General features: G+C 43.1%; 3 protein-coding genes across 6 annotated transcripts; 1 reads left to right on the forward strand and 2 right to left on the reverse strand.

Moving 5' to 3' along the window:
* Nucleotides 1-246: 246 nt before the first annotated feature.
* SLC2A12 (solute carrier family 2 member 12) lies at nt 247-38,328 on the forward strand. Of its 2 annotated transcripts, none has more exons than XM_071436312.1 (5): nt 247-377; nt 14,790-16,106; nt 33,186-33,308; nt 35,487-35,619; nt 38,040-38,328. In XM_071436312.1, the coding sequence occupies exons 2-5, from the start codon at nt 14,846-14,848 to the stop codon at nt 38,134-38,136; spliced, it is 1,614 nt and encodes a 537-aa protein (XP_071292413.1). In that variant the 5' UTR covers nt 247-377; nt 14,790-14,845; the 3' UTR covers nt 38,137-38,328. The 2 variants fall into 2 exon arrangements, with proteins under 2 accessions (XP_071292413.1, XP_071292406.1); XM_071436305.1 differs by lacking the exon at nt 247-377 and adding an exon at nt 7,063-7,366.
* A 5,397-nt stretch (nt 38,329-43,725) lies between these two features.
* TBPL1 (TATA-box binding protein like 1) lies at nt 43,726-58,052 on the reverse strand. Of its 3 annotated transcripts, none has more exons than XM_071436321.1 (7): nt 57,849-58,052; nt 51,986-52,172; nt 51,267-51,349; nt 50,322-50,385; nt 48,496-48,599; nt 48,303-48,397; nt 43,726-45,425 (listed from the first exon to the last, which is right to left on the reverse strand). In XM_071436321.1, exons 2-7 carry the CDS (start codon nt 52,118-52,120, stop codon nt 45,355-45,357), a joined length of 552 nt encoding a protein of 183 aa, XP_071292422.1. In that variant the 5' UTR covers nt 52,121-52,172; nt 57,849-58,052; the 3' UTR covers nt 43,726-45,354. The 3 variants fall into 3 exon arrangements, with proteins under 3 accessions (XP_071292422.1, XP_071292432.1, XP_071292441.1); XM_071436331.1 differs by lacking the exon at nt 57,849-58,052 and adding an exon at nt 57,700-57,842; XM_071436340.1 differs by lacking the exon at nt 57,849-58,052 and adding an exon at nt 57,240-57,573.
* Nucleotides 58,053-68,608: 10,556 nt separating this feature from the next.
* On the reverse strand, nt 68,609-70,713 carry TCF21 (transcription factor 21). Its single transcript, XM_071428443.1, has 2 exons — nt 70,264-70,713; nt 68,609-68,698 (listed from the first exon to the last, which is right to left on the reverse strand). Exons 1-2 carry the CDS (start codon nt 70,711-70,713, stop codon nt 68,609-68,611), a joined length of 540 nt encoding a protein of 179 aa, XP_071284544.1.
* Between the last annotated feature and the right edge of the window lie 302 nt (nt 70,714-71,015).

The following is a 71,015-nucleotide window of genomic DNA, read 5'->3' on the forward strand; positions in this document are numbered from 1 at the left end:
TGTGAACCCAATGTCAGACATTCTTTCCTTGGGGCATTCCTGCTCAGAGGCAGTGCAGTGCTCTTCAGGACACTGCGAGTGCCCAGCACAGCACATGCTGTACCACTGAAAGTCCCCTGGGCTTTGCCAGCACCTATTTCATCAGTGTGAATTTAAACAACTAATGCCTCAGTGATTAGTCTGCAAGAGAGAGGTTTAAGCCAAGCTGAGCAGCACAGAGTCTGAATCTGAATGAGAAGGGAGGGAGGAGGGTGTCTGCTGAGTGGAGTCGCTCATAGGCTGGCAGCCCCTGCTGTGTAGGAGGCAAATGAGTGCACCAGGACTTCTGTAGTCTTCAGAGAGACCCAAGCCCTGATGCTGAAGTCTCTTGCACAGAAGTAAGTCAGCCAAGCAGCCATGTTGGGATGTCAGGGACCTTGGTGACAAGTGGCAGCTGCCTTCTTGTGAGGCTGCCTGCCTTTACCAGGGGCATGGAGGGAGGCAGCAGCAGGCCCTGCAGGCTGCAGTTCTCAGCTGCTCAGGGAGCTCCTTCAATACAAATCATGCTGCTAAACTAAACAGAAAACTACAAGACAGGGTTTGCTTCACAAAACCAGCTTTGCCAGGGTGATATGTATCTTGGCCTTTAAAAAAAAAACAAAATAAAAAATGTCAGAAGAGCAAATGCCAGCGCCTGAATTGCAGCAGGCTGCAATCCCCACCAAGTGTTTTTGGAGGATGTGTGGATGTGTGTCAGGGATCCTCTCTGAGGCCACACCCCAACTGAGGGTTTCTTTCCTGATGAGGTTCCCCGGGCTCCCGTGGTTGCCCACCCAACTGATCTATGTTGGAGAACCAGACAGACACAGGCACAGCCTGCCTCCAGGAGCTGCACAACATGGTGTGAGGGGCCAGAGACCTGGTGCCTCAAGGGCATCCACTCCCTTCTCACGGTGATCAGGAGGAAGTGTCATTGAAGTGGGAAGCAAATAAGCTGTTTTCTGCCAGGCCTCTCTCTGCCAGCAAAGTGCCTACCTGTGCCTCCAGGACATACAGTGGAGAAAGGAATCTGTCCCCTTCCTGTCAAAGTGTGGCCAGCATAGCATTTCTCCTGCCTGTATTTCAAAAGATGGGATTTTGGTGTGTGCAGAGGAAAGGATTCTGGGGCAGAAACCCTCCAGATTTTCCAAAGAGCCTCTCCTGTATTGTCCTGGGTTCTAATAGATCTGTCACTCCACCTACTGAGCTTTCAGTATCTCCAGCTCTGAAGGGGAATGGTAATCTCAAAATAAATTTGAGACACCCCAGATGCACAGTGTCCACTGAAGACTGCCTTTGCTACCTGTTAATGGACTCAGGTGACAGAGGTTCTGGGGAACAGGTGGCCTGAAGCATTTATTGCATTGTGGGAGTGCCCACTGCTCATTTCTTCGGGACTGCTGGGTTGAACACAAACTGACCTGTGCTTTGGAGGCTGGCTTCATTTCCTGCTTGCCTGCAATGACTTGAAAATTTGGATGGACTTTGGAAAGCTTTACCCAGACATTTGGTTTTAATGAATGCATGTAAAACTGCTTTCAGATTGCCAGCTGTGGTCAAAAACCAGCAAGAAGGGGAAGCATTAATGACATTTAGTTGTTTATTTTTGCAACAATAAGATTTTCAGGAGAAAACAAAACACATTGTCAGTGGAAATAATTAAAACCATGAAAATGACTGCATTTCCTGTGTGACTGACATATTCCATGTGGGAGAAAATGTTTCCCAGCAACAAAAAAAAATACAGTTCAGCAACTCAAACTTTTCTTAGCAATGTAAACCTCTTTCCTTAGCCGGAACAGGCAAAGGGAATTTCAGCTTACACATTTTTAACAATTCATCACAAGAGTAAAGAACAAACTCCCCTTTCCACTGTACAATGATCTTAACGGGTTCAAATTTTGGCACCTTTTTGGAAATTTCTAGAAGCCACCTGATTTCAAGCTGTGGGTGACATTACTAACTGGCTTCTTTGGGCTCAGTCCTTGCACTGGGAATGTGCACTGCCTCCCAATTTTATTTCAGATGGACAATTTTCTTTCCAATGTGAGGGCTGCTATTTCTATTATTTGTTAAAAAAGAAAAGGTAAATATAAAATATTTGAAGCAAACAGGAAAGAGCAGTGTGTCATGACAAACAGTGGACATGTTATTCAGCAAGAAAATACAAGTGGCCCCTTTGGATTACTCAGAAGCGAAAAGATCTTTCTTTTTACTTGTTGGAAAGGCTACACAGCCATGAATGTGAAAACCTGAGCTAAAATTTATATTTTATTTTGTTTTCTCATCTCAATTCTATTTGTATTGTATTTTCCAGTCTTACCTTCAGTTTGATTTCAAGTTTCTGCCAAAACATAACTCTCAGAGTTGCTGACCAAGGCCACACTGTACTTCTAAAGAAGTACTAACAGAAGACCAAAAGATTAAATATTTGTGCCATGAGTCAGTGGGACTCTGGAGGGAGTCATGGAGTGTGATGAGCTCTGGACTATGTCTATGATTGAGTTTTTTAAAGCCAGATAAAAATATATTGGTATAAATCATTGCCTCTGAGTGTGAGTAAGAACATAACAGAAAGAGTATGGCTTAGTAAGAAAACACAGGACTTAGAGTGAAAAAAACTTGTGTTCTCAGTTGTCATGAATTTTCTATATGACATCAGACTATATTATTTATTTACTTACTATCCATTATTATCCAGTATTATCCATTTATTGATGTGTCTGTACTTTATTCAGTTGCAAAATCACACAAATGGCATAGCCTAAACACTGTGTTTATGAAATATACCTTACATTTATAAAAAGCATCTTTGCAAAACTGACTGATGAATTGTAATTATTTTGCTGTGCAACAGTAATGACAATTATCTTTATATTCAAAGTTCCTGAAGGATGGATCATTTCACTCTCTTGAAGTGAACCGAGCAGCTCTCGGTTTTTGTAATCCAGCTCTCATTGCTCAGTAACTGGAATTTTGGCATATTTTCCTCTTTGTGTATGGGTATCAATGCGTCAACACTAATGGGAAAGGCTACTCATGCTTTTCTAGATTGCTACTCTTTTTTTTTTTTTTTTTTTTTTTAATAAGGAGTATGGTTTTCTTTTGGTTTTTCTCCATTTCTTCCTTGTCTCCTCTCCATGTCATTTCCATTCTTTCATCTTCCCAGCCTTCCTCCTGCTGTTCCAAGCCAGCTATCTCATGAACATGTTCTGCAAATGGTAAACTATTTATTCTGAGAACAAATCTCAATAATCAAAGATGAAGCCAAAGTAACTTAAGCTGATATGTCAAGAACATGCTCTCCATAGTTTGCTGAAAAGCTTTGTTTCTACATTTTAAAATAAATTAATTGGGAGACTTCCACTACCTTCTTTTTAAGACTCATGAAATCTACAGAGAAATAAATAACCTTCTTTACCCCAACTCTGATAAAAGTGGTCTATGAAAACTGATTCAGAAAACTCTTCAACTCTTAATTAATTTCTATTGGCTTATCACCAGCTTCCCTGTCTTTCCACAGTCCCAAATTTGAGTTATTAGATCACCAGAAATACAAATACAAACCACGACCAGAGATTTTAGAAGAAATCCCCACATCAGCCTCACATTTTCTAGACAGATTATTCAGTAATTGAATGTGACTATCTTATCTTCTTTTTCTAGCCTAATCATGTTTCTAGTACTAAAGTGTTTGGCTGATTTTGAAAGCAAGGAACCGAGAAGATGGCAGAAAAGGTGATTTCTTGCCAACTGCGTGTGGATAAAACCAACAGGGGAATCTTATGAGAGTGTTGCACTCATACCCCTTGCCTGCCTCCTGACCCTCTCCTGCTTTGGGCTTTTAAATCTTTCCCACTCTTGTTTCCCACTCCTGAAGGCTGTGACCTTCTGCCCCCACAGCACAGCTGTGAAGCCAGGGCTCCTACTCTGCAGAGCATCATTCATCTGTTGCCCATCTCAGCATTTTGGATGGGCTGCCTTCTGGCAGCATTTCTCCCTGCTCTCTGGTTCCCTTCCTGGGTAGCCATGAGAGGGGCAGAGCAGGTGCAGTTCTGTCCTAGCCTGCCACCCTGGCAGGCTCCTGGCCCTGATCCAAGGGACACCTTGCTCCTGGCACAGAGCCCAGCCAAGCCATTGTTTGGAGCATTGTGCACAGGCAAGGCAGTAACAGGAAAACAATGGAGAACTGAAAAGCATCAAAGCACACTTCTTTTTCTTTCTCCTTATCCCAGTCATGTCTGTTGCACCAGAGTTTTTCTTGCTTGCTTGACTGTTTATTTCTGGTGGGAAGCAGAGGGGGTTGTGGGACCAGGATCCTGTGGCCACCAGCAAGGGCTTCAATCACTGCATTTCACACTGTCCCTCTACAACTGGCTTGACTGCAGAACCAGCACAGGCTGTTTGTTTTCTCTCTCTGTTTGCTTTCATTGGTTGCAATCAGCTTTTTTACAGTTCCTTCATTTTCTGGGTTCCCAGTTAGCACCAGTAAACACCAGTAACATCAATGCCTCAGATTTTTGCCACAGTTGTGATAAGACATCCTCACACTGGCTGAGCTGTGGCTTTTCATTATCAGTTGAAACTGATGACACTGCAGCCCATCCCTCATAAAAACACCATACAAACAGTAGATCTCAGGTTAAAATATTTCCTATTTCCACTTACTGGGAACATTTTTTTCCAAAGACCATATTACACTGATACAATTTTTACAGGCATAGGGTATACCTGAGGGAGCAGGTCAAAGCCCAGGGACCTTCCTGGCACTTCAGCAGCACCCACAGCTCAGCATGGCAAGGGTGCACTGTCCTTTGGGCAGCCCAAACACAAGCCCTTCGAATAAGCATGTGTTCCTTCATATTTTCTCTGGTCATTATGGTTTGTACTGTGTCTACTGGCTGCTTTACCCTCCGTGCAAGCTAGGTACATACCTTCTGAGATTACCCCAGGGGGCAAAGCTAAACCATTGCTGTGTTGCAGCTGGCATAAGTACCATAATATAAAGGCAGAACTAGAAAGGAAAAATGGATTATTTGATTGGATTTCTTAGTAAACAAGGAGATAAATATTTAAGATAATTGTAGGCTCTGGCTTTTGAGGGGACTGAACTCCAGGTGCAAACATAGTTAAAAAAGTCCTACTGTTTTTGTCTAAAATACCTTTTTGTTCCTATTAAACAAAAAAAGAAATTCACTATTGTATTCACTTAACATTCATTTCGTAAAATCTATTCATCCTAAGATTTGAGAAGTCAATGTAATGCAGTGTTTTTATTACTTATTCCTGGGGGTAATATGCTTCTTGTTCAGGGGAAGGTGCAGTTCCTGACAAGTTTTTAAATCCTCCTAAAGTCTGTATGTGCCAGTAGCTGTGTATAATCAACATTTTTAGTCGGAGGATGGTATTTAGTTTAGGGGTTTTTGAACAGTTGCGTTACATCTCTTCTTTCCTCCCTGTCAAGTTGCCACAGGCACCTCTGGCATTCTCTGACACCTCCAGGACCATTACATGTGAAGGCACTTGGGATGTGGGAACAGCTGGGCACTTACGGAGTCAGCTGAGTTTCCAGAGAGCTTGCACTGACCTGAGCTGTGGGTTATATGAGGTGTGGGCTGTTAGAGGAGGTCGATTACACACCACATTATCACAGAGGAATCTTATCACAGCTGAGTTTGATCTATGAAAACATTTCCTCTCCTTCCCCAGCCTAAACAGCCTCTCTTTTTTTTCCAAAACTTGCAAATAATTTCTTTAAAAGTTAACATTACTTTTTGCACATAAACCATGAAGAAACAACACCTCTTTGGATGTGTTAAGAAATTGCTAACAGCACCAGCAGCGTCCTGTAAGGACTGACAGGTGGACATTTTACAAGGAAAGTATGTAACACGTGAGAGCAGGGTTAGGCTGACTCTGTAGATACACGTAAAAGGCACTGCCAAAGCCCAAACTCCCTAATGGAAGCAATGTCCCCATGGCATCCCTGGCTGTCCAGTTTCTGAAGCTGACAGTGAGGCAGCTGTCAGATGGAGCAGTTAAAATGTCTTTTGTCACGTTTTTCTTGTTAAGCAAACATCGATAAAGGGCTTATTATGCCTGCTCTACATAAGGAAAAAAATGTTTAGGAATTCTGTCTGGAAATACTGCAAAGCTACTGAGTTTCTACGTCTCCCTTTCCCTCCCATGCTATCTGCAGGCATTAATGTATTACAACAAAAACAAACAAGCAAGAAAGCAATCAGAGAGCTTGTTGAAAACAAACAAGAAGCCTGCAGCACTGCCAGATTATACAACAGTGATTCCCACTGGGGGTAACTTGGACAACTTGCCTGATGGAGGCAGTGGGTCTGCTGAGAGCACTTGGAGGCTCTCCCAGGACTGGGAGAGAGCGGGACAGGCAGCCTCTATAGGCAGCTCACCTGCACCCATGCACAAACTTTCCCTCCTGCTGCCATCCAGCCCCTGGCCACTGCTGCCACAGAAGCAAGTAAGGATGGAGTGGCTCCCAGCAGTGATCAAAAATCAAGTCTTTGACTCAATATAGCTGAGACAGTCTCAGTTTTTCTACAAATAATGGTCATGGAAAGAAGGGTGGCTTGCCCTGCATTTGCTTGTAAAATACCACGTGCATCTTTGCCATGTAAAGTCCTGGTTCATACTATCACTGGCTGCAAAGAGCTGTCATGGTTGTTTTCCTTTCCACTACTTCTCACTATAATTTGCTCAGAAGTTACAAGAATGCAGCAATGCCGTGTGTGTGTGCTCCGTGCCTTAACTTTAGCTGACAGAGCAAACACTTCAAACCCTCCCCTTCAGTGTGCCTTCTCTGCTAAAAACCTGTGCGTATGAACACAGGGAGAGGAGGAAAAGAGAGGAAAAAAAAGAGAGGCCCTGTAAGTGAATGGGTAAGGAATGCGCATGGAGCTGTGCATGGATAGATGTCTGATGTCCCAACTATTTGTTAAAAGGCAAAAGCAATACTTCCGACAGACGGCCCTCCCCTCGCCTGCAATAGGCTCCCCAGAATAGCAACAGCCTGTGTCACTGCAAAGGGCAAAGCCTTCTGAAATAGCAACAAAGTTGTTCACGAGCCACTTTGTGGTTTGCATTTGGTTTCAGCCAGCTTCGGGAACTTGTTGCCATGAGGAAAACAAGCTGCCCTTTCCTGGCCGGCCGGGGAAGGAGCGCGGCGCTGTGAAGTGCTCCCGCCCAAGGTGCGAAGGGGCACCGATGGCACCTGGGCAGAGCACGGAGGACCTCAGCCAGCAGAGCCAGGCGATGGGAGCAGGGCAGGATGAGGAGCGCGGCCGGGGCTGCAGCCGCTGCCGGCTCCCGGCTGCAGCAGGTAAGGAGGCAGGAGCTGAGAGCCAGCTGTGGCAGCTGCAGCTGCCCGCATCGCGAATGCTCGGCCCCACAAAGCACAGGGACGCCCGGGACGTGCCTTCTCAGTTTCTAAACGTGCAAGAGGGGAACATGTGAGCAAGGACGGGGACTGCCAGCTTGAATTTTGAATGAATTTTGAATGAATTTTGAATGAATTTTGAATGTGTGATACTTTCCCTAAAAGGCCTTGGTCCTACTGCTCGTGTAGGTGCTGTCTGTTGTGTAAATCATTTTCCTTTATGACCATCAGCCATCTGAAAGATAGGAGAACCTGCTGCCCTCTAACAACAGTGATCTGGTCCTTGCACACTCGGGGGCAGTTCAGCCCTTTCACCAGAGTGAGTGGAGGGAGTCCAGGCAAGCACTGCACCTGTCCATGCAGGGGAACAGTTCAGGGTGGGGGGACAGGGTCTCCCTCCTGTTTTTACTTCCCTAGCATTTCAGGAAGAAACAAGGTTTCTGTGCTGACACCCTCAAAAATTAGCTGTAACATTTCTTCTGCAATAAGTTTTAAGTGCAGAAACTGCATTTCATAGCTCTTCGTCTTTGCTGTCCTACCCAGCCAGTTTTTCTCAGTTGCAGTGTGGTTTTGCATTTTCAAACACTTTCCCAGATGATAAGATGAAGGGGATAATGCCCCACAATCATGATATTTCTCAGCCACAAGGCTTATTATGCCCTATTATAAGCTGTACCCAAACAGGACAGCATGGTCATAAGCCAGAAATGACAATGTCCCAAGGAGATTTTGTTCACTTTGAGCTGAATGAACTGATTAACGCAGGAATATTCAGGAACCATAGGCACAAATGCTTTGTTGGAGTGTAATAGTGATCCGTCAAGCGATGTCTCCTGATACTGGAATCAGAGGTTAGCCAAGAACAGAAAGTCAGTAGATGGGCAGACATTTAACATTGCCTTTGGGACTGAGGAGAGCAGTGCAGATGGTTAAAGGATAGCGATAAACAGCAAAATTTCTGCAGCACATGGGTTAAGGTTAGAAGAGTATGTGCAAGTTGCATATCTATCCTTACCCTCAAAAATTAAAGCAGTAACCTGAGGAATATGTAATTACATAGTTAGAAATTAAAAGAACTTGTTGATTCTTACTAGAAACAAACAAAACAAAACCCAAATGCCATTTCATGTAGTGAGGGGATAGGCTGCCTGTTGACATAATGAAATTACATAGCAGAGCAGTAAGAGAGGACATGGCCATGGTGGGTCTGTCTGGGATCTGCATTCCCTGTCTTTCCATCATTGTCAGGGAGCTTTTGTTCATGAAATTTCAATATTGTTTACAAAGTACATTATGGCTTATACTGTACAAAGTATTCAGTGCTTCCCACCACTGGAGGAGTTTAGATTAGTGGAACATTTGTTTCGACCTTCTCTTTTAGTTCAATTTACAAAGTATTTGTTTTGGGTTTGCCTTTCACACTTGGGTGGGAGGATTCCCATTTGTCAAATGATTGTGATCCCACATGGCCCTGACATTATTTTTGGTGGGTCAGATGTATTCTAGGTAATAGGAGAAATGCACCTACTGAGCAGCTACTGGATCTAAAGAAATCTCAGGTGTTAGAATAGAGCAACAGAGTAATATATATCTCTTTATACCCAACAACTGGATGAGATAGAGAAAGTGACTGTGGCAGCACAGCAAAGATCCTGATAACATGAAAATGGGAAAATTACTTTTTATGAGAAGCAAAACCATGATTTAATTATGCAGCAATTCCCAATACATGCCATCAAACATTTATCCAAAAAAAAAAGATCCTCATATTATACACTTCAGCAAAATACTGTTGAATACAATTTGGGAAATTTAAATACTATATCCCTTGAAATTTTGTATGTCAGACAGCGCTCAGGTGGAAAACAAATCTGTTATTAGAGACAGCTTATTTTCAAATGATGCTGTAGTTTTAAAATTTATTGTAGATAAAAGTAGATATCATTCTATTGAAAAAAAAAGATACTCCGTGCTGTGGATTTATATCTAGGCAATGCATTCAACTCATTAGGGTTTTCTAACCTGTGCTTATTTACCAATGGTTGACAGAACTTGAATTCACTTTCCAAAGGTCTAAATAGATCAAAGAAATTGCAAGGATTTCAAGAACTTTCCTGACAGGAAAATACTTTCCTTCCCTTCTAACCGAGATATTTCTCATCTCAGATTGAATCAAAGTAAACAGAAGAAAGTACCATGGTGGAAGAGATTGTATAGTCTCCTCCTATCCAAATAGATATATTTGCACAGGTTACATAAAGTATTCTCCCTAACCGCCCCCCCCCCCCCCCCCCCCGCCCTGTAGTTTTCTATATGCACCCTGAATGATCTCTTGGGAGAAAGCAAAGAAAACTACATCACAGAAATCTCAGAGTCTGACTAACATGGAGCTTGGTACTGCCAAACTGAGCGGGAAAGGGCTCCTTTCCCATATCTCTCCCTCCCATTAGGCAGGTGAAGAGTGCTGTTTCCCAAATCAGCCTGCTTGCGGATCTTCCCTAATCATTTATCCATAATGCCCATAAGATACATGCACAGACCAAACACTGTGCCTTTGGAATGAATGTATTTTCCCAAATATGTGCTTGAAAGTGAGTAAAGGGGCACACCCTTTGTACTTGGCCCCGTCCAGCCTCATGGTCGGTACAGTGTGCTGCTGTACTACAACTGCAATTGGTCTCCTTTTCAGGAACCAAGCATAAACACTTCCAACAAATGTTCTTAAAGATAGGTTTGTTTGCCAAGTTGGGCTGCTTTTTGACTTGAACAACAGTTATGAGAAACCACTTTGTTTACACGGGAAACTAGAGAATAGACTTTCCAATCACTTGTCACATACCAGCCACACACTCATTAGCCATGGTGTTAGTGGCAGACAGAAGGAGAAAATTGTCTGGTAGCTATCATTAAAATATTTTATTCCCCTGGGCTTCACACTGCCATATGCTCTGTTGGCATCTCATAAAAATAAGAGAAATATATGTATAAATATATAAAGAAGCTTTTTGTAAAAAAAATGAATGCCTAAGAACTGCCAGCAGCATCATTCAAAGTGGCACTTAAAAGGATTGTGAGTACAACTACTGCAACATTTTTTATCTGGAAATGTTAAAGCAAAACATATGCTGAAGTCAGAGGGAATTTTGCCTAGAGGAAGGTCATGAAGGGAAACTGAGCAGAGATTTCAAGGTTTAACTCAGCAGGCAGTGGTGAGCAGGCAAGTTTCGGGTACACCAGTTAAAACAAAAGCTCATGGTGATATAACAATGTTTTTCGGTGGAATAGTGCCTGTGAGGGACAAGAGACACCAGGTTAACTACTGACTTTGTTGCTGCTAATGCAAGAGGACAATGTGTCTCCCTCTGCAACACGTTGAGATCTGCTTCTCATTCGGGGGTGCTCTAGTTACAGCCCTCCACTATTTCTGTACAACTGTGAGTATGTGTCACTGGACACATGAAGAAGGATACCAGCTGACCCAGTAAAAACAAAAAAAAAATAAACATGAAGACATTGATCAAGTTGCTCTACTTGGAGAAGCAGTAAATATATGGGCTTGAATGCTTCCCTATCAATTCCCAGGTGTCCAAGCTCTACATCTAAGTTGGACAGACTCTCAGACGAAAAATAAATAACCATCTCAATTTCTCTGATCTAAGGACCACAGGTTGATGTGAGCACAGTTTGGATTGTAAAGAACAGTGCTGGTGGTGGACTTTATCAAGATATTTGACATGACACTCTCATTCAGAAACTGAAACCATACAAAAATGACACTCCCAACATTTTAAGAATTAAGAACTATGCAGGACACAGACTTCAAAGTATCAACAGAGTACACTGTCCATGCTGCTGTGTTTCGGCTGGAGAGCCTTAAATTCAGTTTTTGCCCCTCTGTTACTTACTATTCTTAGTTTTTTGGAAGAAAATAATAACAGATTATTTAACAGGTGATAAAGGTGATGGGTGTTAAATAAATGGGACATGTCACTGGCTGAATGCAATTTGGATGCTTTGGTCTGCTGACTGCAAGTGAATGTGCTGTCTGGGGTTCCTTTCTGCTAACTTTAGACATCTGCATCTGAGCAAGCCACACAGTTTCCTTTTATAGGCAATGGAGAGAAGTAGGCATCCGCTCTAATTCAGATGTCTAGAAGTGCCTATTTTTCTCAAGTGTATACAAGAGAAATCTAGAGATGATGTAGATATTTCACAGTTAGGTAAGTTGAACCCTAATACAGACAAATGTAAAGTGATTTGCATTCCTCATTAGCATAAAACAAGGCAGGCCATATTTAAAGACCAGGCAGTGCCTTGGAAAGAATCCGGTCTGAAAAGAAGTAGGTTTTCCTGAATGATAACCAGAAGATAAACTTCTGTATGTTTCTGTGAGAATCGTTGGACAAGCCGAGAGGGAAGTGTTCACCAGGACTGGAAAAATTATGTCAATTTGGCACTGTGTAATCACTGCAGGAACACTGGGTCCAGATCACAATTTACTGAAGAAGTTGGTGGTCTGAAAAAGTTCAGAGAACAGAGGTTTGAATACTTAAGAATTTGGTGAACTTGTAAAGCCTCACAGGGTAAGCAGTCTAAAAAGGAGATGACCCAATGGCAGGCTATAGGTTTGTACTCAGTGAACACAGTTAAGTGTGGGGACATGGAAAATGGGATCTGATGGCTGGAAGCCGAAGTTGCAGAAATTAGGTCTAGAAATAATTTACAGATAGCTTACAGTGAAAGCAATTAACCATTGGGATGACCTATGACTTAAAGTCATTGGTTTTCAATCACTAGCCATTTTAAAATCAAAGCTGAATGTTTTAAATCACCCAGTTCAGACAAAACATAATTGAAGTGTGTCTGAAGGATCATGTTGTGCTGTTTGTGAGTGTCAGACTGGATGAACACAATGCTCTCTAGTCCATAATATATAAATTGAGGTAAAATCCTACATAAAATATATTTGGCTCAATGATGTAAAATATTAAAGAGATATTCAAGAAAGCACAAACATCAGCACTGAACAGTAGTTTGGGTAGAGCACTGTGATTAGATTAGCAGTTTAATTTCTGATATGCTCATTCCTTCAGCACAACACTCACTGTGCTGTTATCAGCCCAGATTTCCAGCCAGGATTCACTGGAAGGGTATATTCTCCAGATACAATAATATGCAGCAAGCAAGCAAAAGTATAAATGGGAAGGAGAAATTATGTTTTGCAATGATAAAATAAATACTGCATATGTGCATTGCAGGATGCAGCACAAAGCAGCTTAGCTGTAGTCAGCAGTATTTCCACTGAAGTACTGTTGAATGGGTGAAGGAAGTAAGTACAGCAGGACCTAACCCATGCTTCTATTTAAAATCAGTGAAATGGTCTCAGATACTGCAGATATAAAAGAAGAAAAATCTTTAGAAATATTAACAGATCTGGACAACAACAATATAAAAAAGATTGCTCTATCACTGGAGCATTTTGCATATTTGTTTCTGTTATTTTCTTCAAGATGTCCCATCTCCATTCCCAATAAATCTACCACCTGCCCCCCACTTCTGAAAGACTTTTCACAATAATCCCATTCCCCCTGTGTCCTTATAGCCCATCAAGACAAAACCGTGTGCTTCTCCCCTATCTCTTATCTATCTCTGGTTTTCCAGCCACACCAGCTCAGCAGCTGAGTGAGTTGAGGCGCATTTGGTGCACTCAGTATCTCAGGGCTGTTGCTGTTTGGCTCAAAGTTAGGAGAGCTAATAGGTGATACTTATCTTAATAAACTTAATGGGCTTGCACATCTCCCCTGACCCCTGAGGCATTGCTTATATTCACAGTTGTGCTGTGCTACCCTCCATAATAACCCATCTGCCTATGGAGCGGCTGCAGGGTGGGGTGGTGGAATTGTTTGCTTCTGGGAGTTGTGAGGAGAACACAAGGTGGCTTGGGCTGCAAATGTGCCAGGGATCCTGCCAGCAATTTAGTAGGGTATGTGGCCACGTGCCAGGGTCTGGGCCTGGGCTCTGGCACTGTTTACTTTAGCAGTGCAGATGTACTGCTAAGGCTGCTCTCCTTCTCTCTATTCAAGATTTTCTTTTGAAATGTAATATCCTCTATCAAATAGGGCTGATCCTCACCAATGTGCTCAAAATTATTGGCAACGAACTCTGAGCAGTCAGTGTGATCAAAGAGCCTTAATGCCTTAGAAAAATGAACTAAAAATAAACAAACTCTGTGTATCATTTCCAATTAGACCATATACCACTCGTTCCAGGAGAATTAACTAAATACAGACTCTGTTATGCTGCAAAAGCCACCTCTCCTCTGACACATCCCATCTCTCTAACTAATTGCAAAATCAGAAGTTGATTTACTCTTTTCCTAGCTGTGTGGCAGCCAACATCATGATGCGAGGAAAATCATGCTGGGAGGAAGAACGAGACCAACAATAACAAATTGATGTATTCCTCAAGGTTTAGGGTGCAAAAGGCTTCACAGTTAGTAGAATATGATCAGTCAAATCTATCTTGTAACAATAAACAATGAATCACAATTGTATAAGATGAGTTTGTTTTAAAGTGGAGATTCAAAGGCATATGATCTGCATTGTTTTCATCATCTGTTTCTTGTTCCTGACATTATGGCCATCAAAAGCGATGCAAAATATTTGATCAAGATATTCCAAAGAATCTGAGTTTAGATGTGAGCAAAGCCCAGAAAGTTCATGTGTTTACCTCAAAGATCAGTTTCCCTAGAATATCCCAGATACCTGCATCAGCCTGATGCTCACTGAATAAGTCTCCAATTTGGCAAAACAAAAACAACGGTACCAGCAGCCTTCATGTCGTCCTCAGGAGAAACAAAGGAAATAATAAGTGGTGAGGGAAAACTTGTTACTTATTTGAGTCAAGGTTGAAACAATTTGGCTAAGAAATTTATGCTTTCCTTGCTCATGGTACTCTAGTTGGGTGGATGAGAGTTTCTCAGTTTAGGAAAAACATTGAAAAATCTCAAGGCAAAAATTGCTTTCTCACCATTTCTTTTTGCAATAATATTCTGAAGCAAATGGTTTAATTATTTAGGACCTGATCAAAACCTTATTGACTTTTGATCAGAAAGATAAGGGACACAAAGGCATTAAAACTAAAGATTTTATATTCATTACTTTGTTTTTTCTTTTCAGAATTAGCTTTTTATGTAAATAGCTTTTATGTCACCACTGCTGCTGGATGTGTATTGTACCTAACTGCTTTGCCTAAAAGTTACAGAGAGATTTTTTTAAACTGGAGGATCAAACAAAGTTTTTATTAATTGTCAGAATGTTGCAGAAATCACCCTTTCAAGGTTTTTTGTTTTATCCTCTTATTTCAGGTTGTGGAACATTCACTTTTCTATCTTCTGCCATTGCTGCCATAAGTGGACTTCTGATGGGCTATGAGTTGGGCCTTATCTCTGGAGCTCTTCTTCAGATGAGCAGCATTTTAACACTCTCTTGCAAAGAGCAGGAAGTCATTGTAAGTTCCCTGCTTTTTGGGGCCTTATTTGCATCCCTTACTGGTGGATTTCTTATAGACAGATTTGGAAGGAGACTTGCTATTATTATTGCATCTTCTTTACTTGTGCTGGGGAGTCTGATTCTGCTGCCCTATGAATCATACGAGGTACTCATTGTGGGCCGGATTGCCATAGGTATTTCCATATCTTTATCATCAATTGCCACATGTGTGTATATTGCTGAGATCGCCCCACAGCACAGAAGAGGCCTCCTTGTGTCATTAAATGAACTCATGATTGTGATGGGCATTCTCTTTGCCTATATTTCAAATTATGCATTTGCCAGCATATCTCACGGCTGGAAGTACATGTTTGGCCTGGTGATTCCATTGGGTGCTTTGCAGGCTGTTGCCATGTATTTCCTTCCTCCAAGCCCTCGGTTTCTTGTGATGAAAAATGATGATGAAGCGGCAAGAAAAGTACTGGAGAGGCTACGGGAAACATCAGATGCTACTAAAGAGCTTACTGTGATTAAGTCTTCCCTGAAAGATGAACATCAGTATAGTTTCTTGGACCTGTTTCGTTCAAAAAACAACATGAGGGCCCGAATGCTGGTAGGACTCACTCTAGTTTTTTTTGTGCAAACAACTGGGCAACCCAACATTTTATTTTATGCATCGACTGTTTTGAAGTCAGTTGGGTTCCAGAGCAATGAAGCTGCCAGCTTGGCTTCCACTGGAGTTGGAGTGGTTAAAGTGGTCAGCACAGTCCCAGCCACGTTTTTTGTGGATCAAGTTGGAAGTAAAACTTTTCTGTGTATTGGCTCTTCTGTTATGGCAATATCGTTGGTCACTATGGGCTTGGTGAACCGTAACATACATGTGAATTTAACCAAGGTCTGCAGAAGCCAGTCTCCAGAGGATTTTTCTCTCCAGAGACCAGGAAACTTCACTGTCACCAATGGGAGTCTCAGGGACCTCTTTGCTAGCAGGCCTTCAACAGAAAGATTGTCTTTTGATGTACAAAGCCCAGATGTTTCCAGGATAGGAGAACTGAACAGGACTGCCCTGGCAGGAGGCAAAAGCACAACAGGGTCTCACGTGGAAGGTGGGGAGGTTCCTGTTGTCCTGAAATGGCTCTCACTGGCCAGCCTGCTTGTCTATGTTGCTGCATTTTCCATAGGTCTTGGACCAAGTAAGTGTTTAATTTTTCTAACTGTTTGTAACTTACATTATTAAGTGCTGGGATGAGGCAGTTCCTAAGTTGGGCAAAGCACTGTTGTCTGCCAGTATGCACTGGTATTGTCACACACCATCCTGGTAGGCCTGGCATGTACTTTATAGCAAGAGGTCCTGCCCCTTAAGGCCGATGACCTGATCTCCCTCCTGTTCACTGAAATTAACTGTTCCCTCTTCAGTCAAGAACTGCTGTTAGCTTTGTACAGCAAAATTATGGAGCCCCCGGCTATCTTTCCTCTTTCTAGTCTATTGTGTCCTTACACTGGGAAGGTTAGGATGTAGGCATTTGCTGCTGCTAGCTCCTAAACCCAAAATAATGATAAGCTCTGGACCTCTGTATGGTATGACATTGTCAAATCCACAAAATACCAACCTGAGTCCTGCTGAGGATCTGTCCCTCTGACTGTGTAATAGTCTTCAGATATGGAAAACACATTCAAGGTACCATAATTCACGAGCAAGCCGTAGTACCATTGCCACTGCTTGGGTGGAACAGCACAAGTGGGAGGGCACAAAGGTGTGCTCCTGTACAGCTGACACTGTACTGCTGCACCTGCCATCACACTTGCACAGGTCTCACTCTCTCCCGAAGGAGAGGATGTCTGTCATTCCAAGGGACTAGAAATTAATCTCTCTGTTTTCTTTTGTTTTGTTTCAATAGCACTTGCATAATGTTGTACTTTGAAGGGGTTGACTTTTTAAGTCGCTCTGCAAAACCCACATGCCCAGCCCATTATTTATTAACAGACTTTATGTGCTCTTGCACTCTGGCTCAAACTTGCATTGCAAACAAACTGTACTCTCCTGTACTATTATGATAAAAAGCTTGTCACAAGGATACAACCCAACAATTGTGCTAACAACAACTCCCCTGCAGTATTTATTTATTTTAAACATTGCTCACAGGGAGAGCAGTGCGAGATAAGCATTCATTGCCAGGGTTGCAAGCTTGACTGTGTTATTACAGCATTATTCCTTCCCTTGAAGATTGTCTTGGGGCTGGATTCTGCTTTCTGTGACATAGGTTCAAAAACAAGGAGGTAAAGTGCAAAGAAAAGAAAATGTTACTTGAACTTTTATTTGGGCATTTCAAACATATATTTAATGACCCTTAGAGTGGGGTCACATGTTCAGTCTTGGCCTCCTGCTGAAATCTGCTTTCCTGGTGACCTGGCTGTAAACGGGTTCTTAGTCATTTGAGTTGGCCTAATGTACAGTTAATGAGAACAGTGTCTATTTTCTTGAGGGCTACAAAAACTGATGTGTTTTCCAGGCTGATCTGAGAAGTCTCTGAGACCAGTGCTTGTTTTTTGACCTCTTTCTTGACTTGAGAGCTCAAATGCTTTCAAACAGAAAATGGGAAAGAACAGACACCCTCTCAGCTCCATCATGGAGAAATCATGTATAAAGCCACTGTGAGGCAATTTGTACTGACAGATGTGTTTGCCTAGCAAGTGAAGGCCAGATCTAGCAGAGATACAGGCATTTCAAATTGCAGCTAAGTCCTTTCAAGGCATTTTCCTGCCTTGAAAGCACACTGTTCAGTTAAAATTTCAGTTAAAAAGTATAGAAAATGCAAGAGTTAGACAACCAAGAGATTGTTGGAATCTTCAAAGGATCTATCATGCTTGAATAGTCTGGATTGGGATGCAGGATTATAATTTGTGTCTCTTGTACAGCCTACAACATCTCCTGTTTGGAGCCCTAATCCCTGAATGTGTTTTCAAAGCCTAGCTTTCTTAAACCCAGTGAACCTGTCTTAGTGTAAAGAAAAAAAATGAGGCGCTCTGCTTATGTAAAGTAAATAGTTTTAACATGTTTATGTTACTCATCTCTAAATCTGGCCTGTGCTCTGGACCAGACTGTTCTCCATTGCCTGCTGGTCAGTGGGAAGGAGGCATCAAGGCTGCGCTGGCTGGCTGCTGTGTCCAGGCTGTGCCTGGAGCACCTGGGGACAAAAGCACTGTAGCACCTGCCCCACTGTGTTTTCAGTGGGAACTCATGCTCCATGCAATGCCTGCCCCCATGCAATGGCTGGCTAAGGTGAAGGTGGTGTTGAGAATGCCTCTCTTTGTAGATCAAATTGACATCTTTTGGATGAAGAGCAGAGAAGATCTTGCTCCTTTCCACACCACAAGGCCATTTCTGGAATAAATTCACCCACTTTATTTTGAGTCTGTGCTGCACTATGTTCTGTGGGGATAAAGGAGACTTTATGTAGGACCATTAGGAGATGCCACACTCTTCACAGGACAGATCACACAATCTGAGCTCTATCATCTTCTTTTTAAATACTTTGTACTTTTTTTTTTACCCTTTTAATTTTTTTTTAATGCTCATCAAAGAGAGTTACAATCCAGATTAATGTAGCAGACATTTATAAATGATTTCTCTTTTGTTGCCAAATTACATAAAGTAGATTGATTTTTTAAATGAACTAAGCATATGCTAAATATATTTATTGCCCTTTATCAAAACACCCAGGCATCACAATGATGAGCATTCAAAAATAGACAGTGAGAGATAAAAGTCATTTTTACATTACAAAAGAATTCACAGACTAGCAAGCATCTGCTTAGTCAATTTTTTGATTCTGCGGTGCTCTGTATTTATATTATCAGCCCTTACACAAGATAAAAGGGGTATTTCTGCTGCTGTGTTTCAGTTTAATTATGTTTGATGAACTGCAATTCAAGTGCTTGTTCACACTCAATTTCACACAATTATGAGGACGTTTTGTAGATGCAACAAATCAGTGTTGCATCACACCGCAGAACAGCACATGCCATTTCTTTTGGGGTGTTTGCAGAGGTGTTTCAAGGCATTCAGTCATTAGCTAAGGGGGCTTGCTTGACACCCTCGTTTGTCTTGGGTTACCCTTTGTCTGTGTGTCAGAAAGGACAAAGAAGGATCAGCCATTCTCAGGAGGGAATGATGCCTGCAGAGCCCTAAAGAAACCACTCCCGGCTCCCATGTGGAGGATGAGGAGTGTGAGAGGGCTCCTGGTTGTTTGCAGCACATGTTTGTGGAGAGAAGCATTGGAACCTGCTGCACGTGGACAGGGGAGGGACGGGAGAAGTCTGAGCCTGGCAGAAGCAGTGCTGTGCCTTTCACAGGGGCCAATGAGTGCAGGCTGATGAGACGAGTGTGGTGTGGAGGTAGATCACCAGTTCATCACCCAAGCTAAAATGTGATCACTCAATGTGACCTTGGAAATTAATTTAACATAAAGAATACACAGAAATAAACTAGTCAGGGCTATTACCATGCATGAACACTTACTAAATGGCACAGTATTAACTGAAATAGTTTCAGGGCATCTAATTTGCCAATTTCTCTGTTCAAACCATTTGAGGGGTAAAAACTAGAGGTCCTTTCTCATAAAGAGGTGTCACTTCCTTCATTCACCACTGTGTGTGGTGCAACATGTAGGGATGCCAGAATGAGGAAAGCCATGCTCCTGGGATGTCAGACTTATTTTCCAAAATAAGGCTGTAAGTATAGCATTCCTGTGTTTGGATAGAGTATGTGCAAAAGAGTTCTCTTGGTTAGCAACTGTAGGGCAGCTATAGCCTCTCTGAAACAGAGTGGGTGCCCAGAGCTCTGCGTTCTCCTCACAGACCCAGTGAACAAAATTCAGATATCAGGTTGCACCCATTACCACAGATCTGCTTTTCTGCCTTGACCATCTCCTTTTGCACCATTTATGATCAAATACTAACTAGGGACAACTTCCCCCCATATTTCCCTGAGTGAGATGATCTCATCAGTAAATAGCTGGAAGAAATACAGTAGCACCACACACAGGTATGCAGGATGCAATGGGGTCTAGAGGCAATGCTCTTTATCAAAAAGAAGTCAGAGTGGCTCCAAGAAATCCTAGGCTGAGAAGCAAGTAATGCAGACTGATTCTGGACCAAATAGAAAGTCTGTTTTCCCAGTTGGAATTTGTTCTTGCAAATTAAAGGCAAGTGAGCAAAACAGGACTTGGGCAGTACCTCTTTGCACATACTGTGGGAGTGAAGTTCAAGGGAATCCATTAACATCTCAAGGATTTTTTGGTCTGGAATGAGGAACACCTTTAATGAGAGAGGGATGTCAAATGTATGCATTTGGACTGCATGTATGGCATTGGTGCCTTGCACAAGAGCTCTTCCTCTGTGAGTCCTTTAAACACATTTCTGTGTAACTGCAAAAGCATTTAGGCAGTTGGCCAATGAACTTTGGGATAATCTGGTGGAGCAAATCACATCAGCTCTGCTGGCTTCATGGCATTTCATGCTGAGCATGCAGATGCAAATCCACAAAAACACCTACAAGTGAGACTGAGGGGCAATTTCATGACATGAATCATCCTCAAAACTCCAAAACTTAGTTGTAAAAAGTCCGAAGGTACTTATGTCTCTGCCAACCTGGGACAAAGATGTTCTATTACTTCATGTCCTAGAGCAGCTGCCAGTTTTGTGTGGCTCTTCAGAGCCAAGGGATAAACTCTAGAGCTCTTCTCTTGGAGACAAACTCCTGTTTCAGGCAACAACTTGGAGCAGCAGATCCAAGCACTTAGAGCCTTCTTTACACTCAGATTGCTGTGGGCACAACACACCCAAGGCAAGTCAGTGTCTGCAGCTGGAGAAGTGTTTCCTGGGTTTCAGGGTTTGGCACAAAGAAATACATTTATCTATCCATGTATTTTTAACATACTTATGGTCAACAAGTGTATAACCAGGTCTTGGAAGAGGGGTTTAGAATTTATTGCAAACCCTGATTTTCCATGTTGCTTTTGCAGTCCCATTGAATCATAGCTCCCATGAGTGGGTGCTTGTAGTGTTGGCAGTACTTTGGTATTGCTAAATACCTGTTAAAGAGTGAAATTAAATATCCACAGGAAGCCTTATCAGGCTGGGATATAATGGCCTCTGCAGCCATCTGCTAGCCTCAGCCATTAGGTGAATATTTCTGATTGGAAAACTGGAAAAAAAATCACGTGCTCATCACTCTTTCTTCTGAGCTCCGGAAGTGAGCACATTACCTACAAAACAGGAGACCCAGCTGACTGCTGGGAGCAGCACACCAGTGCCCAGGGCTGTGAGGTCCAGACTCTCAGTGGATACAAAGTGTGTCTGCAGACCTTGTACGAGGGGAGGGCAAGCACAGGACCCACAAAATTAGGACATTGCAGTTTTGAGGACAGCACTTCCTCCCAGGATGACTCTCTGATGGACTCTCAGCCACTCATAACCACCTAAGACTAATGCTCCTCCTGCATTTGGGGATCCCTAACATCTCCCTTCTCTCCTTGTGTGGGTGCAGAGGCACTTAGAGCAGGCAGATTCAAAGCTGTTGGAGCAGGCACAAGAGAGGATAAACACAGGTGAACAAAACAGGGGCTTGTAGTCACTACAGTCACTATCTCTATTCTAATGCAGGCAAGGCTGGCAGGCCACCAAGCCTGCCTTCATGTTTTACTAGTTTCACACTGGTTAAACTCCTCCCACATGAAAGACCCAGGGTTGTGGCTTTGTGCCCACCAGGCTGAGTTCCCCCAAGATGGTGCAGGGACTGTGGTCTCCAGCAAGCCTTACTGTGATGCACCATCTTGCTGCTGTGGGAGCTCTCTGTGTGGATCATCAGCCCTGGGAGGAGCAAAACCTGTGCAGAGAAGTTGGTAAAGACAAGCCCCTAGAGAGGGCACACCTTAAGAGCAAATTTTTACTGATGAAAGTGTAGTTTAGGATGATAGATGTCGATTTCTAGTTTAAACCTAGGCAGATTTGCTATATTGAGTATATCTGAGTTAAATTTATATCAGCTTGAATGAATACTTTAAAACTGAGATAATTTGTACCTAAAATGGAACAGATGTTTCAATGTGTTTGGGAATCCAACTGATGCAGGAGCCAGATTCCTCAGATTATCAACAAAGACTGATATTTTCTTCACCAACGTGGGACTTTCAGAGCCCTGCTCTCTTTCCAGGGCATGGTGTGAATAAAACCAAGGTTGTGGGTTCAGCCTCTGTTCAATCCCTGTACAGGCCACTCACTTAAAAGTTGGACTCAATGATCCTTGTGGGTCCTTCCAACTCAGCATATTCTGTGAAACCTGTGAAATCTGTGACCTTTCCTTTGGCACAATGCTCCCTTCTTTACTGGCTGTTAAAGGAACTTTAGGATGACTGGGAAACTAAATTAGACAGCATCCCACATGTAGTATGCTTTAACTTTTGGTAAGCCCTGAAGTGGTCATGCAGTTGGACTAGATGACCATTGTATGTCCCTTTGTACTGAACTATTTATTCTATTCTATTCTATTCTATTCTATTCTATTCTATTCTATTCTATTCCCATGTAAAAACCCACTTGTTTTCTCTATGTCTTATTATGAGCGTTGGAGTCATTTAAATGCAGCTTTAAAACAGCATTGGAGAAAATTGAGAAGAAGAATCAGGCAAGAAAGATCAAGGAGGTTTGAAGAAAGCTGCAAGGTTCACAAGAAAAGTGAAATTCATAGAGGTGAAGAAGGAAGTAAATCCATCCTCAATCCATCACTGTCTTTCTTATACAGTCTTGAGTGGTTTGTGGTGGTCTCTCTCTGTGTTTTATTGGTTTAATCAAGGCAAGACTCAGAGCTGGAACACTGCCATAAAGCCCAGAGAATTATACTGGAGGCAAATATAATCCCTTTGTCTTTGGTCCTGTGATTGTTAGATTAACTGGCTACCTGAGTAGATTCACTAACACAGTTAAAGGCTGAACCTTTACATGTCTTTCACCTCAGTCACTAAATGCATCTGTAACAAAGCCCAGAACAGCTGGTTTGACACATGACACTGTACAGCCCAGGGACTCGATGACAGAGGTCATACCTCCAGCCATCCTGACAATCCAGATTGCACAGGATGCTTTTTCCCTGCCCCTTAATGCTCTTGGGCTTCATTTTGGCCACCAAATGCTTGACCTGAAACTGGACAATCTTGTGGGAATGAGAACTGTTAGTGTGGAAATTCTGAACCTTCTATGGATTTAGTTGGCTGTTCCTGTGTTTTGAAATACTGTGTGCTTAATGGTTTTGCACTGTCTTGGAAAACACCAGTAAAAAAATCAGATCAAAACCTAGAATTCACCTCACTATCTCCTACATTAAAGCAGTATTTCAGGCTTCTAAAAGCATGTCATATTAATTTGTAGTGCACAGGAATCTTATCTTAACAGACATTCATGCTCAACATTGCCTTGCATGACATTTGTTTACAATGTTTTATTTTTGAGTTTCTACATTTTCCCAGCAGCTGTGGCCTGACCTTAAAATTCACAGAAATTAGAAGCATAAATTTTATGATTTTTTGTGGTTTACTCTGGAAAATGGGAGAGTGGTAGGGACTAAATCGAGTTTTCAAAACCAATCCAGTGCTTAAATGCTATGTTGGAATTTAATGAAGATAATAAACCTTGGGAATATGCATGTTTCACTGAGAAACAGTACAGAAAGTCCTATTTCAGATAATAAAAAAAAATTATCTTGGATTCTTTGTTTTATGACAAGATTCCTAGCACTGTTTTTTTGTACTGAATAGTCTTTTAATGCATGCATCCATGTGGTTTGAATATGACACTCCACGTGCTTATCTAGTTCATCATTCCTGGGCTATTCAAATGCTGCCTCACATGGCCTCTATTTCATACTGTCTGTACTACCAAGCTGCAGTAGAAAGACAAGGCATACCAAAATGAAAAATAAAGCAAGGGTTGTAAATTGCCCACTTCTCCCTATTTCCCTGCCCCAGATAAAGTTTATCTGGAACCTCTTGTTAACACATCAAACTATCCCAGAATAGATTTGCCTTTTCAAAGGCTGATTAGTAGTAGTGAAGTGCAAGCCAATTTAAGATATTTTTGGATAGCTGGATATTAATTCTAGGATTCCAAATTGCAGAGGGTGCTTTCTAAAATATAAAATGAATAGGTTTGTCTTATCTCACTTGATAAAACCTACAAATTTGGGAGGCTTTTGTAAGTGTCAAAAAGGTCACAAGAAGGAAAAATTGCTTTTATGATAATGAGACATGGGAATGTCAGTGGGAGCTTCTTAATTGTTTTATTATGTTATTATATTTCATCCCCAAGACTGAATTTAAACTGTATATTGAAATGCATCTGAAATCAGAAACATGATTTTCACTGATATTTGTGTTCCTGTTTGTAACTCTAATATGTTAATGAGGGAAAGTCTTGGTGCATCAGGCCAAAGGCTTTGCATTCTGAGAGACAGAGCCCTGGCTGCTGTGAAAAGAGGGAGAGACCACACCATGCCCCAGCCACTCTTCCTGTGTCTCTGCAGTGACAGTGGTTCAATCTGCTGTTGAAAAGGTAGGTGACTTCCTGTGGTTTGGCATATTATGCTCCACATAAAGAGGGATTTGATTCAGTATCCTGAGCTTGGTGCTCTGCATAGTGTAAATACCTCTTTACTAATAGTTCTATGTTAGTAAACCCATTGACACAAAGGCATTGCATAAGAGAAATGGACCCTGTGCTTAAAATTATGCACAGTTTTAAAGTTTAGCTCATATTGTTTTCCTTAACCATGTTCCAGGAGACAAGATCCTTTTGATACTGAAATCAGTAAAATGTTTGCAGGTCATCTGTCAAGCTTCATAAAATCCAGTTTCCTTTAGGAAGGAGGGCCGGGGAAGAATTTTTTAGAGGCAAGCTAATCTTGGGCCAGCTTTGTGCAGAAACTAAAACTGTCAGTAGGACTTCAAGTGCAAAGTCAGTATTTTATTTCACTTGTAAAATTCATGAAACTAAAACAGGTACTATAAAGTATGAGGAAATAGTTATGCTGAAAAGGTAAAAATGTGTAATCAATCACATGACTTACTGGCTCTGCTGAGGAAGGTGAAGCCAAAGCACAGAGAGCATGGTAAGTCAGTGCATGGAGGCAGGAGACTGTTTCTCCCATGGCATCCAAGTTCCTGTGCCACACTGAGCTCTGGGAGGAAAGCCAGGAAGATTTTCTCAAAGGGAAAGGTCATGCAGGAGGGCACCCAGCTTCTGCTGCATTGGAAAATCAACCCTAAGTGCAGAAAACTCTTATGGAAGAAACAGAACTAAAAGACACTTTGTGGTGGTTAAACACAGAGCCTTCACACCTTCCTCCTCACTGCCTTCCTCCAGCAGCAACCAAAGCAAAGCAGGGGCAGCCATTTCCTGTGAGGAACTTAAAAAAAGCCTGGATCACTACAGGCTGCTCACTAAATAAGTCACTGTTGTAAAACGCTGCTTATCCTTTCTACTGGAAGTTTTGTGAGGCATGTGCACAAATAAAATCTCTGTTTTTCAAGAGCAAAGGCCTAAATTGTCCCCAGTTGCTGTGTCACAACAGGTTTTTTCTGCTGTGCAACCCCTCAAGGACCACCAGTAGCCATTGGGTACTGGAAAAACAGGGTTACCCACACAACTGGGTAATTTCTCCTCTGCATACTTTGTAGAAGAGAAATATGTGATAAGCTGAACTAATTCACATAGAACTTCCTCATGAATTAGGGCTTCTGGCTTCTGCAGTCATTCCTCCGCAAATGCCTCAAAGGATTATCCTGGATTCAATATTCTGAACAAATAAACACCCACAAACAGGAATACATATTTCAGGTTTTAATTAAAAGGCCTTTTTTGGATGGCAGTATGTGTTTTATTATAGTAAGCATATTCTCCCTTGAAAGCTTTTAAAAATTTTTCCTTTTTCTCTCTTTTTCTTTTCTGCCACTCTGCACATGGTTCTGTCTTGATGGGAGAATTTGAGTGTCTGCATAACAAAGGATGAGAGAAAATGTGACTGTGGTATCCAGTTGCAAACAGAATTGTCATCTCACACATCAGTTCAAAACAACTTTTCTTAGCGTACCTGAAAAGAGGTACACACTATCACCATATCTGCCAACAGCAAGGCTATGATACATTCTTCTTTTTTAACTTCAGCTGGTAGCTAAGTACCTCACAGCTGGTGGCTCACACTTTCCCCTGCCCCTTGCCCACTAGGGAGGAGAATTGGAGAAAAAAAAGTTAAACCTCATGAGTTAAGAGCAGTTTAATAATTGAAATAAACAAACAAAAAGAATAATTCTAATTATAATAATGATTATAACAATAATGGCAATGACTATGATGAAAAGGGAAGAGGCAGAGAGGGAGAGGAATGAAAACCAAGAGAAACAGATGATGCACAACACAATTGCTCACCTCCCACTGACTGATGGCCAGACTTTTCCTGAGCAGTGATCAGTGGTTCCCAGCCAGCTCTTCCCAGTTTATAATCTGGGCATGATGCTCTAGAATAGAATATATATTCTGTATGTAGTATAGAATATTCCTTTGGCCAGTTCCTTTCAACTGTCCTGGCCATGCTCCCTCCCACATTCTTGGGTGCCTACTCACTGGGAATGGAAAACTGGGCATAGGAAACTGAAAAGTCTTTCATTTCATCAGCAGCACACTAAAACATCAGTGTGTTATCAACATTGTTCTCATACCAAATCCAAAACACAGCACTGTACCAGCTACTCAGAAGCAAAGGGATTCTCTACCAGCTGAAACAGGACAATTCTACTGATAGATTTTCTGCTGAGCACTTTTCTTGGGCAGAATAGTCTACAAATCACATTAACTAAGAGAATTCTACCATTTCTAGATCCTTATATATCACTTCTTGCCCAGTAATCACCTCTAAAATCTCATTTATGACTATTTTTTCCAGATGAAAATGGACAGTAATTGAGGACCACTGCAAACATTTTTAAGAATATATTGAACACCTTGCATTTAAAAGGAAAGCCCATATGATCCATTTCTTTCAAGTTCATGGAGATGAAAATTTGAATAGTAAAACAAACAAAAAAAAATCATTAAAAAGCAGCACCACTGTTGAGAAGGTTAAGGGAGGAAGGATAGCTAAGAAAATCAGATGTGAATTGCATCTCACTGCCCTCCTTCTCAAGTGGCCCAGAGCACAGATGATGGAGGTAATGCTTTGGAATCACTATCTTCCTTCAAACCCTTCCCACTGCTCTATAATAACCTGGAGGAGGCATGAGTGATTTCAGTGGTCCACCACAAGGCTCCTTAAAAAACCACATGGGAGTGCTCAACCTGTCTATTAGACAGTGATGCAAATAGCACAAACACTGGGCAACAATTTTTATGCACTCTGATACAGCCTCAGGGAAAAAAAGGATTAAATCCCACTTGTCCTAATAATGTTACTCCAAGGAGTCAGCCTAAAGGGTTAGCCAATAGAAACAGAATTGTGGTGTACCAGAAGAAAAGAAAAAGAATTTAGATTTGCCACACACCACATCAGCTCCTTCTGGATCATCAGTGGCATCAGGTATCTTGTAACCAGTAGTCTGTTTCTTGGAGAGAAACACCTTGGCAGCCATAGTATTAAAGTACATATTTATATTTATAGCCTTCATCTGCAGAGATCAGGATGCAGCCAGAGGTGTAAAATAAGCTGAGGCTTCTCCCGACTCCCCATCTCACAGCAATACAGTAATTCCACTCCTTTTGATGGGCACATAACAGGGTAGGACTTGACCCTGTCAGGCTGGCTCTCTGCTGGCAGCTCACACGCTCTCCAAAGCAATACAGCTGCACATTTGCTCTATGTTTGCCAGTTATTAATTTTGAGCAGCCACTTCAGTTTCATATTATGGGGCAGAGGCAGAGAGAAAGATGTCTCTTGTTAAGCAAAGTCAGAGATTTTTAACACCAGTCACAATCATCTACAAAACTGTGGGGCAGAGTGTAAGTCCACTTTTTGTGTGTCATATCTCCTTTATCTGCTTTGGAAAAGGACCAATTCCCTCCTACACTCTCCTTTTTCCAGTTTAAGCATCCCTCACTTTTGCCAGACCCCCAGATGACTTCCACTGGATCTTCTGTGAAAGCCTTAGCCAGAGTTACATTATGTGGGTGCTTGGAGCCATGCTGGGACAGTGCTGGTGTGTGACAGCAGCACACGTGTCCCCCAAGCCCAGCTCTGTCCCAGTGTCCTCACAGGCACACACCTCACCACCAGCACCCACTCTGAAGGCTCCTGCCATCCCCTTGATGGCACAACGTGCCCTTTGAAATCAAGATCTGCTGAACCTGGCCTTTAGTGGGAAGTGGTTGGCCACCTGGCTCTTTCTGGTAATACCCAGCAAAGCCAGAAGCCAGGAAAATGAAAAACCTGTTGGGTTTAATAAGCCTGGAGTAAAAATCTGGTCTTGGCAAAGCCAGTCATTAGCCAAGTCCCGCCATCTCATGGCAGCTTTGCAGTGACTTGTTTGCATCCTTCCCTAGCTCTGATCATTTGTTACACACTCTTAGATGGTCTGTGTTACTTCATATCTTCCTTATCTTTGCTTGGACCCTGTTTTGTTAACAACCCAGTCCTCCTTTTCAAAATCTAAAGTACTTCTGCCCACTTCCCTCCTAAGCTGTAAGTCCAATTAATCACTTTCCAGAGTTTATACCTCAGAAACCTGAATTCTTTCAGGTATTGCAATGGCCATTTTCTGAATCTCACCATAAAGAATTTGATCTCACACAATGCAGGTACAGGAAAAAAATTGCCAAGCAACAAATTAATACCAAGGGAATCTAATATTTCACTAATAAGAGCTGCTGAGCAGCTTCCAATTTACTTCTACCTCCTGGCAGGAAAAGGTCAAAACAAGGACGTTTTTCATTCATGTGCCTCACTTGGATGTTGAGCACCCTCAAGCTCACAGTATTTCTCAGTTATTCTCAGATTTTTCTGCTTCTCTGATGTATGTTATTTTCTCTTTTAAAAATTTATTTACTTCATAGCAGTAAAGTAAGGAAGTAAGGAAATAAGGAAGTAAGGAAGGAAGACGTCACATGAAGTTTGAGATGTTTCTTTGCTTACAGCCCAGGTATAAAGTTCATTAGTTTGGCCATGTTGGCTCAAACAAAAAGTCCACTTAATCAGTGTGTTACCCTGCCTCCAACCATAAAACCTCCAGCCAATAACAAGTGCTGAGAGACAATGCAGAAGAAGAGGCCCATGCAGCATGCACAGTTAGCCTTCTGCCTATCTGTAGCTTAGAAAACTTCAAGAAAAATATTGAGGAATTATTTTTACTATTGTGAACAATAGTTCTGGATGGATCTTTTTTTCACACATATGGAGAAATAATGTTTGACACCCAGCATTTAATGATTTAAGTGACCAATACTTTTCACATTGGAAGTATCTTGTGATAGTGAGTTCCAGGGCTGAAATACACATTGTGTGAAAAAGCATATCCTTCTGCCTCACCTAACTGCTGTATCTGTATCTGGTAATTTCACTTGGATTCTCTTAGTTTGTATCTTTTAGGATGTGACTAAGCTCGCTGCTCTTCTATCCCAAACACTTCACCAAAGCTCTTTGAGACGGAAAAGCACAGTGTCTCATTTGTGTCTTACCCCGTGTTCCTTAACTCTTTCAAAATGACATGGTTTTCCTTAGAACTCTTTTTACAAGACACTGTAGCCATCCCCCTTTCCAGCTGATATTAGTCAGCTTTATCCTAGCTCCAGCTAGGAGCTCGGTACAGTCTAGCAGAGTGATCCCTTCCTGCATCCCAGTGGAATGTTTCTTTAATCCTGGGATGCCACTGCCTCTGTCCCTGGCCTCTCATCCTCTCAGCCAGCACGCTCAAAACACTTGGCTGCCTGATGATGATACTGCAAGTAACATTTCAGCAGTCATACTGTGTTTTCTTTGTCTAGGCACAATGTATGCCTTTTCTAAAGGCACTTTCCTATTTCTAACAGTTTTCTTCATTCAGTAGTTTATCTGTGCTATTTCTCAGTCATTTGTTTGTATGTATATTTTAAACCTTCAACCATGTAGTTTAAACTTTCTCCAGAGCACCACTGAAGGCCTTACTCTGATCTTTATAGAAAGGAGGCTTATGTTAATATTGTTCTCCTTTCAAAACAAAATGTGGTAGGCTCTTGGCTTTTCCCTTTCTACAAGAATATTGAATGTTAAATGTTATAACCAGTGTAACAGAGCATCTTGCTCATGGTTGCATCTTGAACTACCCAGGCTCAGCACTGAAGCACAATTTGCCTTTTATTCTCTCATTAAATATCCAACAAAGTGCTTAACGGAACCATCATCTCTGGTATGTAAAATGTACTCCCAGCACTGTGCTCAATTATGCATGATTTATTCAGTCTTAATGGGACTAGCTGAAATCTTCCATTACTATTCTGCTTCCTGCTTGCACAGCCCCTGTGACTTTGTTTAGAGGTGGATGTCACCATCCTGGTCATGGGGCTGTATATTATATCTGAATCCTCTTCTCTTTCCACTTGGGCATGGACTATCAGGCCATCTAGTTTCTGTGATATTTAATGAAACAGTTAAGCTTTCTGAGCCAATGCAGTATTTCTGTCTGCATTTGCAGCGTGTGTTCTTTTCTCTATATTGTACCATAATAAAGAACCATTAAACTGCACAGTTTTTCTTAACTGCTGCCAACACACAACACACTGCAGGTCAGCAAAGGTGAGTTACTGCCTGCAGCAACAAGCCCTGCAGTTGTTGAATTGAGCACAGAGAATCATGCTTAGCCTCATCTCTTACCTACCTCTCACCTGGGGATCACCAGCTCTTTTCCCATCCATTCCCACCAGCTGGGGGTGGCCGGAGTGGACACTGAAACCTACAGAGTGTGATTGCTATCGCAGCATCCTTTGGGAAAACTGCTGGATTGCACAGCAGATGGAGGGCTGGAGGGTGGAGGGTGGTATTTGGATCCTCTTTTCAAGGACAGGCTGATTTCCCCTGTAGAATGCCACTGTTCAGGCTGGTGAAGGCAGAGCACAGGGGTGGCTTGGCAGCGACTTTGGGAGTGTGAAGGTTAAATGTCTGCAGTGTTGTGTGCACGGCACAGAAGGCAGCAGCAGTCATTATGAATGGGAGCCTGAACCTAGCTGCTGGCTTCCCCAGAGCAAGTCACATCCCTGCCATACCTACAGCAGCTGCTGCTTTTTGGCAAAGGTACAAGTAGTAAACACAATCCCAGAGAGGTGCTAAAAGCAAAGAATCGATGGTTATTGCTGCTTCAGCTTGGGGAAAGGAGTAAACAGACTGTAGTGTCATATTTCTACCACTGCTCTTTCTCCCTGGGGAATGAACCTATCTGCTCCTTGCCAGCTAGGCAGAGGTCAGGGACATGCCAGCGGGTGTAGCTACCATGAGCAGACTTGAAGAACAGTCCTGGTGTTTTGGTGGCATCTGTCAGTACTAAATAAGTGGTTGCAATAAAAGCAGCTAACCACTATTACAGCTGATGCAGATCCTCAAGTATTTTGGTTTCTTAACAGGAAAACAACACAATTCAAACCTCCAGACAAATTATCAGTTAGGCTGAAAGGGCCAGTCTGTCATTGGAAAACTGCATGGTATTGGAGTTGCTGCAGTGCCACACATTTCAGCTGCAGCATGAGCTGTCCTCCCGTGCCCAGAGCACTGCTTTGTTCCTGGAGGTTGGTTTGGATTCCTTCAATCTTTATTTTAATTCTAATGTGACAGTAAATATCTCTTTTGCCAGTTTTTGGTGTGTAACTCTTTTTGCAGCTGAGCCTGTGTGCTGGCCGGCAGGCTGCCCTGTGGAGATGAGCTGTAGGGGCTGTGAATGCACACCTCAGAACAGATCCTTTGCCTCTTGATTACTTGCTGCTTTGCTTTTCAGGTCCTCAAGTGGGCCACTTGACTGTGCCCAACAGGGTTGGGCCATTATGAAGTGTGGTCTTGATTCTCTGTAATAAAATTATCACTCTTCTGTTCACTCCCATGGAAGGAGCGAAGCTTTTTTAATTTTTTTCTTTAAGAAATATAAAAATCTGGGCCAAATCCACAAAAAAAAAAATTAATTCAAATCTATGGTACTACGAAACCTAGAATTTGCTCAAATGTGCTCTATTGACTCTAAACTCAGGGGTTTTTTCCCCATTTCAGCTTTTTTAGTTTCCTCCTGGACAACCTTTTTTTTTCCTACCTTTACCAGTGAAACACACTTGGACATAGAGGAGCTTGGTTTTAGAATGTATCTTTTAGACTGCCCAGTGCTACTGTTCTGGGTAGACTCCTATCTGTAATTTTGCAGAAATAACAGTACAGATGAGTGATTTATAATGGCCAAGGGCCTGAAGACACAGCTCAGCCATGTGTACCTTGCTGCTCTTGTGCCAGTCACCTGCTAACCCAGAGCCTCTCCATGCAGCAACCTCTTGCTAATGCATCTTGCTTGTCAACAAAAGGAGAGGGTGGAGCAGGTTTTTAGCTGGGCTTTGGGTTTGTTTGTGTATGGGTTCTTGTTCATTTGTTTTCTGATAATCAGGAACAGTACAAAAATGTGTCTTTTTTTTTTTTCCCCTCTTGCTATCAAGGTGATTACAGAGCCAGCTCTTCATGTCTGAATTTGCTTTGGGAGCTAGCAGCACCAGCATTTAGATCACCTGTGGTGTGGTGTGACATGATATGAAGGAGTCAAAAATCAGTTCCTCTCTCTTCATTTATACCTCAGCAATCTCATTTATGTGCAGCAGAGAGCTGGAATAGCAAGCATAGTTCAGTGTGGCAGGTTGATTTATAAGGTGGCATAAACACACAGTGCCCCTCTGAGGCTGAAGATTGCTTTGGTTTGCTGCCCCACTTCCATTAGTGTTATGTCACTCGAGAGTTATTTAGTCAGAACTTGCTTTCATACCCAGATGTGCAGTCAGAGCTCACCTCCCCAGTCCAGTGCCACCTGTCACTGGCTCAGGCACCCACTGGGCAGAGATGAAGGGATGGTGACCCCAGGTGATGCTGATTGCTGCACATGCTGTCTGCAGAATGGGGGTCCTCACAAATCTAACCCCTGAAAATCAACTTATTCTTTCAGGTGGCCTCACCTGAATCCATGGACTACCTAGACTTATACCAAGAAGAGTCATCCTTCCAAAGAAACATTTCTTTCCTTGTATTTCAGTGTCCTGGTTGGTCCTGAGTGAAATTTTCCCTGGTGGGATCAGAGGACGGGCCATGGCTTTGACATCTAGCATGAACTGGGGTATAAACCTCCTCATCTCCTTGACGTTTTTGACTGTAACTGGTAAGATTTTTCTGTGTCCTTCCAAGTTGATATTCTCCTAGTGGGCAAAATAAGTCTCTCTTATACAAAAGCATTGCCAAAATTGCAGCTGTGAAAGCCCAGAGACAAGGTCTCTGTTTAGGGGTCGGTGTAACTTCACCATTCCCACCACATCTTTGTTTGTGCCAGTAACTTCAGCCCCACAGTGCTGCTGTCAGACCTTGCACATCCACTCCACAGGCTGGGAAACTCGGGTCTTAAAAACAACATTGCCTTGGTAGGCTGAAAATACATAATGTTTAGGATTAAGTCCTGCATCTTCTGAAATCAATGCAAGTTCTGTTCTAGATCAGACCACAGCTTTTCTGATCAGACGTTTTTTTAAACACAATCCCATTTAATTAATTCCTTTTCACAGGAATGTCTCGGCTTTCAGAAAATTTTCTTTAGAAAAAAATGTCTTTCTGAGGTTAAAGTCTTTCACATTTGAATGTAAGAATGTAGAAGACTACCATGTATGACTTCTAATTTGATGATAATCAAAGGGGAAGGTTAAATGCTGATATTTACTGATTAGCAAATTAATTTTTTTTAATTTTATATTGTATGAGGCCTTGCAAATTTTAGTTCTCAGTCTTATTGTGACAAAAATACATGCTGAAAATCAAAATATAGAAGAGAGTAGAAATTCCAGGTTTCCCTTAAGTTTACATTACTCTCCGACAGAGGCAGACAATCAACTCACAAAAAATCAACGCAGTTTTCACCCTGTTAGATGTCTTTTAAGAGAAATTTGAAAATTAGTGTGATCTATTACTAAAATTGGTTTCACCCACTTGCATTTTCTTTCCAAAAAAAAACCAAAAAAACCAAAAAAACCAAAAGCAAGAGAGAGAGAAAGAAAAAACCACATCCTCCATCCTGGGTACTATCTTGATTAAAACTAGGAAAAATAGGACAGGTAAAGTTCACTGTGCTGACACTCTCACTTTAATTGGATCAAGAGTATTCTTCAAAAGGAAACCATCCAGTTACTCCCACTCACTGCCCATCAGTTTGCATCACTGAACTGCCCAAGCTTTTGGACAAAACCAAACAAGAAAATGCATATTGTAGGCAGTCTGGCTGCCAGCACTTGCTCAGTCCTTGGACCAGACCTGAGTTATTCCTAAGGAAATGTCTCCAAAACCACCTGGTGCAGACCTCAGGTGCTGAGTGTCAGCTGTTCACCGGGAGGTCCCCTCTTGTTGTGCAGCGTTACTTGTTACTGTACATCTCTCTGTTATCCCAGTCTCAGTTTCACAGACTGTAAAGCCCCAGTAACTCCCTGGGCTTAACTGGGTCTAATCTGGATTTATGAAAGTGTAAGTACAGGAAAACATCCATTCCTCGTCTATGGCAGAAAGGCAGGATTGGGAACTCTATTGTCAGATGAATACACGTGGAGGTCACAGTGGCCAGCAGCATCTGCACATAGGTGCTGATGCAGAGGTATCAGCTGGATCAGAAGCTTCAGCTGTAATTTTCAGCTCATGACACAACTGGCAAATGTCTCAACTGCCCAGGTTTATCTTAGCAGGGAAAAGGGAAAGGGGACTGCAGCACACGCTCTACTTTCCAGGGGCTGCAGAGTGCATCCCTCGGCCTGAGGATCTACAGCCCCCGGACTATAGGCTCAGAAGACCACCAGTTCTTGGATGGCCCCACTAAGAGTTCACTTTTGGATCACTTTCTGGCACAGCACCCGTGACTCTCAGTGGAAATGCTGGGCACTGACAGGTGGCGAGGATTAGCTGGAGACAACTGTAATAGTGTGAAAAATGCTTGGAATTACTCCAAGAAAGAATGTGCACCAAAACCAGACCCAGGCAAAAATCCAAGGCACTCATTATCCCCACTGCCTTCCCACAAACCAGTAACAATGGCTACTCACTGTTTTCATGCAGAGTGATTGCAAATAAAATAAACCAATAGGTTCATGCTAAGTGGACCAATATGAACGTGTTAATTTTCTTTCTTAAGGAGTATTAGAAAAAGCAAAGCCAATCTTCTTTTTCAATATATGTGAGCTGAGAATAGCAGCCTGGCTTCTTTCTAATTTCTCCTGTGCATTAGGGGCTGTATCCTATAAAACACAGCAACAAGAAGAAAAATTGCAGTATTTGAAAATTAAAAAAGATATGTTTTCTTCCTTTGTAGAACTCATTGGATTGTCCTGGGTGTGCTTCATTTACACAATAATGAGTCTAGCATCACTGGCTTTTGTTATCATGTTTATACCAGAGACAAAAGGATGCTCTTTGGAGCAAATATCCATGGAACTAGCTAAACAGTAAGTACCAAGCATGTGACTGCATCCCCCAAGTGTCAGAGGGACAAAGCCTTTCAGCGCCACATATTGGAAAAAAATTAAACTATTGAAAAAAAGGAAACTATTGGGAAAAAAAAGGAAACTAAAGGAAAATTCTGATTCTCTCAAGGCTTGAGCTCGCGTATGTTGATCTCAGCTGCCAGCCAAACATTTTGTTGGTGCTGAAGGACTGCCCCTAAAGGCAAGGTAGGTTTTGAGCACCCCTTTGAGGACACGCAGCCAAGCCTGGCTCCCCAGCACTTTTGCTGTCTGGCATTCCTGGATGGGAGGGTGACTCTGATCTTGCATTTAGGACTGTGTGTTTTGGGTTGTATGCAGAAAATGGGAGGGAGAGATCCTGTATTTCAGATTGGCTTGTTCTAGATGTCGCTTCAAGACTGCATGTGGATTTTGATAGCTGTTGTAGATGAGCTTTTCTTGTGTCTTTACTAAATGCTGTAGACAGGTGAGGGTCAGTCTCTTCTCCCAAGCAACGAGTGACAGAACAAGAAGAAACAGTTTCAAATTGCATCAGGGGAGGCTTAAATTGGATATTAGGAAAAAAATCTTTACTGAAAGGGTGGGTAAGGTGTTGGAAGAGGCTTCCCTGGGAAGTGGTGGAATCACCACCCCTGGAGATGTTCAAAAATTATCTAGACTGGTATTTGGGGACATGGTGCCATGGTGAAGAGAGCAGTGTTCAGTTAACAGCTGGACTTGATGATTTCAGAGGCCTTTTTTTGACCTAAACTAACCTATGAGTCTAGACACTTCATTATATGTGAACAACTTAGTATCGTCCTGTATTTGTACTTTTTAGCTTACGGGAGAATATTTGCAACTCAGCCAGGCATGAAGGAGCTTGTTTATAGACTACTTAGCTTACGGACTAACCACTGTGCTGCCGCTGGCCCTCGGGCTGTCCCTTCCCCTCCTCTTAGGGAAAGGCACCCATCCCTGCCGGAGCGGGAGCGGGAGCCGGCGCTGCGCGGGCGCTGCGGGCGGAGCGTGCGGCAGGGCCGCCCCCGCGTGGGCAGGCGGGGCAGCGCCGGCAGCCGCCGCGGCTTCCATCCCGGGGCATCCATCCCGGGGTATCCATCCCGGGGTATCCATCCCGGGCATCCATCCCGGGGCATCCATCCCGGGGCATCCATCCCGGGCATCCATCCCGGGCATCCATCCCGGAGCATCCATCCCGGGCATCCATCCCGGGGTATCCATCCCGGGGTATCCATCCTGGGGCATCCATCCCGGGGCATCCATCCCGGGGCATCCATCCTGGGGTATCCCGGGCATCCATCCCGGGGCATCCATCCCGGAGCATCCATCCCGGGCATCCATCCCGGGCATCCATCCCGGAGCATCCATCCCGGGCATCCATCCCGGGGTATCCATCCCGGGGTATCCATCCCGGGGTATCCATCCCGGGCATCCATCCCGGGGCATCCATCCCGGGGCATCCATCCCGGGGCATCCATCCCGGGGTATCCCAGGCATCCATCCCGGGGCATCCATCCCGGGGCATCCATCCCGGGGTATCCATCCCGGGGTATCCATCCCGGGGCATCCATCCCGGGGCATCCATCCCGGGGCATCCATCCCGGGGTATCCCGGGCATCCATCCCGGGGCATCCATCCCGGGGTATCCATCCCGGGCATCCATCCCGGGCATCCATCCCGGGCATCCATCCCGGGGTATCCATCTGGGGCATCCATCCCGGGGCATCCATCCTGGGGCATCCATCCCGGGCATCCATCCCGGGGTATCCATCCCGGGGCATCCATCCCGGGCATCCATCCCGGGGTATCCATCTCGGGACATCCATCCCGGGGCATCCATCCCGGGGTATCCATCCCGGGCATCCATCCCGGGCATCCATCCCGGAGCATCCATCCCGGGCATCCATCCCGGGGCATCCATCCCGGGGCATCCATCCCGGGGCATCTATCCCTGGGCATCCATCCCGGGGCATCCATCCCGGGGCATCCATCCTGGGGTATCCCGGGCATCCATCCCGGGGCATCCATCCCGGGCATCCATCCCGGGGCATCCATCCCGGGCATCCATCCCGGGGTATCCATCCCGGGGTATCCATCCCGGGCATCCATCCCGGGCATCCATCCCGGGGCATCCATCCCGGGGCATCCATCCCGGGCATCCATCCCGGGGCATCCATCCCGGGGCATCTATCCCGGGGTATCCATCCCGGGGTATCCCGGGCATCCATCCCGGGGCATTCCGGGGTATCCATACCGGGGCACCCCGGGGGCTGGGGTGGCTCTCTGGGGTGTGCTCTGCCGTCCTGCTGGGCCCCCATCCCTGCCCTCGGTGTGTCCCGCAAGGAGAGCGCGCTGCCGGCTGCCTGCAGTGGCCAACACGTGCGGGTTTTGTGCTTCTGCAGGAAATACGTGAGGACGCCCTTGTGCAGGGTGAGCCAGCGCAGAGAGAAACTGGTGCCCGTGGAACTTGCCAAGAGAGAGAAAGAGCAGCTCTACTAGACGTGGGGCAAGCAAAGCAGCCTTCACGAAAAGACTGATTAAAAAAAGGAAAATGCCCTGTGATGCTCGCACTCTTATGGGACATGTGGTATTGTTATTATATACAAGATATTCTCTCTTTTATTTCTTGGTAGAACTTCTTTCAGTGGCAGTTTACAGCCAACATTAAAGGTTGTTATAGTTTACAACTAACTGGAAATCTGGACTCTGTCTGTTTCAAACCAGTATCCCTCAGATCCCCTGAGATTACCTCTTGCATACAGGAGGTGAATGGAAACTGGAATATTGCACACAATTCTCCTAGTCATATTCAATGACAGTTCAGTCTGGAAGAAGTGCAAAGAAGAATCAGAGTGCCAGGGAGAAGAAAGAGTCTCAACAGGAGGAGCCTACCAAAGACAGGTTGGCTTAGGCTAGCAAAAATGGATCTGAAAAGAGTGAACAACTCTCTGTTGGTAAGTTAGGGAAAATAGTGCTATGGAAAAAATGCTATGTCCAAAAAATGGACAACTATGGAATCCAAAGGATTATATTAGTGCAGAACTACTGGTATAAACCTTTTATAAATCAATTTAGGATTAATTTAATAAGATTTAACAAGATTTGAAAAATGATCTTGTTCAGCTGAACTTAATTATTTGTAATGCAGAGTATAGTCAGCGTGTAAGAGGAATTTTACATACGTTTTCTCAGTAAGGCCAGGATTCAGTGACGTAGGAAATACTCCTTAGAAAACATTGTCAGATTGTTTAATGTGGGAGACATTAAATGCATCACTCTCTACAACTATCCAAAAAGACATTGTTACCAAGTGAGGGTAGGCCTGTTCTCCCAGGCAATCAGTGACAGGTTGAGAGGAAATGGCCTCAGGTTGGGTATCTGGAAGAATTTTTTCACTGAAAGGGCAGTTAAGCTTTGGAATGGGCTGCCCAGGGAGATGGTGGAGTCATCATCTCTGGAAGTGTTCAAGAATTTATGGGATGTGGCACTTAGTGCTGTGGTTTAGTTGGTGTGGTGATGTTTAGTCAAAGACTGAACTCAATGATATTGGAGCTCATTTCTAACCTTGTTGATTCTATGATTTGCATAATAAATTAATCTAAACTGACAATGGCCTTACAGAAGAGGAGAGAAGATTTCTTTGGCCTCATTTCCAGGAAAGTTGGAAACTGAAAGTACCAGAGTTGATGCCAAAATAATTTTATTTCTTAACACAGGGCACACTTGGCTTTTGGGCTCAGAAAGTGAGAATTGTGTGGTACATGGCAGCGCACAGGGAGTTCAAGAGGAAACCATAATCACTGCAGATCATAAATTATGTCCAATTCTTGGTTACTGCTTAGCAAGTATATCCTGAAGTACTCAACAAGTCTCTACAAAGGGTTATCCAGATGGCTCCCATTAAAGAACATGGGTATTTTTTTCTTAGTGGGTTAATAGTTGTTGTTAGAGTGATCAGTAGATAAATATATATTAGCAGATAAATAAATGATTCTTTGTTTAAAGAAAAAAAACCCCAAAGCATGCTTAAAAGCATGTTGGCTGTCTCTGTGGCCACAAAGTGGCATTTCTTCCAGCACTTCATTGAGGCAGCTGGAAGACTGACAGAGTCAGCTGGAGTGCAGATACTAGTTTGAACGAAGCACATGATCCCACTTTATTTGATGTCTCATAGCATTAAAACCACCTGACTGTGTTCTGCACTGAAGGAAAAGTGACTTACTAACACAAATAAAGTTTTACTTCTGAGCAAAGCAGATCAGTTCTGATCAGATTTTCACATGGTCACACTTCTAGATCACGAATATATATGCAGAAGTCTAGTGAAGACAGTGAGCTCACGTTCAAAACATGAAAAAAAACTATTGAAGCCAAGGCCATTATTTGCCTGAAGTCACTGAAAATCTATCTACCTCAGGATGAGAGACTTAACTTTATAGCACTGATGTCTATGAAAATCTCTTTACCTGCTTCATGTTTATGCAGGGGGATGGTTATCAGTATCATGCATTCTACCGAGTCAGCTTCAGAATGAGAAATATTAAGGTGACTCTGGGTAATCTTCCAGATATGTTGCCAACATAATTCTTATACTAACAACTGCCTGAGATTAAATCCAGTAATATTTAGTATTTTAAGACTATATTGCAGGAAAAGAATCTATTTTCTGATCCTGGACTTTACCAGGTAGTGGACTATTTGCATTTCCTTTTACATCCCCATTTACTCTGGCTGGTACTGCTTTCTGATAGCTGCCTCCAGATAGCAGATGTTTGCACACACAGTCCAAGCCTGTACTGCCTGTAAATTCTATTACATTGTATTTAGTGAAAGGGGCTTCTGCAAAATCTTTCTCAGCATTGTAGATTCCCAGACAAACCTCTGCTGTAATAAATTTTCTCAGTGTTCTTACAAAAACAAATTTAACTCAGAACATACCATAGAAAATGTCTACCCAATTTACAGGTTTTGGGATCATTGCAAACTCTTCTAAACTTTTCCTATCCACACCTATTTAGTGCAGAAACAAATAAGTAAAAATGCCATATTCCTGAAGAACGGATAATTTCAATACTGGTTTTACTGATGAGACAGTGATAGACCTTGAGATAACTCCTAAAAATGATGATGCTGTAGTCAAGGATTTTTAAAATAATTTTAACTACAGTCTTAATTGTAATCCTACAGACTTAGCCTTATATAACCTATAAATGTAGCCATAATTGTACAGTCTTTTGTAACAAAGCCTGCACATCTGATGACACAGAGCTGGCACTCACCATCTCATCAACTATGAAAATACAAGGGAAGAAAAGCATACATTTCACAAATCACATCCCTGAATCTCTGAAGCACTCCACAAAGAAATTTGTCCCAGATCTAAAATTATTCAGTATCTTCATCAATGGACTGGATTACAGAACAGAATATGCTTATTAAATATGCAGGCAACACTAAGCTGGGAAAGACTGGGCTGGAATTCAAAACTCTGCAAATCCGTGAAAAAAAGCAGCATACAATTCTGAAAATGAAAGCACAAATTTCTCTGGTAATGCTAACTGCAAGTCAGAGAATGATAAAATGGTGCTAGAAATGGCAGGAAAAGTTTCAGTAGCTGTGACAACCCACAAACCAGCAATGAGTCAGTTATCAATCTACTACAGTTAATGGGGTGTATAAATAGAACCAACCCTTCTCTCTAAAGGATGTGAAATGAACTTTTTATGGCACTGCCAGTGCTACAGCTGAGCACTTTGGGGAGTTTTGCATGGGATCCACATGAAGAAACCAGGGACAGATGAACAGTGCTGTAGGAAACATGGTCACTGAGGAAGAGATGGTTGATTGACAGGTAAGTATATCCAAAGCACTGCTCCCCACACTGGAGGTGGGAGCCATTCCACTGGGACACACTGTCTGACCTGGATCTCCTATTGAGCATGCAGGAGTTGGTAGCCAGAGCCTGGGTGGAGGCACCACAACACAGCAAGGGAGCAAATGCCAACTGGTGCTGATGGGGAAGGGGGGCTGTGTGCACACACAGGAGAAAGCATCAGCAGCAAGGCCTGTTCCAAACTGAGGTGGGGACCTACCTATTCAGAGCAGTAGGAAAAGGAGTGATATCCCTGAAAATAAGCATACACCAGCAGATGCCCTTCATCATCAGAGGTTTTAAAATGTAGTTTTCACAGTTGGAGGCTCCCTTATAACTAGAAGGACAGGTGGGCACACATTTCAAGGGATCTTTTATTTGCTATTATTCTCTTCAATACTACCCTGCAAGTTTGGTAGTGTGCTTTTTGGCTCTGTTATGAATTGTTACAAAGGCTTCAAACTGCTAGCATGGATCCAGGCAGCACTTCAAAAGAACCAGTGCCCATTTTAATACATTGCAGCTCATTATTAGCTTTCATTTTTGTTCTAAGAGACAGATTTCACACTACGTGACAGTACTAACAAAGCAAAATGTTCCTCTTTCTCCACAGATAAATTTAGGAGACACATATGCTTCATAAGAGCTCCAGATATTCACTGGTAGCACTCAAGAGCTTTGTAATTTGATTCAAAGAGGCAAGCCTAATCTACAACAGCTATTGTAGTTGTAATGGCCAAATCTTCATTCATCAGTTTGGGACTACACTTTGTCCCTCAAAACCTATTACAATTTTGTTCATTGTTCAAATACCTTCTGCTTTTTCCTTTTAAAAATTGTAATAATGATAACTAGTGTTCCCTAATGGTGGTTTGTTCATTGCCCTTTGACTATGCACAAAATCCTTATTTATGTCAGGAGTGCCAAGGTCCACGTTATTTGACGCAAACTGGAAAACTTAGGTGTAGCAAGCTTTGCTACACATAGCATGCTATATTGAATTCCCTGACTGTTGAACTCAACCTCATAATTTCATGGTTATAAGCCCTCTAAGAAGCTCAAGAAGTGGGCCCATGCAAATCTCATGTGATTTAACAATAGGTTTAACAAGGGGCTGCACCTGGGTCCAGGCAACCCCTGGGATCAGCACAGGCTGGGAGTGAACAGTCCGGGAGCAGCCCTGCCCAGAAGGACTTGGGGGGTTCTGGTGGGTGAGAGGCTGGACATGACCCAGCAACGTGCACTTGGATCCCAGAGAGCCAACTGTATCCTGGGCTGCATCCAGAGCAGTGTGGGCAGCAGGGTGAGGGAGGGGATTCTGTCCCTCTGCTCTGGTGAGAGCCCACCTGCAGTGCTGCATCAGCTCTGGGCTCCCAGCACAGGAAGGACATGGACCTGCTGGAATGAGTCCAGAGGAGGCCACCAAGATGATGAGAGGGACAGAATATGAGAAAGGTCCTATGAGAAAAGGCTGAGAGAATTGGAATTGTTCATCTGGAAAAGAGAAGACCTAACTGCAACTTGCCACTACCCAAAAGTAACCTCTAAGAAAGATGGAGAGGGACTTTTCACAAGGCCATGTGGTGACAGGACAAGGAGGAGCAGCTTTAAACTAAAAGAGGGTAAGTTTAGATTAGGTGTAAGGAAGAAATTTTTTACTGTGAGGATGGTGAGGCACTGGAACAGATTGCCTGGAGTTGTGGATGCCCCATCCTTGGATGTGTTCAAGGCCAGGTTGGATGGGGCTTTGAGCAACCTGGTCTAGTGGAAGGAGTCCCTGCCCCATGGCAGGGGGGCTGCAACAAGATGATCTTGAAGGTCCCTTCTAACCCAAACTTTTCTCTGACACCTACAGAGTTCCAAAAGGCCTTTATGAATATACTACTTACAACTTATGGCAAAATTCTGTTTCTTTTTGTTCTGAGGGGATTTGGTGAAGCATCTCCCATACTACTCCTTCCTTTACATACTTTCTGCACAAAGTCACTATGGACAGCCCCAAGTTCTACATTACCCCATCAGGCAGATGAAATCCGTCATGCCAGGCATTTGCTTCCTCCAGCTGTTCTTCCACCTTTTCTTTGGAAGCTGTGATTTTTGGTACAGTAACAGCTCAGTTTACTATTTTTAGCACCCCCTAGGAGGGAACACTACCTGCAGCATGCAAGAGCAGTGTTACATTTCTCTTTGGTGAGATAGGGAAAAAAGACATTACATACATTTATACATATTTATTGTATCTTTTTAAAAGTAGCATTTGCAGTTACTTTTAAGCATTCACCTCTCTTCTGCTTCAAATGTGCACTTACTGAGAGAAACATCTACTGGCTTCCAAGTCCAAGATTAATACTAATAATAATACATGCCAGAATCAAGCTTCACTGCTTGTTGGCAGCTCCTGTCATCAAAACAGTATACAGTAAGAAGAGTGTAGAAAAGGTCTGTGTTAATTTTTCAGCAATAGGCTGGGGCTGGATTAGAGTGACCACAACATCTTCTCCAGTTGAAGCACAACAATTTTCCTGAAGTTCACATTTAAAATTTTTCTTTTGCATTGAGTAGGTGGACAAGGCAGTTGTTTTTTCTACAGTAGCTTCATAAGTTGATAACGTAATTAAGCTATCAGACAGCGTCCAAGGGCAGGCTGCAAGGATGGTGAAGGGTCTGGAGGGGAAGCCTTATGAAGGGCTGAGGTCACTTGGTTTGTTCAGCTTGGAGGAGAGGAGACTGAGGAGAGACCTCATTGTGGTCTTCAGCATCCTCACGAGGGGAAGCAGAAGGGCAGGTACCGATCTCTTTACTCTTGTGGCCAGTGAGAGGACTTGAGGAAACAGCGTGAAGCTGACTCAGAGGAGCTTTAGGACAGGTATCAGGAAAAAGCTTTTCACCCAGAGGGTGTTTGGGCACTGGAGCAGGCTCCCCAGGGAAGTAGTGACAGCACCAGCCTGACAGAGTTCAAGAAGCATTTGGACACTGCTCTCAGGCACAGGGTGTGACTCTTGGGGTGTCATGCACAGGGCCAGGAGTTGGACTCGGTGATCCTGATGGCTCCCTTCCAACTCAGCATATTCTACGATTCATCTACAGGAAAACACTTGCTGTAGACCTTTATATTTAGAAATGTCTTCTCTTCATGTAACAACAAGAAAATACTTGAAGTCTGGCATGTAGTTAAGAGAACTGGGAACAAACCAAATTTCATCCTCAGATAAACATACGTAACTACTATAGATTTCAATCTAGCCCAAGCACAAAGTTTTACACATACTACAAACAGAAACAGAAGGTATCAGCAAAAGACTATTCTTACATTGTTTCAAATTAATTTGCAACTATACAATTTTAATTGTAATATAAAAAGGGAAGGAATATAACAGAACAGGTATGAAGAGAAATATTTTCCAAACTTTTATTTGTGCACATTCATCAGGTGAAAAAGATAACTTTTACAGCTTCTTTGGTGCCCAATATTCAGCATACAAAAATGTAAAAGACTATTCACAAATAAAACACAAGCTCAAGCTAAAAAAAAAAATGTCTTAAAGGTAGTGCACATCGTGACAGCTTTGCTTATGAATACACAGAAATTACTGCAAAAATAAATAGAATGTCTTTTTAAAAGCAGCAATTTCGTATCTTGTAAACTTCCGTTTTTACAATACAGCACTGTTAAGAGTAAAATCCAAAAGAACTGGAGTCTATACTGTGGCCATGAGCAAGTAAAAGAGTCTGTATTCCTCTGCTATGGTTGGTCCAGTTTTCCTTTTTGCTTTTAGTCCAATGTGCAGCAGTCTTTGAAGGTGCTCGGTTAGGGAACCTAACCATCAAGTGGTGAATTACAAAATTTATTTCCTGCTTTCAAACACGAATGGATAAATCTGTTCCACAGCACTGGCAACAGCCTTTACGTTTGGCCCTAAGACACAGTTTAAAAAAAAAAAGGCAGTAGGAAGAGAAAATTCAGGGAATCAGAAATTAAAATAACAACAGTACCTTTAAAAAAACCTTAATATTATTAGCAATCACAACTTCATACCACAGACAATAACAAGTTCTCCCCCATTTCTCCTAACTTAACAGATTTTCTCTGATCGCTTTTCATGTGAAAGTCTTTTCTTGTAAATCTGCAAGATGTTCTACATTTGTCAATGGACAGATTACAGTTAAATAATACTGTCATTTAATTTCATAACAACTTGGCTGATTTTCAATTTACTGGCTTAAACAGCCCAGAGAAGAGGCTGAGTGGCAGAGGTAAATTAGTTCTTTTACTTATGGTAATCTAAAAATTTGTATTTCTTCAAGCCTAGCCACTTCTCACTCTTGCTTTAAAAATCTACCAACAAAAGCTACTGTTAAATAATGCTGGATTTAACTGAAGTACATTTCAAGCAAGGTTATTATAGGTTTGAAAATTAGAAACTATTACTTTCTATCCCAGGTTTTGCAAATAGCTTCATCACTGATCTCACGACAAAACCTGCAAGCCAGGGAATGGTTTTATCATCTCAGGATGAAGCATAAGAGGGTTATCTAACATAATCTGTGAGTATCCAGGCAAAGAAAATGAAAAATGACCTAGCAATGCTTGCTGGTAGTACCAGGCCACTTTAGCCAACGAAAAATTAAGATTGCAAATAAGTGAGCAGTAACATCCTGGAAGATATTAATTCTGAATAGAAGATTGGTGATGCAGGTAAAGGAGAACAGCAATTTCTTATATGCTTTGATGAGTAGGAATGCAGGGTTTTGTAACCCCACTTTAGACTTCAAAAGTTTCTTCCAAGTATAGAGAACTGTTCAAAATTACTCCCAAAAACAACTTAAGCATAAGTTATTTAAGTAATTATTGTTTTACGTGCTCAGTCAGAAAGCAAATGGACAAGAATAGGATTCTTCCTTTCAAACTGGTTGAGTGAAACACCCAGATAAAACAAGCCTAGTGAAAGGTATTTGTCTTCTGGGTAGATACTGCACCCTCCTTAAACTTGGCTGCTATTAGAAAAGAGAGTTCTCAGGAAAGGAGAAGCCTTCAAATAGTGAGAATACGAGTAGGCAAATAGTTCCAGCAAAAAAAATACTACTCTCTCTAAGGCTGAAGAGATATAAAAACTGGATCATCATTCTAGGGCATATAAGAGAAGGAAAGAACATACCAAAACAACACAATCCCCCTAAACAACCCCTCATTTTTCATTTTGGAATCAAAGAAACAATACTTCTTTCTATTACATGCTAGTGATTTTTACTATCTTTCATGAAAGTAACAAAATCTTTTTATACTTGTCTCATGAAAAGAACTCACCTTCCTGGGTTTTTTGTAACATTTCTAATTATGTATCTCAAAATTCTCTAAGGCAGAGGTATACAAGTACTAGTACTACAGAAACATGAATCTTTAAAGGAAACTTCATCTGAGCACACTTGAGAAGGAGTGCACTATAGCTGAAAAGTAATTTAAGTCATTTTTAGAATAAGAAGCGTAAGACTCAGAACATTTTTTTCCTCTAGAAGAGGCAAAGCAGAAACCTAGAAAATCAACAGAGGTCTGAGTTAATTTTTCAAACTCACTGCAACAACTAAACTAGAAGTATGCAAAACTTCTATGTTTACCATATTTACCTTCCTATTTGAAAGGAAAATTTCTAAAAATATGGAAGTGATTCTGTAAGCAATGAAGTAATAAGAATATTACAGAGAAGTTGAATCTCATTAGGAGGCTGACAAGACATGCTGAGAGCTTTTTATTACTGCAGTGATACTGCTTCTTATTTATTTTAAATTTAGTTTCTAGTTTTGGCTAGACCAGTTGCACTGTTCCAAACATATACTGGAATCTTGAAGTACTTTTTAGTCCTTCATTTTTAGATTACTGAATCTGATGGAAGTTTGTCTTCTTTAGAAAACACTGCTTCCAATATCTTGTGGTTAATGTTCTGCATAGGCATAGGCATTTGAAATAAGATGGGAAAATAAAAGAAATCCTTACTCAGCTTCTGAACCAGCAGCTGAGCTCTAACAACTGCAAGACATAATTCCTGCAAACGTGATACGAAATGTTTTTTTTTTGTTTTGGATCATTTTAACATGTATTGTCTGAAAAAATGACTTCTTGTACCTGGACACCGGCGGGGGACATCTCACAAACAAACAGAAAAGAGAATGAAAAATGAAAATGATGAAGTGAGAAGAAAAGATTGCTGGCCTCTCCAAGACACAGAACAACCATGTCTCGATTACATGGGAAAAATCACTGATGCCTGTGATTCAGTGGTTGTTCTCTTAGCTGAGCTTTAAAAGACAAGAGCACAAGTCTGAAGAACTGTAAATTATTGGTCCGCTTCATTTATGCTACACTATACAAAGTGCTATACTATCCTATGAGTTTCCATAAATCTGCAATTTGGAAATATGTATTTATGGAAGGGATGTTAATGCTAAATGCAGTGTAGTTAACATCTCTACAAATGGAAGAAAAAAAGGAAGAAAATTCAAATATTTAAATAAACAATAATTACCTGCATTCTTAAGTGCTACCTTACTTTTGGTTTCATTAATAAAACAGATTGGGTACATTCAGTCTAACTAATTTTTTGAACCTACAATAATAACACTTTCTCTCCAACTCTTCTGGCACTTTCACTCAAAAACAAACAAGGTGCTAGCACAGGGAAACTAAATCCTTTCAACATATTTGTTTGACTGTTTTAAAAATCTTGTTTTCCCAAACCTACTGGCTCTAAAGTTAAATATTCCCAACAAGTTAAATATTTATTTTTTGACATTAAAATACCTGTAACTGTGATACTGCCTGTGGAAAAAATCTGTAAGGTAGCTCTGAGAGATTTTATTCTGTAACACACGGCAGGATGAAGTTCTGGTTCATAACTAGAAAACAAAATGAAAAGTAAAAAAGAGAGATCTAGAACTGAAAAATAAAACTTAAGAAGTAGTCCAGGACTAAAATTCTTTAAAATCCTACGTACCTCGCATGAGGTCTGTTATTCTTCGTAAATTCTGGCAATCTTATCTCAAAGGGCATGTTGCACACTGCTAAAACATTCACAACTTTAAAATCTGTGAAAATTACCTTTTCAAAAGAGACAGGAAAAAAAGACATTAGAATTTACACCAAGTCAGATGCATGGGTTGCAAAAAAAAAAAAAAAAAAAAAAGACAAGGCTACTACCTAGAATATTTTGATGGGTCAAAATTAGAATCTTGAGACTGATGCTTTTCTAATAGGCATCTAAGAGTACTTAATGGACTCAGAACATTTACATTATCCTTCTGTGGTGAAGTAACTGCTGAACTAGATACCTCACAGCTGTATCATGGTCACTACAGCAGTATGGTTATAGTACAGTTTAAGGATGAGATACAGAAACAACTCAAACTGATGTACTAAACACCTCCCCACTGAAAATAAACTAAATTTAACAGCTCATGGAACATCATAGTAAGCAGAGAAAATGCTTAAATATTGTTGCAAACTTCTTTAATGCCTTGTTGCTAAATACCATTTGTATTAAAGCTAAGAATAAGAAAAAAGGTGACAACTTTTGCTTTATTGTCCAGTGGCGAGTAGAGCAAACTGGTTTTCTACTCTGTAACTTTCTGAAACCCAACCCAAACTATTTGAATAACTTTCAGTTATTCTCTACCACGGACCCTTTAGATGACAACAAAATAGCCAACAGACAACTGCTATACGAAGAAACTGCACTGCTGACAGGTCAGCGTTGGCAATGTCACTGGGGACACTTTTGCTCATTTTCTGAGGTTGCCTAAACTTTAAATGGCCGCTCTTCTTCAATCTACACTTAGAAATATAGTTGGAAAGATAGTTAGAAAGAAGCAACTTAGCCTTAAATCAACTTAATCTTCAAAATACAAACTGCTCACTTTATGACAAAACTTGGTGTATCCACCCTGGAAGTACTGTGCACTTCACTGACTTAACATTCCATTCCAACTTTAAAGGGCTGGGTTCGAAGTACGCATTTGTGACAGTAGGAGTGTCACACTTTTGCTGGGGTCCGATGCAGCATTACCAGCATAGGCTGCCACCACTGCCTTGATGTACTATAATCAAAAGTAGTCTTTCCCTGGAAATGACAGCTGCTGTGTCTGTTTAATTGTCTGTCCCTAAATTGAATCTGTGTTTAAACAGCACAACAGACTATCAGGAAGTTTTAGAGCACCAAGTTGTGTAATTTTAAGTGGTTCATGTTGCTGTTTTTCAATCCTTACTATGAAACGCAAGTGGTGTTTCTGACTGGCAATGTTAACCCAAACCCAGATAAAAGAGGGTGTTTCCTGTCCTAAGCATTTTATTTGGCATATTTCCAGCTGTGCAACATGACAGTGCAGGAGCACTTTTCTCCCTTCCTCTTTAATTTAAGAAGCTCAAACTTGCCTTTATTCAGATGGCAATGTATCTGCTATTCCATTAGAAATGAGTGACAATTATGTTCAAATTACAGTTAAGTTTCAGTATTTTCCAAATAAATCTTTTGAGACATAGTACATTCTATCTAAGACACATCTGTTCATATATTAAACAAATTTTGTAGTTCATTATCCAGTGAAGAAGCACCGCTCTGAGCTGCCAAACAAAACTCAAATCCACAAAACAAAACAGCTTCTCTTTAACCAGCATCTGGAAAATGTATTCCTACACAAAAGGGCCATTTGAGCGAAAACACATTAACTGCTAAATCATTATGCTCCCTCTTCTTTGTTTCTTTCTAAAAAAAACCAAACTACCAGCACTGCTTGAGTCATGCAAGTCCTTTTTCATCAGAATTACCTGAAAACCTAGTTTCTGTAGACTACGAGCTAGTCGTCTGGCACCAAATTTAGCTTCTTCTTCACTATAAAGGAGAAAAAAAAGAATCTAGCATTAGCAGAAATAGAGTATATAGTTGTGCACACACACACACCACTACTCAGACTACAAGATGAACCATTATATAATGTAGCACATCAACCATGATCCCATGGACAGCCTTCACTTCATCCTACATTTTAACTAGATAGACATTCCAATGGAGTCTTTCATGCCCTATTTGCAGAGTATCTTGGCACTTGGCTCAAGCTGAAGTGAGAGACATGTTTTAATCACACATGGTTTTAAGCACCCTTAACAGATAAATAAGATCATGGGTAGTCTGGAGTTAACAGCCGGAACAATCCTCTTTAATTTTGGAACAGAGATCATACACAGAAAGTATGCAAATTTACTCTTTTACCTTGACTTATCCTTACTTTGAAATGCAGACATATATTAAAGGAATTCAGTTCTTAAGAGTTTAGTGAGTGTCAGATGTCTCTGAACTGAGTTTGCTTTTGCTTCTTTTCAGTCCCTCAACACTGTAAAACTTGATTAAATTCAGGTGGGTTTTTTTTTAAAAATAAAGAGATATCCTTGGGAAAGGTCATCCCTTCCCAAGTCTCAACTTCTAGCTAAACACACAGAATTCTTAAAGGCTTCTCAAATCTCTTTGGGATTTTCTTAACAAGGCAGTTTTCCCTGCTGTTCTCCCAAGAAGGCCAAACTGATGCTGTTTAAGATTTCAACACTATCTGACACAAACACTTCACATAGAAAACTTCCTCCCAAATCTAGGATCTACATGTGATCCAGTGTGAACCAATTTAAGTAGCAGCCAGAACTACCTCTTCTTCATTTATAATGTTGTATTTTAAAATACACTAGGATTTAGAGGTAGAGAAAGAATCTTCATGAACTCACCTTGTGGCTCCTGTGCAAATAACTTTTCCTGAGGACCAAATTGTGGCCGTAATCCTAGGTTTCCTAAGCTTCATTAAAACCTTCTAAAAAAGAAAAGTAGAAAAATTGGAAACTAGCAGCAATTAAATTTCATACCAGAAAAAAAAATACCTGTTACCCAAATCAACTAAAGTTACACTAAAACTCCCTTGATAAGCTTGAACTGCTCCTTCATCTCTTTCAGTACTTAAAAAGCCTAGCTCCTGAGAAGAGCAAAATAAGCATGAAATAGCCAATGATTCAGTGTACACAGAATAGATAAAATGAAGGTATTTTTCACTGAATAAAAAGCTGAAAACTACAACCACCATGCTGATTTTTTCTTATTACAATGATTTTACATTGCTGACTCTGTATCAAGATATATTTTCTTGACACAGTGATCAAATTTTGGGAGGCAAAACAGACCCTGAGGTCTAAGAGGTCTCATCACATACCTTGTACCCAATATTCACCTCACCAAATGCTGTCTCCTGAGACAGCATTTCATCACTCCCATTTCTGTACAGTAATGTATTAGTAACTAAATACCTACAGCAAGCAAAATAGAGAAAGAAAATTCTGCTTTTCTTTATCCACCATACACAGGTGTTAGGTAGAAGAATGTTTAGCTGAAGGAACATTTCTAAAAACATTAAGGTTATTTAAGGATAATCAAGGTTTAATGCTGAATCTCTTACCCCAACATCACGCTTGTATATCACATTTGCTCCCTCTAATGCAATCTTCCTCAAGTTTAAATGACATCTTGTTCTAAAAACACACACTACATTTGTGATTAAAATGTCCAGTGCAACATCACTGTCTGCATCCATTGGGGTGATTTACAACTCAATTTTCCCACCAGCTCACCACGAAGATCACATCCTGAGAAGGAAAAATGATAAAATTAAACATACCAATAGAAAATTGCCTGTTAATGCCATTGTATACATTTGCCCCTTAAAAAAGACAAGAAGCAGAAGACACGACATTCTGACTCATTTAACAATGTGAGGGGAGGGGGAGGTCTGCATCCTTTGTGCTCTAAAATAGGAGGTAACTTGTTCAAAGCCATGTTGCCAGACTTAACAGAAATGAAGTGCATAGACACATATATATAAGAGTATTTTAAATTGCCAGTTAAATATGTTACAATTCTTACTAAGCATATTAAGACACTGTAAAGATTACTGAAACTTCTTCCATAGCTCCAGTGGATAATCTTTCCTCAGCTCATTTGAGGATGTCATTAGACACCTCAGGAAAATACACTTCTCTGACTGCTGAAGTTGATAATTCTGAACAGTTTGACATTTGTGTTGGAATGGATAAGCCTATGAATAACTTTGAACTAACACCGGTTACACAAACTGCAGTCTGTAGACAGCCTGCTACCACAGCTTTCCCATCTTCATCCAGCACTCTTGGCCTATCTCTCCCAATAATAGCTCAAAGTAAATTACACAAAATGTCCTGGTGGCAGCAGCAGCCTGGGCTGACTGTCTGCACTGCCCACAGGAAGGCACTGTACAGGCAGAGTGAGATGGAATGCTCCTGAGGAAAAGCACAGGTAACTGTGAAGGCATGGGATGGCCACCCAATGCATGCACTGCCAACCTAAGGCACCCAGGAAGCATCCATGCTCAAAGACAGCACTCCTCACACACACCTCACTGGGAAAGAGAATCCTAACTCCAGCAGCTGGGCTACCACTCATCCCAGCCCAAGAACACCCGACATCTCTTCTGGAACCATACAAAGCCAAGACAGCAAGCATCTCAAATAGATCTCAGGTGAAGAAATGAGAGCAAGAGCAAGATCACTGGTATACAGTGAAAAGGACTTACATAAATATTTTAGCAATATTTCATTCAAAATAAATAAAAAGGAAAGCAAAGAAAAAAAAACCTGTCACGTATGTGAAATGCTCCACATGGTCACTGCCATGGAAGAAGCAGGACACTGTGCATCAAGAACAATAACATACCTAACAGACTGTGATGTATTTATATCACTTTAAATGTTTTGGCCTTATGTTCTATATTAAAAATCTTCAAGATACAACATTAATGCTATTATCAGTATTTTCATCTGACTTTGCCTTCCTAAACATCATGACATAGTCTATAATGGAGAACTCAAGCTGCACCTTTGACTACCACTCACTGACAACAGAGAAGTAACAAACTACACGGCAGATGTGCACAACGTACTGCGTCAGCTGCTGTGGTGGCTCCTGCTTACACTCTGCAGCTTGTTCCCTGCTGAAAGAATTATTCTGTAATTGTTGGCTTGTCCAATATAAGAAAAGGCAAGATGGATGATAATACAGAAAAGAGATGAATAAATAGCAAGAAGAAAACATAAAAACCAAAGGTTATGTGTGGGGGTGGAGGGAATGCAGGCAAAGAAGAGAACAAACAGTAACTAATTAGTACTCCCAGATCCCTTTATTAATCTTTTTTATTGAACCAAAAATTACATGAATCCTCAAAGTCAGAAATTACTTATCCCATCTGGTTTTGATGGACTACTACAGATTGGGAAAGTAATTTACGGCACCAGATCCAAAGATAGCACATGTGCAGATTTTGAATGGCATGCAGGCAGGGCCAGCACAGAGCTGGAACCCGTGGCATCTTCAGAGAGGCATTTGTTTTCCACCCTGGCTCCGACTCCTGGCTCTTACTGGAACCCAGGAAAGATTGTCAACAAGATACCTCCAATTATCAGCATCTCCCAATTATCAGCAAGGATCTGCTGGCACACTCAGCTTCCATCTACATTCTGAAAGAACATCAGAGTTGTGCATAACACCACCGAAAGGTTGCTAACATCCAAGCAAACCATAGTATTGTATGATAACGTCCCCATAAAACATGGCTTATCTTCAAAAGAACCAGGGAGAAAAGTCACATGCTCATACAGAACAAAGGAAAAAGTGGTTGCAAAGAGAGGAAAATTACAATTCAAAAGGAAAAGATCTATTATTAAGGCAAAAAGGCAGCTGTGGAGCTGTCAGTAAGGATGTTTTCAGCAATTACAATGTATCTTGGTTAGAAGTACAATCTACTTGCATAGATATTAAGACGAGAAAAATTACACAGATTACAGTGGTGTGCCTCCATTTTAATTAGCCACGTTCTGAAAGCTCAAGACAACAGATACTAAGGGAAGGGCTTTTTAATTTCAACTTCTATACATGATGTCAATGATTTTGAACACACCCATTCCTACTAAGCATACAAATACACCGTTAAAACTCTTCCAAGGCATGGTTTGGAAAGATTGGGTAAATCAAAATGTTTCTAGGCTTGGATACTTGCGATCAAGCAGTAAGTAAGCATTAACATATCACAGTCTTTGATTTAAATATTCATTTTAATGCCTCATACCTTACTTACAAAAAAGGAAAAGAAATCTACAGAGAAGATGTCCTGTTACCTTTCCTTTGGAAGCCTTAAATAACTTTAAATTCAGAGGAACCATGAGAACAAAAGCAACTTAAACTTTCCTAAAAAATACAAATACATGGACTACATTAAAAAAAAACAACTGAAGAACGTATTTGTGAAAAAGGTCTAACAACGTCCAAGAAAGAAAGATCTTGCTCTTATTACACGTATCTCCAGAAAGCATGACCAGCTGGAACATTCTGATCCTTCTCTTTCCCAGCTGTCTCTTGTATTCTCTGCTATTCATACACACCACCGTAGCACTGACTGTTATTTCCCAAAACCTGAATTTCTGCATTTCCATATCTTTTTGCAAAATGGGGAAAATAGTGTTCCTTACTTATAAGCCTATTTATATTCCATACTTATGCAGTTACACTAGCAGAACAGAGAGGTTGAGTAGAAACCAAACATCAGGTTCTTTCCAGTTCTGGATTTGCAAGCGCTTAAGTTGAGCTCAGCTTAGGTTTTGTTGATTAATTTTGTCCTTTGAAGGTTCTCTCATCTGAACTGTAGAATTTTGGCAGTCTAAATCTCATTTCTAAAATTATGCTTTGCCAGCTAACACTAATTTAATAATAGGCTAAATTTGAAAATAATTTGTCTAAATGTGCAGCATTTCTTTTAGATTATGTACTTCATTTGACTTTCCCCAACACAAGAAACTAGCTAACTTTGATTTCAAATTGTTTTGCACCAGCTTAACACAATCTATCCCGACAGAGGAAACAAGCTGAAATACCTCTCTGCAGAAATTTGCATTATTTTGTTTTATCAGAGAAATTTTAGAGGATTGTTCTTTCTTTTCAACATAGATTTCAGGGATATATCTGAAAAATTACCTTAAGAGGAAAAAAAAAAGGGAAAAAAAGTAGCTAGATTAATCATGATAACACAAAAATAAAAACAACAACAGAAGCTAATGCAAGGATATTTGACACTGTAATGTATCCTACTCTGAAACTAGAGAAACTCCACAGAATAAGAAATACTTTGGAGGGAGGAATGAACACTCAAGTTCTTAAAGCATTACCTCTACATCCACTGTTAGAATCATAGACATACTATTTTAGATACTCTATAAACACACGTGAAGACAAAACACCCTGCACGGAAATCTTACAATCTTAAAAAAGCCAGCAGTCTGTCTTCAGAAAGTTTCAAACCAACCACAGCACCATCATCAAAGAAAAAGGAAAGGCACTTGGGATGGGGTATATAAACAAAGTATTATTTTAAGCTCTTGACTAGCTTTGATCCAAGAAACTCAGAGCTATAAAGGTAGATGGGGGATATCTAACAATGATTATGTTAATGTCAGAACAGTTTAATAAACACCTTTTTCACCATCAGCCTAAGTATAAGCAACTTTTACTGGTTATTTTTAACCTTTCTCCAAAGCAGTTCACAAACTGACCAACTCCACAAAGAATTCCAACAGCCTAGCTGAAGGGATATTGGTCACTACTGTGTCAGTTGACATTTGTCAAACTAATGCCTGAAAAGCATCTTTGAAGAAATTAACATGAACCTCTACAGGACGTTTCCATATGAGAATGGAGAATAAATAAAGCCTCCCAGGAATGGGGAGAGATGATTACATCCTTCCACTGAAGATGTACTTTTAAAGATTTGTGTTCAGCCCCTCAGGAAACAGGTCCATATGGAATGCCGGAGGTGACACTCCTCTGAAATCTGCTGGAATTCTTAGGCACGCTAAGATCACAGTGGCTGGTGAATGACTCCCTGAAAACAAGAGCAACATAGTTACTATTGTCTGTGCAGAACATTCTCTGCTCCAAACAACTTTCTTAGTTCCAGCCACTGAGCTAGTTGTGCATGCTTTTACTTTCTGTTACAATGGCAAGGTAAACTGTGCCTAAAGCAAAAGGCCATCTTGAAGCTACTGTTCTCACCGTTCAAGGTTTGTAGAGTCATGACTATTTATATTTTGGGGGAGAAAATTTTCAAATACGTGCAAAGCCAGCATCTAAGCAAGGATTTGTTCCATTAGATCCATGCAGAGAGTGATAATACCAGCTATATCATAAGCAAGTAGGACATCAATCCTGCTCTTGGATAAGCCCACTGCATCTCCGTAGGGTCGTCCAACACAAATCCATTTGCAAGAATAAAACCAAAGAGTATATAGAGCAAGACAAGAAAGCATATTTTAAATAATTCATTACACGCCATTTTCCTCAAATCTTTCTCTCACCAAAAGGTCCATTCATATTCAAAGCATTTGAACTCAAGTTTGTGCCATCTTTCCCTTAAAACATCCAGGAGTACTTGACTGCCAAGCATTAAGAAGAATCCTTTTGGTCTTTATAATATGTGGAAAATCATCGTAAGTACGACAAAAGTCCGAACCAACAAGTTCGGTGGCCATTCCAACATGATTAAACGACGTAAGAAAAGTAAAATGTTTAGCTGTAACAAAATATTTTAAGGCAACGGGTAAGCCTCTCACCCCCTCCCAGTCAAACATTTTTACCATTTGCGCGTCCCAGCTGAAGAAGCACGAGTACCCTTCCTATTCCCGCTGCTGGGAATCCCACTCAAAGCCCTACATGCGCCAGCGTCACAACGCTCTGGTCAACAACTATTCCTTCTCCCCTCTCAACCCCGGCCCGAAACTTCTGCGGCCAGCACGGCACAAACAAAGCGCAGGCAGCAAGGCGGCCTGGCCACGCCGAGCTCCGCCGCTCGGCAGCGCCGGCTTGTGCGGGCATCGGCCGCCGCAGGGCACGGGGCCGCCACAAAGCCCTCGGGGCCGGGCGGGCCGGCCGGGAACGGGCCGTTCCCCCGCAGGATGCCCTGCCCCTTCCTCCCTCTCCCTGCCCCGGCGGCCCCGGCCACGCACGCCCCGCTGCCCCGGGCGCGATCGGCACCGCGGCGGGAGGCACCGGCAGGGCCGCGGCGAGGCGGGGGAGGCCCCGCGCCGCCTCCCTCACCTCGGCCGGGCAGGGGCGGCGGCGGAGAGGGACGGGACGCGGGGGCTCAACGGCGGCGGCGGCTGCGGCCGGGCCCGCGGACCCGAGACGGCGGCGAGGGGGAGGAGGAGGAGGAGGAGCGCGGCCCGTCGGCGGGCGGCGGCCGTTACCGTGCGGGCGGGCGGCGGTCGGGGCGGGGCGGGGCAGGGCAGGGCGCAGCGCGGTGCCGGTCAGTGAGTGCCGGTCGCCCGGCGGCGTTCCGGGTGCTGAGCCGACTCCCCGCGACAATAAACATCCCCCAGCGCCGCGGGCATAGACGCGGCGCGGCTAGAGCGGCCGCCGGAAGTGGCGGCGGCGGGAGGGAGGGAGGGAGGAGGGGACGGAGGGGGCCGCGCTTGCAGCGCTTCCGCTGTCGTCCGCCGCCCCCGGAGTCACCGTACGCCCCGGACGGGCCCGCCGCTCCGCACGGAATCACAGAGCGGGGCATGTCTGACGGGACCACAGCGGGTCTTCCGGTCCGACCTCCCTGCTCAAGCAGGGTCGTTCAGAGCACATGGCACAGAATTGGGTCCGGGCGGTTCTTGAGTATCTCCGGTGAGGGAGACTCCACAACGTCTCTGGACAAGCTGTTCCAGAGCGCGATCAGCCGCACAGTAAAGAAGTTCTTCCTCATGTTCAGCTGGAACTTCCTGTGCATCAGTTTCTGCCATTGTCTCGTGTCCTAGAGCTTGTAGAACTGATAACAGGCTTCGGCTCGGCCACGTCCGAGGCAGCGCCTTTGCCAGCGGAGCCGCTGGAGAGCTGATGCACATTTCAGCTCGGGCGCTGTGAACACTCGTGGCACGCACCCGGCATTTCTGTGGGGCGCTGGCCTTGGCACCCTTCAGCTTGCTGCAGCCCCCTTGGTCTCTGGCCTGGCCGCTGCACACACACACTCTGACTGAACCGAGCGGTCAGCCTTGCTCTGACAGGAGCCAGCAGGCAGCGGGGCTCGCTGCAATAGCACGCTGCCAGTGCTGCTGCTCCACACGTGCATGTTGCACTGCAGCAGCACTCTGGTCCCTGCACGGTGCACGCTTGGAGGGCAGACAGAATGGAACATGCAGACACAGTGTGGGTGCCTGCATGGTATTGGTTCTCCAAATCTGTCACTGTGCTGTCTGTAGGGAGTAGAGCGTGTGATGAACTACCTTTCAGCTACATTTACATTTTCTCTTGGAAAAGCTGTTGTGTTTCACATGGGGGCCCAGGAATGTGCCTGCCATGTGGCCCATTAAGGACTCACCACCCAGACTGAATGAAACAGATGTCAAGTTGACTTCAAATTTAGAAAGAATATTGGTCCTAATATGAAAATTATATAATTGTATATTCATATGGGTGTACTGCAGAGTATTCACTGAACTGAAAATTTTCTGAAACTGAGGTTCTGTAATTATGTACTTTGCTTATGTGATGTGGTAGCAAAATAGCTTTAATTAGGATAGAAGGACATTTATGTATGAAATTTAAATTTTGAATTCTTTAGAGTTGGCGTGTTTTCTTCTGCTAGATTCAGTTTAATCCTTGGAATGCATGACTAGGTTCGCTTGTCAAAAATAAGTCTTTCAAATTCTCTCTTCAAATCAGCTGCGAGGACCTGGTTTGGCTCTCGTGTTCCCAGGCTGGTTGCACTCCGGCGTGGGGCAGCGCTGCCACCCTGTGGCTTCCTACAGACACGGATCCCCCGCCTGCGGGTGAACACAGGCAAGCAAGGCATGGTTTTGGAAACCAGGGTTCTGAATTTACCATAGTTCAGTAACTCTGCGCGGTATCTCCAGCATTTTTACAGAGTGCCTTAAGGCTGGTTTTGTTCTCAGGGCTTCAGGCTCTGAGTCATTGCAATTACACAGCCAAAGTGGGGTAGAGTGCTGTGATGTCTTCGCTCTGACAGTTCTTGCAGGTTCTGGATGGCTGTATCACAACAGATGCTGATTTTTTTTTTTCTGAATAGCTGATCACATCGGCAAGTCATGAAGAAAATCTTTATAAACCCTGATTTTGCTTGAATTTTGATTAGGCTTATGTTTTTTCAGCATAACCTTAAAGGTCTACAGAAATTCAATACAAAATGTCTGCAAGCACACACTACCACTGTCTGTCTCCACATGCTTGCTCTCTTCAGGGTATAACTTTTTCTAGCACATATTCCTCAGAATAGTGCAGTCGTTCCTGGATGTTAGGAATATTATTTTTGCTGATGAAGAGATGAACCCTCATCATTTCATAGTTTTGACTGCTTTGTCAGCCTGAGCTTTTCCTGTTTAGACTAGGACATGTTTTGAAGATTGCATCTTTAGATATATATTTGGAAAATGTGCAAATATAAGCAAGTAGCTATGATCACATAAATGTGGAATGCAAATAAGGTGATTTGGCACCTACCTAATTTGACTTGTAAGTTTTCAGTAGTGCTGCAATTTTATTCTATACCTATATAGTTTACAAAACTTCTTGTCCTCTCCTTGCCTTCTCTTCATGGTCTCCATTCCTCCACACAACTCTAACTTGGCTGCATGGCTTCTTCCACTAGTATGACTGAGATGCCAAGGATCTGGATCTTCATGAGACTCTAACTTACCAGAAGCTGTATGACATCAGACAGAGAAGGCACAGAGGCCATTTCTGATACTGTCACTTCCTTACTACATGATTTCATTCCCCTATGCCTTTATTTTGCAATCCCTTGTTTGGGAAATAAAGAGGAGATGGAGATGTGGGGAGAGTGTTTTCCTGTGCTTGGACATTCTGCAGCATGGAATCGTGGGCTGCTTGGGACTATCAGTAAGAGTGCAGTAAAAACAAGGTAACTGAACTTCAGGACACTGCACATGTTTTTTGTTCAGTAATTACAGCAGTGAGACTGAATGAAGATGCAATTTCATTATGTTGTTATTCAGCTGTAGCTTCAGGTTTCTGTAAAAGGAAATCACTCTTCAGACTGAAGCAAATGCTTTGTTATCTGAATTTTTCTATTTTTACGGATTAACTTTCAATCAGATAAGATCCTGTGCAAAGTAGATTATGGGAAAGTGTAGGGGGGAGAGAAGAAAGCTGGATGGCTCCCTGAGGCAGCCCACAGTGAAGGTTAGCTAGAGAGTTTTATGCAGCTGTGTTGTAAATACTGTGGTGTGTGAGTGGAAGACTGCATTAAAGTATCTGTGTTTGAAGAGGAAATAACCAGGAGCAACCAGTGTCGTGGATGTTCCATGGAAATGACGTTGTGTGAAATGGTCCTCAGCTACCAACATGACACTACAGGTTAATTATGAGACATCTCCCAGGCTGGCAGCCATCAGGGAATGAGCAAGAAGTCAGTCAGGGAGGGAATCCTTTGCTCCAGGCCTTAGTTTATCAGGTGAAACAGTAAACTCAGCTGTAACTTCTCATACTTCTCTGATGATGTACAGTATGATAACTCATGCCAGTTCTGTTGAACAGTTACCTCCCTGCTGTAAGTGGCACTTATACCAGCTCCACAATATTCAAACATTGTTTAATTTTACAATATGTATTATTTTATATGTTTGTTTATAGAAGAGATAAATATAGTTACTATATAGTATGTAAATATTTATATCACATTTTTATATATTGCATAGTGTGTATATCTGTATATTGCATAATTGCATATTGCTAGGTATACTTTTAAATATAAAATAAGCATATTAAGAAAATGGCAGTGAAGTACCTCAACATAAAAGTCAAACTTTCAGAATGAGACTTCTCTTTAGTAAACTTTGCAATAATTTAATGCATATCTGGAGTTTCAGCCTCTATGACTGAGTGGTATTTACAGATTATGCATGCTGACTTCTGTTGGCAGTAAGAGAGAAGCATGGCCAAAGTAGAATCAGAAGACTGAGTGTGAGGGAAATGAGGCAGAAAAATTTGTGGGAAGATAGTAACATTGGTTCCTCAGCAGCTTCCCTGCAGTGCTGTGTCTTTCTGTAGCCAAACTGAGGGTGCTGGCCTCTGCTCCCCCTGTCCAGCTTGCTTCCTACCCCAGCAGAATGATGTTAAGCATGTGCAGACAGCACAGCACCTACTACTGTCTGAATTCTTCCCATGGATTTAAGTAAAGGAATATCTCGATTCCAGATCTTGGAATGAGGTTAACTTGATGCTAATTGGGAATGGTGAGAAAGAGGTACTATGAGGGCATATATTCAAATGTTGATGTCAGGCAACTCACAACTCAGGTAGAAAAGGTACTGCAGAGTTAGGTAACAAATGAACAGAGGTTTTCAATGTCATAATTTAGGGTATAATATTGTTTAAATCTCATGCTCTGTTTGTTCTTGAACTTGGCCTCTTGGTCCTAGTGACCTTTAGTCTTCATGTATATATTAGTTATGAGATACAAATAGCAAAGAGGGTCCCCAGAAAGAATTTTTGGCCCATAAAAGAAGAAAGCAGTTTGATCTAGAAAATAAGGGAGAAGAGCATGAGAGTGAGGTGAGACAAAGGCATCAAGTATCTCAATTACTGTAGTCTCTAAGGCTGCAGTGACACTGATAAATAAAACAAGGCTGAGGCTTATCTTTCTTTGTGCTTGGGTTTTAGCAAGGTCCTTGCTATACCTTTGGTCTGTTTGACTTTTTCCCAGAAAGTATCCAAGCGTGGTATTAGGGTAGCATATGCCAGGGACTGTTCTTAACCTTTGGTGAGTAGAATAAAACTCAGGTCTGTGTGAATGTGTCCCCAGCCACAGCACTGACTGTTGGAGCCAGAGCATGGTCCATTGCCTGGTTTATCTATTCTAGTAAGTGATACAGATATAGATATCCAGCCTGAGAAGATCACTCCCCACACCTTACTGATTCCTGTCTTTGTACTGAGTTCAAAGAGCAAACATTCCTGCTGATTTCAGTGTGCCTAGGAGAACAGCCCACAGGTTTGTGCACCAGAAAAGCTGGTGCAAGCCTATTCCAAACTTTGGTGTGAGCCTTCAGCCAGTCATTTGTCATCTCTTTTTCTTCCCATCTCTATAACAATAGCAGCAGCCTCCTGTAGAAAAACATTTGGTCATGAGGGGACAGCCAAATGCTGCAAGATGACTCCTGTCTTCTGTGTACTTTGTGTATGGACTCTGAGATGCCAGGAGTGTAAAAGCCCCTGTGTAAGAAAAAAACCAACATGTTATCAGTGAGGAAGAACTGTTCCCATTCTGGTCACCTCGGCCATCAAAAAGCATCACAGGAAACAGGATGCTGCAGCAAGAGGCTGTGCTGACACTTCGATTGCTTGTCCCACACCATGGTCTTTGCCTCTTCCCTGACAGGGGAGGGGAATGCTGCTGCAGCAGCCTGGGAAACCATCCAGGGACAGTTATCTGTGTGAGCACATCCCTGGGAACGCTCTCTGCCTGTGCCCACTCCTCCTCCCCTGCTGCTGCCGTGCAGCCTTTCACAGATGTTCCTCCCAGGAAAAGGCAGCTGCAGCTCTCAGCCTCCTGGTTTCCATCTCCCCGGTGGTCTGGCTCCACCCGTCTGTGATGGAGCTGCTGATAGTTCCTCCCTTCCTGAACCCATCCTGTTGCAAGGACTGAGCTGTAGAGATCAGAGGAAGAGAAATTATTCTATGCCTTTTTCTACCTTTCTTTGTGTCTCCTGGCTGTGTAGCTATACCCTTGCTTTCTTTCCCTAGTGTTTCTGATCCTTTTTTCTTAAACAATTTGTAAACAACTAAGAGAAAACTCAAGACTGTAGATAATCTATATTTACAGTTGGTTATGGTCTAATAGTTTACACAACAGTCTGAGGTCTAAATAAGGATTGGGGTTTTTTCTTTGCTCAAAGAGAAGGATCTCTTAAAATTTAAAGTGAAGGAAGGATTTGCACTGGTTTTTATTTTCTTGCTTTTGTTACGATCTTTTTTTTTCCTTGCAAGGAGGCTTTGAGGATGGTGTAACTGAGTGCACGCATGCGCGTTGGCTTAAAAACACATTTCATCTGTTTACAAGTTTCAGTTTAAGGGCAAAACCCTAAGGCAAGAAAATGCGTCATCCCTGGACTGTTGTGACCCTAGGGTATGTCCGTGCCGCACTTGGGAAATGGGATGACTTTCTTGCCTGGACCTACTCAAAGTCGGTTTTATACTCGAAGACACCAGTGTCTGAAGTGAAACCAGTCACTTGCAGAACTTCGCTGGTTTCGCAGTCTGCTGGCAACAATCCTCCCAAAGGTAACACATGGATTTTCCCCATCCTTCTTGGAGCATAACTTTTAGGTCAGACCTAAAAGTGCTCTTGGCATCTCAGAATTGTAGAAATTCCCCAAGCCATAACACATCGGTAGCTCTGCAGCACTGGTGATAGAAAAGTGCCATTATTACTGGTTGTGCCACTTCCCATCCATGAGCTATGCTGGGCTGAAGAGCATGAAACAATCTGTGGCTGAATAGTGAGCACAAGATGGTAGTTACCCTATGGGCCTGCATTTGGTAGCACAGCCTTAATATGGCAATAGTCAGCGCTACATGGGCCAGCAATGAACACAAATAATTTGAATCTGACTGTTGGGAGAAATTCTATGTATGGAGGATTTTCCAGGTGTGTATATACATGGCAATTACAGAATGCTTGGTTGTTTGCTGCTACAAATTTCAATTTCATTGCAATTAAAATTTGTGTCAGTGTAATTGAAGTTTCTTTTGTAATCCTGTCCCTTTTGGGAGACTGTGAGTGCTAATCTGCATTCAGATATCCAGACAAAAAATATCCAGCAATTTTATCAGATGATACCCTCCACTTGTACACCAGATATGTGTAAGTTTTGTTCTCTTTTAGAAAGTTTATAACCTGCAATTAGCAAATATATTTTGAATATTTTAAATTTTTTTACTACAAATTATAGTGAAAGTAAACGACAAGAGGGTTTTGGCAAAAATTGCCTTTTGAAAAATATATGTGATTTTTTAAAAGGAAGCAAGTTTTTTTCAGGCAGACGCAACTGAGGGGTTACAAATAATGTCAAGCAAAACTGTGCTTGTGATCTTATCATTAATGTCCAGGATTCAAACCAGCTTCCCTACAGAAGAAACGACATAGATTTTCTGTGCCTTTTATTTTCTGAGGGGGGCTGGAAATTTTGACCTCGGAGTCCCTTTAAAGAATAGGCTATCTTGCACATGTTCTCCTTATGCACCTTGACGTTTGAGGGCATGACCAGCACTGTGGCCTCGCTGCCCCGTCAGAACCCAGAGCTGCACGGCGTTTTGCAGGTGTCTGCAAAGTGGGTTTCCTGCTATGCCGATGCTTCAGGGTGGCAGATTTCCATCCCAGTGAGAGAATAAGATAAGCCTAAAAGGTATTTTCTGTAAGACTTTACAGACTGTGAAAGCTTCCGCAAAGGAACGCAATGTCAGTACCGAACCCAGGAGCCTGAACACTGAGCCAGCACTGCAAATAAAAGATTTGCTAGTCTCTAACTGAATTGAAAAATGGTCATGAAGTAGCTGGGTCAAAACTGGTTTCTTTACAAAGAAACAAACAAACAAACAAATACTAGTATTAAAATCAAATGGAACTAAGCGGCTTTTATAGAGTTCTTATCTTAAAACATGTAGGTCCATAAGCAAGTTTTCTATGAACTTGTATCCTGTGACTGAAGCAGCATTTGGAACTTTTTCTACAGCTGATACTCTGCTCTATATGCTCTTGTATCTAATAAAGGCTGAGCTCATGTTGAAACCCTTCCTGCAGTTGCAAAATTTATAGACTTTTTTTTACTCAGCTGCCTGCTTTCACACACACAGAGAAATATTAAAAATTATAGTAACTTAGTTATCTTTGAGACCTCTGTCAAATCTAGCTGAAATCAGGCAATGAGTTCAAACATTACTAGGAGGGAATGTATACAGACACTCACACAGCTGCATCTACATCCCTGTAGATACAAAAAGATAAACCAAGTCAACTTTTTTTCCACATGAAAAAGGGGTATATTTCGGTAAATAATAAAATGCATCACTTTGTACAGAAAAGCAAGAAAGCAAACAAAATATTTTCTTTTAAGTCATTGACATCAATATTTAAACCAGTTCCCTCTTTTCCTTAGCACATTTGTGAGTTCCTTTCAAAAGTATAAATTCAGTCAGACTAAACATACATTTTCTGTTTGCAAATATTTTGCAGTAAAATTGCACTCAGCAGCCGGGTAGAATAATTTCATTCATTGTTCTCTTGAAGTGCATAGTAGAACTCTTAATTCATCTAAGAAACTTGGGCTGTTGAAGCCAGCTGCCAGCACTGTGCCATTACTGTTGTGTCTGTGCCCTTAACACAAGAGGTCAGCAGACCAGGAGTTCCCAGCAACATAAATGCCTCTGGAAAATACGTTCATTGTCTTCAAAATAAAGATAAAGAGATAGAGATAAGGCCACTAATTATTTTACAGTCAGAGTAAAGTCACTATTTACCTTTCTGTGTACTGCTGGTTGTTTTTGTTCATTTCTTGTTGCTTTTTGTTTCCTTGTTGCTGAACTGTTGCTCAGAGGCAAGGGCTGAGGAAGGTGCAGGATGCTCGAGGAATAGTTTAGTCCCCAAGACACTTGCAATGTAGACTGCTAGATAAAGCGAACAGCAGTACGAGAAGCAGCGGTGTCTGCTGCTGCTACAGTGTACACAGTAAACATCTTCAACACTTACTGTTCCTGCAGCTTTTGGCACATGGTTGCAGCTGTCTTCCTCACTTTTCACGGGGTGCCATTATATTCCTCCCTTCCCTTTCTTCAGTGTTGTATTTCAGGTGGAGAATGAACACTGCTCATGGTTAATTAGCTGGGAAGGTGCTGAGTGCCGTTAGCAAGAATTGCAAGACAGGATGGTAAAGAAGCGTGTGTTAGAATATTCAGAATTTAACTCAATTTTATGCATTTCTCAGATGCGTATCAATTTCTGCTTTTTAGAAGGAAATCAGCACCTTGCTATGAGTCTTGACCAGGCATTAGTTAGCATGGATTTAAGTTGAAATTTTGAGAGGTTAAATCCAATGGTTAGTGTCAATTCAGTAAGTAAATTTAGAGGTTAAAATGTATGTTTGCTGTATCAGTCACCTGCATTCAGCGTGAGGCCAGGGGCTCTATTCTGTCTCCCTTTAATAAACCAGCAATTCACTGAATTTCCCAGTGCCTGTGGCAAAGAAATCAGCAAATCAGCCTGTTCAGCTGTGGTTAGCAGAGCCACTTGTCTCTTGAGCAGAAGCTGCGGCTGTTCAGGGTCTGTGTGTGGCCACAAATTCAGTCAAGGCCCTATGTGTAAGTGCATGTATCACCTGGCTCAGTCCTGTCCACAACAGTGAGGTTGCGCACAGTTAGGCCTGGCACTAAGAGAGGTCTGCTTTTAATTGTGTAGCAAGGGGATAAAGCTGCACAAAAGTGAAATTAAACAGCTCTCCCTTCCATAACCATTAGGATGATACAGCATGTCCTGGCCCTTTTCATAATGAGGGCTGAGATGTTTGCACAGCCCTCGGTTCACAGCGAGTTGCTTTAATTAAAGCTAACCTAGCCCACGCATGAACCCGACTGGTGAATTTGGGTCGCCTGGAGGACGCGCCACCTCGTCCAGTTATCTCGGGGGAAAGTGGGGGATGAGAATTAACACAATCCAGGCTGCACGGACGCCTGAGGCAGCTCAACACTGGCCTGCGGGGGACACCCAGGGGAGGGAGCCCCCGGGAGAGTCTGTGGCCCCCTCGCTGCCTGTGACCGCGCCCGGGCCCTGTCGCCTCCGCAACTAGCGGGGACGGAGGTCTTGGTCCGGGGGACGGCCCTGCAGCCCCTGCCGCCCCTCTCCTGCTTTCGGCAAGAAAGTACCCAGGTATCAAACGGAACCGAGGGTTGGTATTGAAAGAGCAAGTGAGGCGGAAATTTAAAGCCCCTGTGCTAATAATAACAGTATAAATAACCGAAGACATCTTGTAAACAGTGCGGTCATAACCCTGAAACATTAAACAGCGCGGTGGGATCTGGCGCATCAGCTGCCGGCGGCCGCTGCCGGTGCAGGGGGAGCGCCCCGCACTCCTGTTTATCTCAGCCTCATCTCCCACGGGTGCGCTGATCAATAGAGAGGAGATGTTTAAGTTAAAAATTCCCGGCGCTGAGGACCGACTGTACTTCATCAATAGCTCCCTGTTCCTGTCCCCGCGGAGCGGAGCGGCCGGAGCGGCGGGGGCGGCTCCCACAGCGCCCGGGCGCCGGGCTGCGGAGCCGGGCCGGGCTCCCGCGGCGAGCTGCGGACCCAGTCTCCCCCTCCCCCAGGGCTGTGCTCCAGGTCTTTAGCTCCGGGGAAGCAGACCTCCTGCGGCCCGGGGCGGAGAGGCGGGATCCCCGCAGCGCGGCCGCTTCGTGGAACGGCGGAGCCGGCGGAGGCTCAGTCCTTCCCCCGCCGAGCCCGAGAGTCTCAAACGAACACTTAACACGGCTCCGTGTTCAATAGAAAGGAAGGTTTATTCACAGAAATAGAGCAGAATCTGCTTGAAGAAAATATATCTATATATCTTTAGGGTGAATTACTTCATAGAGATGACTGTCAAAGTCAGTTTTTCTAGGCATCTACATATTTCACAGGTCTCAGACAAAAGATACACGCGGGGTAGGTTTTGTTTTATCTCTGTCTTTTCTCTAGTAGCTCTTGAACCAGCAAGGCTGTGGTTGCAGGACACTCGACTGTACACGCATTTAATAAAGTTAAATAGAGTCAGGATCTCTCGGGGTGGATGGAGTCTTTGCTAGGGCATATTTGGTCTCCTCTGCGCCGGGAGAGCGGCTCTCCCCGTGGCTCTGCCCGGGGCCCGGGACAGCGGCGAGGCCGCGGCGGGTCCCTGCCCGCCCCGCCGCCCGCTGCACGGCCGCGCCGGGACGGACGCTGCTGGCCCGGCCGCGGGGCTCAGGATGCCGTCGGGCCGCACAAGCGGTTTGTGTTCACCACTTCTTTCAGGTCACTCTCGGGTTTGCCGGCTACCATAAAAGGCCAAGTCTGTAGCCAGGAAAAGACACGAGTGGGAAGGGGGTTACACATGGAGAAATGCACATTGCAACGCTCATATGGCCAGCGGGTCCGGCTCGGGAGCGTCCGGGGGGACCGAGCCCGGCATTCCCCGCCTGAGTCCACTTCGGGCAGCGCTCAGCGGGGCTCAGGCCGGGGCAGTTGCCGCTGGCTTCGGCAAGGACCCTTTTGCCTCTCCCCGGCGGCTGATGCCGCTGTGCCTCACAGCCACGGCGGTCCCCACCGGGCGTCCTCGGGGCGACGAAGCCCGTCTAATACACGGCAGAAGGGAGGGCGAAAGGAGCCGCCCGGCTCCGGCACATTCGCATGACCCGGCAAAATCGCCCTGGGCACCCTCGCGTTTGGTCGAGACCGGCGTGGGGGCTCCGGCCCGCGGGAGCCTCCTCACGCCTCGCCACGCTACCCCGGGCGCAGGAGCTGCTTGGGGCCCCGGCTGCTCTCCCTGGCCTCCCACGTCTCGGGGAGAATGTTTTGGTGAGCCTCTGAGGGGGTGCGGAAGAGGAGGGAGGTTTTATCTATACTGGGTGCTGGTTTTGTTTTATTTTTTTTTCCTGTGTTGAGGATTTTGTTTTTAATCAAAAATTATCTCCCAGGCCCTTAGCAGCTGACACAGTGGGTAACCTACTTTCCCCCAGAGTCCAGAGCTCAAAAGGCAGAGCCTGACCTCAGTGAAACGTCCTCAGCTCCCTTCTGTGATCCATTTATGAGTCAGGGTCTGCACGTGTGGGCAGTGTAAAGGCTGTATGTCTAAAAAGAGCCCAGGCAGATCTTGCTTACCCCTGGTTTACATAATTTGTATATATTTTTAGAGCTGGAAACTGGATATTTCTGGTGGCCGGGTATGGTCGGGAGATCCAGGGCTGCTCAGGAAAACTATGTGGTGGGAGCAGCAGGATGGACACCACACAGCCCAGGGAGAGGCATTGTGGAGTGTGCTTGGGGCAGACACCTCTTCTGTGGAGTCTGCCTTGGCATTTATTTCTCCTGTGCCAGTTTACAGGTATAGGAGAAATTTCCTGGACTCAACAAACCTGAGCGGTTGAGCACAGAACCCCAAGAATCCTGTCTTTAAAAAGCTACGGCTTGGGGACAGTATTGTGTCAGGAAACACTGGGGTAGAGACACAGGATAAGAATGAGTCCTGGGTCCTTCCTCAAGCACACCCTTTTCTACCCAAATTCCTATACCTGCCCACTTGCAGGTAGAAAGTCTCTGTGGTTTCTCAATTGTTTCTGGGGCAGTAAAGTGTAAAGCCTGCCCCTGCTTACTTGTGGCCAGCGTGGCTGCCTGTCTCCGGGAAGGGATTGCTAGGAGCAGCAGAGGGGGCCTAGGAGGCTTGGGGCTCAGGGCACAGGGCAGCAGGGCCGCTGGGAGCCTGTCCCCTTGTACAGTACCTCTTTCCGCCCCAGTGGCACTAGGCTCTCTGTGAGAAGCGCAGCAAAGTTTTGTCCCTGCACATGCCCCATGCCAGCTGCTTGCCCACCTCTCCCCATGCACACGCACGGAGTGCCTGTCCTCAGCGGACTCTGACTTACCAAGTTGACTGGGTGGATGTAGCCGTTCTCATACTTGTCATTGGCCAGGATCTGCCTCAGGTGAGCAATGTAGCTGGAGGCCAGCCTCAAGGTGTCCAGTTTGGAAAGTTTGGTGTCTGGAGGCACCCAGGGTAGGGTGGTCTTAAGCCTGGAGAAGGCTTTGCTAAGGACCCTCATCCTCGCCCTCTCCCTGGCGTTGGCAGCATTTCTCTGTACCTGCTTTCCCTCCTGGCTCACTCCATTTAAAGGGCTCTTCTTGGGGGGAGCTTTTTTCCTCTTGCCCGAGGCCCCTCTCCCCTTCTGAGGGGAGCCATTCTCGCCATTGGATCCCTCCTCGTTGCTCTCGGTGGACGCCCCAAACTCTTTGTTAGTATCCATTTTCAGGCCATCGCACTCCAGCATCTCCACCTCCTGCAGATCTTCCACATCACTGAGGGACCCAGTGGACATGGTCTGGAAGATGCCAAACGACCAGCAGGAAAGGGGGGAGGGGGGGAAGAAGGGCAGCTCCTCAAACCTATTTCAAGGCGGCGTAGGAGAGAAGGGGCTCCAGTATTTTCCTCCCCTTCTCTCCCCGCCCAGGACTAAGGCACAATACCAGTCCAGGGAGGATCCCCGCCCTCCCGCCCCCCAGCCCTGCTTTGCCTGTGTTTGAGGGAGGGAGTGAGTTTGTGTGAGAGAGGGAGAGAGAGAGGGAGAGAGAAAGCCGAGGAATTTAGTGAGGACACTAGTAATTTATCTGGGGGATAAGA

Source organism: Agelaius tricolor, unplaced genomic scaffold (assembly GCF_023055355.1).
Source record: "Agelaius tricolor isolate 1412-34295 unplaced genomic scaffold, bAgeTri1.0.p SCAF_1, whole genome shotgun sequence".
Taxonomy (NCBI): Eukaryota; Metazoa; Chordata; class Aves; order Passeriformes; family Icteridae; genus Agelaius; species Agelaius tricolor.

Excerpts from the sequence above, each read along its gene's own strand:
- SLC2A12 (XM_071436305.1), top strand. The coding sequence starts at position 7,252 with ATGGCACCTGGGCAGAGCACGGAGGACCTCAGCCAGCAGAGCCAGGCG. Across the intron at positions 33,309-35,486 it reads GACGTTTTTGACTGTAACTG|AACTCATTGGATTGTCCTGG; the intron begins GTAAGATTTTTC and ends CTTCCTTTGTAG. Across the intron at positions 35,620-38,039 it reads TCCATGGAACTAGCTAAACA|GAAATACGTGAGGACGCCCT; the intron begins GTAAGTACCAAG and ends GTGCTTCTGCAG.
- TBPL1 (XM_071436321.1), bottom strand. The coding sequence starts at position 52,120 with ATGGATGCAGACAGTGATGTTGCACTGGACATTTTAATCACAAATGTA. Across the intron at positions 48,600-50,321 it reads TACAGAAACTAGGTTTTCAG|GTAATTTTCACAGATTTTAA; the intron begins GTAATTCTGATG and ends TCTTTTGAAAAG. Across the intron at positions 45,426-48,302 it reads AGGCAGTATCACAGTTACAG|GGCCAAACGTAAAGGCTGTT; the intron begins GTATTTTAATGT and ends ACTGTGTCTTAG.
- TCF21 (XM_071428443.1), bottom strand. The coding sequence starts at position 70,713 with ATGTCCACTGGGTCCCTCAGTGATGTGGAAGATCTGCAGGAGGTGGAG. Across the intron at positions 68,699-70,263 it reads ACATCCACCCAGTCAACTTG|ACTTGGCCTTTTATGGTAGC; the intron begins GTAAGTCAGAGT and ends TCCTGGCTACAG.